Consider the following 55,027-nt stretch of genomic DNA (forward strand, 5'->3'; position numbering starts at 1 on the left):
AACTTACTACCTGAACAAAAGCATTATGGAATTCATCGTAATGTGAGTACATTTTTTCAAAGCCTCAAACATTTCATTTTAAACCGGTCGAATACATCGTCGATGTTTCCAAAAAATATTTTACAACTATTGTTAACATCAATGCACCGTCTTCAAATTTGACGTGTATAATCACGACGCTCACAATTTACTACCGGAATAAGAGCATTATACATATCGCAATGTAAGTACAATTTTCAAAGCCTCAAACATTTAACTTTAAACCGTTCGAATACCTTCGTGGTAGGTGCATCGACGAACGCGAGAAACGATTCTGCGACAACCGTGGATAAAATTCGGGTTTCCTCGGCTACCTAATTGCTTACGAATGTTCACAGGATTTAGCGTGCAAGCGAGAATTGTTTCGAGAAAAAAGAAATTCAGTGTATCCGAGCCGCGATGCAACGTCGACGCGCGAACTAGGCAGCAGCGCCGCCGCGCCGGTAAACCGACATTGCGGTTGCAGCTGTCGGAGTATTGAAGTCTCCGAACGACTAGATAAATGACCGATGTGTCGCGCCGTATCACGGCCGACCGCCTATCGATTCCGCTTCTCTGAACGTTTGAGAGCCGAGAGAAAGAGAGAGAGAGAGGGAGTCTCGAGCCAAGGCAAGCAGACATTTCGCTGGTTTACGAGGGCGAGTCCGCTGCCATAAGTAGGAACGAAGACGGAAGAAGGTTCCGACGACGGTGGTGGTGGTAGCGGGAACGGAAGCTGCGCAGAATCCAACGAAAAATCGAGATCGTTCGAGTAGAAGCGTTCGCCGAAGAGTTTCGAGAGCAAACGGAGACTTCTGCCGGGAGAATGACTCGAGGCAGACCACCGATGATGTCATCGGTCGGCGAGTAAGTACTCGCGCCTACGCTTTTCTCTCTGCCAGTTTCGCTAGCAGGAAAGGTAGGCAAGCAGGCGAGCAGGCAAGCAAGCGGGCAAGCGAGCAGGCGAGCAGGCAGACAAGCAGCCAGGGATACCGCGTGTGCTCCTTCTCGAAACGACTCTCCATCCACAAGGGCCCAACCTCCTCAACCTATTCCCCCTTTCGCTTCTCTTCTTCTCGTTTTCTTTTCCCTCCTCTGTTCTCCCTTCGTCCTTTTCGTTCCTACCGGTCCATCGCATCTCTTCCCCATACTTTTCGTATCGCGTCTCGGACCGTCTCTCTATACTTTGGTTCGCGCGAGGACGGGTCGAGCGATATAACGTGCCGAGAACATGCTCGACTCTACCTTCGTGCCAGTCTACATTGCCGGTGTATACCGGTTATGCAGATGGAGCCTGGTCTGGACCTCCTCGGCAAACCCTCCAACAGCGCGCCCCGTCCTTTTCTTCTGTTCTTTCTTCTTCATCTTCTTCGTCGTCGGCAGCCTCTCTCTCCCTCTCTCTCTCTCTCTCTCTCTCTCTCTCTCTCTTTTCCCCTCTCTCTCTCTCTGTCTCGCCCATCGTCCGTTGGTGCTCGTCTCGATCTTCCTTCTCGTTCTCTTGGTTCTACGGTAACCGGTGTGTTGCTTTACTTTTACGCACGGTCACGCGGATGTACACCTATACAGTGAACCCTCCTATAACGCGGTTTCCATTAAACGCGGAACAAAAATTGTGACAACCCTCTTATAATACGATTTCGATATAATACAACTTAATTCGCTTAACCCTTTGCACTACGATTAGAAGTTCCCCGACGTTCATCATCTCTTAGGAGAAGAGAATTTATATTTATCGCATGCCTATGTGTGTGTGTGTGTGACAGAAATTTTATTTCGGTTTAAAGGAAATTGGGAGCAATCTCCCTGTAGCATGCATTTTTCTATTACACTTCCACGGTTCAAATGAATGAGGAATTCCTCCGATTTTCCAATCATGGAAACTAATCTGATTTGTATTAAATCTGAGTTTCTCAAACGCGGTTTCCGTATAACACGGTACGAGTTACCCGCGTTGTAGGGGGTTGATTGTACGCCCGTTCGATTCTCCTTCTCGATTTTTCTGCTCGCCGCTCGTGCGCTTCGCTCGCGTACGCGAACGCTCTCCGTGGCCTTTAGGGAGGTCACGCTTTTTCGGAATTATTCCCGGACGATCTTTCTCCCTCCTCCTCTCGAGTTGATATTCGAAAGGAGACGCGATCGTTCTCGCCGAACATTTTGCTCGCTTCCGACGGACTAACGGATCCGTGGACGATAGTAGAAAATACGGGTTAATGCTTGGCGCTATCTTCGGCCCCGACGAATCCTTTTCTGGGGAACACAATGCCTCGCGGCGCATCGAGGAGGCAAGCGAGTCGGACTCGCGGCTCGCGGTCGACAGAGCCGCGATTAAATCACCGCCATCTACCGTCACCCGAGACCGCTCCGCGATGCCTCGTTAAATCGGCACGACTGTCCCATTCTTCTTGCCGAGCCCGGTAGTCTTCGGTTATTCACCGAAGCCATCGTAATTGGATGGGACAATTAAAAAACTGCTGCGGATCGTCGCTCCATAAAATGTACAACGCCGCCGCGATATTGCGGATCGAGAAACGTGGGCACGAAACGCGAACCAAGGATCTACCTACCGCGCACCGTGTACCCTCGATACCGTGTACACCGTGTACCGCCTACCGCGAGATCTCATCGTGCGTCTCTCGGCGAGAGGAACGCGATCGCATCGATTGTCCCGTAATTTACTTGGCCCACGACTTGTGTTGCCCCGGCGATTCGAAAGCGGGGGATTTTCCATTGCGTGTCACGGTACCAGATTAACCGGTATGCGTCGCGTTAGAAGGTCGCCGACCTTTCAAAATTCACGGACAAAAGTATCCTCTTGCCTCGAGTACTCGGCGAACCCGTCCACACGAGAATCCTCGAACAAAATCCAGCGTTTTCCGTCCCTGTGTGCTGCCACGACCGGCACACGATGCACGTTGCGTTCAACGAGCGATAGTGTGATGCAATAATTTCACGACGAGCGCAATTTTATTCGGCATAGCGGAGATCCCTCGACTTTCGGGCAATCGCGAGATAAACGCGTCGCTTTCGTCGCTTTGCATCGGCAAACAAAGTGGCAGAACTTCCGGCGAATCGTCATACAGGGTGATTCAAATTAGGTGAGATAGGATAGTTAAAAATAGGAATAACAAACATTGCGTTGGAGGCTTCATTTTCGAGAAAAGCGAATTTGGAAATCGATGTAGTACGCATGCACCTAACTGATGACTGATGTTACGGATCCGCAAGCTACCAATGCAAAAATCATGTGTCTGTACTCTGTACCCTTCGCTAGTTATATCCTGTACAAAAACAGCCACAATAGCGGTCTGCAATGAGATCAGTGAATCCTACATTGATTTCCAAATTCAATTCTGTCAGAAATGAATCCCCTTATTTTTAGCTGTACCATCTCCCTGACCTATTTGTGCCAGCTCGTGTGTATACGGGAAATCCTTCGATCTCTTGCATCGTGCAACAAATTGTCACACTTGCGGTCAATTCGCAGCTGACGGTTTTCGCGAGAAGGTGGTTTCAGACGTAACAGGGGTAAAGGATCTACGGCGAAGGAGCTAAACGATAAAACCGACGGGTGGCGTGTTTGCACAGTTTGCAGTTTGTTTGTTGATCCCGAGAACGTGAGTTATTGTGCAAATAATTGACGCGGCTGTCTGCGCTCGACACGCTCGATCACGAGGTAAAACATAAGACGCGCGCGAGAGCGCGTTCACAGACGATTGCAGACTTGCAGAAACGGGGAAAAGAACAGACGAGAGCGGCGTTTTCCTTGAAATTCGAAGGAAACGGATGACACAACAAATCGCATACCGCGCGTGGCACCCTTTATTTGCGTTTCGAAGATTACGCACCGTTCGGGGCAATCCGTGAGCTAGTTGTTTCTTCGAGTTAGACTCGGGGTCCCGGGAGTCACGCGTTCGATATCGAATACACCCGTGTTTCGCCTGTTGTTCCACTTTTCCGTCGTTTCTCATTCTCGACCGCTTCGAGCCGATAGAAACCAGATTTATAGCGGCCCGCCGAAAACGTAGAAATCGCATGATATTCCGCGAACGATACGGAGAACGTTTGAATGCACGGGACGTTCGTGGAATAAATTTAGGTGGTACTCGAGCGGAAAGCTGATCTACCGGTCGCTTTGCGAAACTTCGAGTGGCATCGCGAAGTTTCATTCGGACCGGTTCACCGTTCCGACCAACTATAAAACGCAACATTGACTCGCGCGTAGCCGGGACGGTTACGGAGCAACGTAATTTCAGGAATATCGTCGCGACGGTGCGGTGGGGCTCGTCGGATACGTCGATTCTAGGAGAAAACGGTCACATTAGGTATGCGAATTACGGATTGCGACAGCACCTCGAACCAGACGACGGAATCGTCCACGAGGAACGAACTCGTAAATTGCTCTACGAAGGATCTTCTTCGATAGGAGAATACGGCACGGTCGATGGTCGCATAGTTCTCGAGGATTTTTATCGCCTTCTTGCCCATACGCAGAGAGATAATCGCGCCGAGCGAGTTGCAATTACCTTCGATGGTTGCGACAGATCAAGGTAGAGACTCGGAATATAATACTCGGTGCGCCTATCTGCCTACCTAATCGCGCGCTGGAACGCGCCGTTTATAAATCGCGTTCGTTTTTACCAATGATAGATCAGGCTTCCTTTGCCAAGTCTAGCCAATAAAGCTATACATACATATATTGACTGGATATCGGCTTGGCTTGTCTTAGCTTGGCATGGATTGGCTCGACGACAACGTATACAACTTGAAAATCAGAGGAAGGCAGGTACTTTTGAAGGGGGATGTCAAAAAAACGGCGTTCTCCCGGATTACAAATCTCACGGCGAAGATGCTCGGAGATAGCGAAAGAATATTCGAGCACCCCAATGGAGCCCCATTAGGATCCAGAGGTAGTTGGGCCAGTCCTCTATCTGGCTCCCCTTCTTTCTCTCTCTTTCTTTCTCTCCCCCTCTCCCTCCCGTACTCGATGGATTCAAGGTAGAGGAGGCGGGGGATGGTTGGCCGGTCAAGCCACATTCCGTTGGCCAACCGGCTCCTTGGGACCCTTCCTCCCCCTCTTTGGTAGACGGTTCTCTCTATATACGAGAGCCTCTCTCGCCTCCTTATGAACCACTATGCGATATGTGCCCACAAGACCGCCAATATTATTTCGACTAGACAGTGGTCGACGCAACCTTGTCAGAGAGCAACGCGCTGATATATGCACATAATACACGTATACAGCTACGCGTACGTGTATATAATATCTCTGCTTTTCACGATGAACCTTCTCTCCCAGAAGTCTCAATGTTAATCCACGTCTAATACACGCGTACCAGTTTTACATCGGCACGGATCGCGCGGTACTCTTGTCGCGACGAGATGATGAACGCCTTCGACCCTTTCTGACCGGAACTATAACATTTTCTAACACGGCTTTCGCCGGGGTATACGGTAGTCCTCAAAGGATCGAGTAGTGTGGACTCCGCTGGAGTAACTAGCTCAGCATATACGTATACAACAATTGCAAAGATCCGGGATATTGCAAACCATTACTCGATACCTCCAAACGTCTTACTTTTGCATTTTCGAGGCGTAGTTTGCAATATTCGGCAGCACGTGGCCTGTCAGACAGACTTCGTAGGCCTTGTAACGTCACAGAATGGCTAATGCGTACTATTTTATAGCGATATTTTATAGCATACCGATTCGATTTTGCATCGCTAACGTCGTAGCGAAACAATTTGTCGACGGCTTTCGCCGATCGAACGGTACCCGACAACTCGATTTCTTCGATGTTAGCGTTCTCTTCGGATACCGGCGCAGCGCGGCGCCTGCAAGTGTCGCGTTGCTAGAAAGAAAAGGCGACGAAAGACTCGCGTCCGGTTTCGATCGGTTCGAGATTCTATCGGGCGTCGCCGGTCGCTCGCTCGTCTATCCCATTTTCCAAATGTATCCCGATCGACGAGCGATCGAACGAAGCTCGGAGTGAACGATGTCGCTGCGTGATCGTGGGGTCGAGGCCCCTGGAAGAACGTTCCAGAGTTCCCCGTGGCACGGCGAGAGAACTCGCCCACGTAGGGTGCCGTAAAAGTTCGGTTCAAATCTGCCCTCGGCCAACCGCCAACCGCCAACCAGCGCAACCGACAACCGCCGCCTCCGCTATCATCCTCCCCTCTCTTCCATGACTTCTCTGTCGTCTTCTTCTTCATCTCCCGTTTTCCTTCTCCTCGGTTCCATCGTCGACGACGCGACGCCGCGCCACCCGCGATCTCCGGCTTCTCTCATTTCTCTTCCCCCTGACTTTTCGTCTCGCTTGCAACGAGATCCTTTCTCCCCCTGGAATCGAGTCGTGTGGAGGGCACGTTGAGAGAGTCCGGACGGGAGACCGATTCACGACGCATCGCGTCTCTTTGCGTCGGGTCGGGTCGACGGGCCTCAAGAATGTACGAATACCTCGAAATGGAAGGTGGTTGGTTGGTTCGTCTCGATCGCCAAGGGGGAGAGACTCTCGGGCTCGGGAGCGGCGATCCTCTCTGGCTCGTACCGAGGGAGAGCGGGGTGCAGAGGGTGTCCGCACGGTGTGGACCTAGGAGGCAAGGGGGCTTCCTTGGACCCGGAGGGTCTCCGGACAGTAGGGATGCGAGCGGGGAAGAGAGAGAGAGGGATGAGAAGTGACCGGATGGCCTTGGTCCCAAGACTCGGTTAGTTACCGCGCGGCAGACTATAACTGGTCGAGGCTCCGTAACACAGGGCGGTATCTCCGATTTCGTCTGCTTTTTAAGACGACCGGACCACGACACCGTGTTACCATCGCAGCGCCGAATCGTCACCGAGTAGCAGCCGCGTACCCATGTAGCCGCGTAGCCATTCAGGGCTTCAAGCTCCGAAAACACCGCAGACTAGCGTAGACCTTACCTATAGAAGTCAAACATTTTTTTAGTCCTACCCATCTAAATTGTAAGACTTGATGAGAAAATGATGTATGCAAAATTTAGTAGGTTTAACTCTCCAGCTGTCAACTATGGCTTTCCCTTCGAGATTATCCAGCGCTCGTATATCCGTGTTTTTCTCTTTTCTCATCCCTGTACTCTCGCGTGTTGCGTCGCGCCAACAACCAACGGGAAATTCGTTTATGCTAGTTTGTAAGAGCGACGGATCTCCGTTGGACCAATTTCCTCGGGCAGTCAAGGCGCTGAAGGTTCCTCCTGTCTGCAGCGAAAACGAATGGCCTGGTTATTTAGCCGGCATTGCTCGTTATTGCTCAACAGGGGCAACTTACGAGGCCGCGCAAGAAAGTATTACGAGCGTACGCGCGTCTCGCAAGAAGCTACACGATAGCGCTTCGCTAAGCCCGCACCGATTCTCGCAGAGCTAATAATTATCCCTCGTGAGTTTGCGAAACTCTTTATCCGCAACACTTGTATCACGGCCGCTGAACGATGCGCGAATCGTTTTGTTCGTTTGGGATCGGTCCTACTGGAACTGTTTCGGATACGCGCGAACTCTTTCGTTAATGAGAAAACTCATTTGTTACCTGTAACTGTAAAGTATCGAGAGCTCGAGTCAATCGAAACTAAACGTGCACGGATCGAGAATAAATGGGCATTTACGTTGATCGTAAACAGTTTTATTAATCCCTTTCGACGAGCAGAGTTAAATTCTTATGTGGAAAGTCGCCATGAAATCCGAAGCTCTTGTAACGACATGCTCGAATTCTAAATAGGACAGAACACCATCGCCGTCGATGTCGCTTTCCTCGAGTACTTTCCGGCACACGGTGGCCACCTCGTCCGCGTTCAAACCACCTTGCACCAACTGTCGACAGGTTTGTTCCAAATCGCTCGGACCCAACACCCCGTCATCGTCGAAATCTGTTTCGTGACAAGATCAATAATGATAATAATGATACTAGACTGTATGTATATTTATTATAATAGTTAAACAGTAGACTGCGGATCTTCATGCAAAATGAAAATTTTATACTTAATCACTGTTTTGTGTCTCACCTATTCACGTTTGTCATACATGCATAAAATCCGTAGTCTAATAATAACTGAACTGCGGAACTTTATACAAAATAAGAAATTATTGCAAGACACCGGAGCTTATTAACACTAACCGTACCGAGCACAAAATGCGACTGCTATACATTGTTTTCTCAAAGTAACAATACTGAATTTATTTAAGCTTCTTGCAATTTTTATAACAATACATACTTGAATGTATTGAATGAAGAAACTCATTTAATAATTTCTAATGGAATTATCCTTGCAACTTCAATGCAAATCATTTTAATATATCCGCTGCTATAAAATGCATAAAATCCGCAGTCCAATAAAAATAATTCTCAAGTTGAAACAATCGAAAACAACAAAGTCAAAGTATAACACGTAGAATTTTAAGTTCCCATTTTCGTAATTCACGCGACGGCCCCTACCGTAAATCTTGAAGGCGTAAAAAACCTTCAAATCCCGCGGAGCCTGCTCCGAAAAAACCGACATCATCTCAAGAAACTCCTCGAAACAGATTCCTCCGATATCGGCGGTTGACGATTGTCCCGTAATCCGGCGTCCCGTAAACACCTCCGATATACGTTGTCGAAACGGATTTTCCTGTAACATCAGGATCATCATTATGGGAATACAGTCGCTCGATGTCGAAATAACGCTACAGCTGCTAGACTGATCGAAACGATCGATTTCATTTGTCCAGTTCCCAATCACGAAAATCATAAAGAGTGCTCTATTCTAACATTATTGTTATACACATATAAATTCTTTTGTTACAACAGTGTAGTGTCTGAAACGAATCGTGTCGACCATTCTGGCGTTGATCTAGCTCCGATCATAGATCGAAAGTACTTTTAGTTCCGGTATACGAGTCAAACAGGAAAGCGGTATGCGAAGACCCGATGCTTGCTGAGGCGTCATGGTCCGCGGTATCGTCCCGGAGTCTCCCATCTCGCGAAACCGTTTAAATATTCTGAAAAATCGAATAACGATCCACGCATGCGAAAACGAGGTCGAGGACGTTCGTATCGGTTTACCTCAAAATTTCTTTTCGCGTGAAAAAGGTGCAGTCTTGATAATCCTCCAGCTGCTCCTCCGTAAACGTGGCTACTTTATTTCCCATTTCACTCGATAAAACGCGCTCGCGAACAATCGCGTCGTGGGATAGAAAAGTGTAGATCGTACAAGGCGGAAAGAAACGTGTTTCGATCGCGCGTATGAACTTCCAACTGAGCTTTTTCACTCTAATTAGTAGGTGTGTCGCGCCGCACCTACTTTTACCAATGTTTTCGTTAGGGGTTTGCCAGCAAGTTCAAACGCGAGAACAAAATTTCGAACAATGCGTGTTTCCGATGATAAAGAATATATTGTACGCGATTGTACAATTTTCCCAGCGGTCAACTTAATTATCACCTAGATGTAGTTGTCTTCGTAATTTTCTTTACAGTCGAGCAGATGGTTCAGGCACTCTCGGAATTCATCCTCTTCCAGACCGGAGTCCGTGAACGCGTGGAATTGTCGTATGCTTCTTATCCTGCTCAATTGACTGTGCAAGGATTCGTACATTGTTTGAATGCTGCTGCCGCTGTGCAAGCCGGCCATTACGGGAACGGACTTAACATCTGCAAATGAAAGAATTCATTCCTGTGGCTAACAGAGAATCAATTGCAATCAAGTATACCATAATTAGATTGTGGATCTTTATGTAAAATAAACATTCTCTGCATCAATTACAGAAGCCAAACAGACATTTCATTCTTTTCCTTAATAGTTTTATCAAATAGACTAAGTAGACAATAGTATGTAGATGTAGATAATCTTCAATTACTTCGACTGTTCTTCTGTTTGAAATGGTAGCTACTACAGATCGCGGTTTTGAACGTGTACTAAAATACAAGTACCTCGTGAAATAGGGGTCTCTAGTAACTACTCATTTTTCTCATAAACGCATAAAATCCACAGTCTAACCATAACATAATGTTAACGTACCATGACCCACTGGCCATCCCATAATATCGCCTGTTTCGGTAACGTTGTTGTTGAAGATTCTTGGATACGGATCTTTGATCCTTAACGGAGATGAAACGGTAGAAAGATAAGTGGCCGATGCGTGCGAGGTGCAAGCTAAATACAGCGTCATCATCTCGTGTACGGTCGAACATCTATACGCTGGTTTCGACACTTGTTTCATCGCCTTCGCCATGGGCTGTTTCAATCTGTCTTCGGGAATACCCCGTAACGTTATGCTTTGCATTGTTTTATCCGCGTGTATCTCGCAATTTGGTGTCAGGCTTGTCCACAACGGTCCCGTCCAGTCATCCAATACATCGATCAAGTCCATTTTCGCAGTCATTGGGAATGGCAATGTCAGACTTGTCGCCGCTGCTTTCCGACCCATTTTATTTAGATCCGCGCACAAGTCTGATAACACGACGTTCGGATACTCTTTGCGTCTGTATCTTATGCTCGCGACGTCCAACGCGGTCGCCAGCAGCGCGCTGCTATGATAATCCAATTCCGAATTATAAGACAGATGATTGAACGCTCGTGGTTCCGTTGTGCAAGGCCATACAGTTTGCGCGCAACAAAGTGGACTGTATAACGAAGAATGCTCTCCAATGTGTTGCCAGCATAGCGCAATATTCAGAGCCTTAACCAAATTGGATTTAGAAGGTTCAGTCTTCTTGCTGTCCATACATGGAAACGATAGTATGCTCTTCCCATATTCGTCCCGTAAATGTTCCGTACACGATGCTCCAAGTCCACCGAAGCTATCCACAGAATCTAAGATGACCTACGTTTCAAAATACAATAAATATTAGAAAATTACGAACATACAAATATTATACAAATTATACAAATCGAAAAGCAAACACGTGCCTGGAAACCTTGCATCTGGTCACACTCCTCCACATATGTCCTTATTCTTTCGGTAAAATCTTCCGAAAATTGCTCGGTATTCCATAAATTTTGTCCATATGTATAAATATCGAATGGTTGCTCAGCACAATTGTGCCTATACTGTTTGATTGCGGTCAAAGTTTTAGGATGAAATCTAGGCAATAGATAGTCTACCCATGTATTAATGTCATTTTCTGTGACAACAGTTGTCGATTCTACAGTGCTTGTAGGATTATCTAGGCTCTCAACGAACGACGATTTAGCAGCATTCTCTTCTTTAGTAACTTCCACCTTGTCGTTGTCCCATAAGAATTGTGTTTCTTCATCCTGCGCAATGTGATACAAGGTACCCTCCTCTTTCAGGTGTCCAAATGATCCTTTAAGATCTACAACTAGCACCCTGGGTGTATAAGTCACTTGTTTCTACAAGCAAACGATTAAATTGTTGTGTTATTAGTCAATTATGTCATCCTTAACCCAGCAGTGCCCATGTGATCTTCTGAAACAAAAGTATCCACGTGGGGTGCTCATGGACCCTCAGTGAAAAGTAATATTTCTACTTGAGGTTTTATGTTTATTGTAACATTTATTAATGATATTGGGTTGGAACGAAAGTTCGTAGCGTTTGTAAATTAAAATTGAAAACTAAAATTCAGATATTTATTCAATAACATATTTTCCATTCTGTTCTATTACTTTTTGCCATTTTAGCGAAAGAAATACCACATGGTCACTACCAGGTTAAACAATGTTATATTATCTAAATATTCATACCTGTAAATTCTCTCCTTCTCTGTAGAAAACATCGTTGTTTATTTCCGACGGATTCTCAGGGTCGTAAGAAAAATTATTTTCCTGTAAAAATATGTAAATTGTACAATTCGATACGCATGCTTTCATTAATTAATTCGATTAGTTCACAGGAAAGTTGCTTATAAAATACCTGCAAGTTCCACCAATGAGTTCCGATAAAATTGGAATAATGGCCAAATTGAATAGTTAATATTTCCCGTGACATTTTGTTATACTTTCTATATCTGTTGTTAACACTCGTAAAGAATGCCAATAAAAAATTTCATATAAAATCTGTTACTTCCTCATGACTGAAAAAATTGCTCGAAAGATCATTTGTTCATGTCACATTACCCATTTATAAATGTTTATAAACAACAATTCTCACTGTTTTCATACGCAGTAAAATTTATATCAATGTATATTCTGCTACAGCCACAAAGTATGCTGTTGTGGATGATCCTTACCTGACCTGACCCAGCTTTAGATAACATGCCGTGTTCCAAGATTACTTCATTTATTAGATGATGGATGTGGGCAAAGTTCTATCATAGCTGTTGAAAAGTCGCAGTATGTACCGGGAACTTATATATAAAGTGTTGGAGGGAAAAGGGGAATCATCGCCGTATTTCATTCTATATTGTGGTGAAAACGGCAAGAATCATTCGTATACAGAATAAAGTGAATAATTTTATGAGTTGAATAGGTTACTCAAAAATCATTTTTACCGTATCACATATGTAACTAAATGTCCGATAAATCATATATACATATCAGAGAGTATCTCTGTACATATATAAATATATATTTTGCATAAACACAGAGAGGATCTGATAAACATTACAGCGTTTGGGCAGCAAAATAAAATATTCCTGTAAGGTGACGCTAGTGACTCCCAAGTGCTCCCAAGTCGAGGAGTTTCGCCTCTGCATACAATACATACAAGAATATTCTGTGTCCGTCGTGAGAGAAAAAGAATCCTGTTGTCTTTTTCATTATTAACTGGAAATGACGCACAATTCATTGTGTAGAACAGTGATGCACAAGTAGAATCAATTGTTGAGGAATTCATGGGAAGTTGAGACGATTCTATTGATAAACAGTATGTCGAATCAAAAAGGCTTGTGTACAGTGCACGAATACCTCATGAAAATACTGCTTGAGTGAAACTGTTGATTTTCTGCCACTTAAATCTTTCTTGCCAAAAAAACACAAGCTGTTGATGTATCATTCTTTGGATAAGGCTTTTTACAAAAGGTTATGTGTACGATAATCGATGATTAATATGTTCTGAGACGTTGTCCGTGTTGAATCGGTGGTTGATTATATAGTTCGCAGATTTTGAAACTGATTAATTAAGTAAACCATTCATCGATAGACTTGCCCGCGTCGGTAACGTTAAAAAACACATTCCCCCGGGTATGTTGAGATTATCCTAAATAACGATCAACGTTGATATCGTGAGATCCGCTCGTAATAATGGCCGATGAAACAGACATGGTTCGTCTTGCCAACGAGGATACCGAGTGTCTGGAAGCAGAAGTAGACGGTGATGATGTAGATGAAGAAGGCTCCGACGGGGTTGTCGTTCCAGAGCTTCAGGGTACATTATCCAAATGGACAAATTATATACATGGCTGGCAAACTAGATTTATTGTTCTCAAAGATGGTACTTTATCTTATTACAAATCTGAGCAGGACAGTGGATTTGGATGTCGTGGTTCAATAAGTTTGTATAAAGCTAACATTAAGGTACGAACTGATACAATGTGTTTTTCTGTTCTATGCTTCTTGGTACATTCATGGGAAAACATTGTAATATTACTTTTTACCAACTGTGTTTCGTTAGGCGCACGAATTCGACGAATGTAGATTTGATGTGTCTGTTAATGATTGCCTAGTATGGTATTTAAGAGCGAACAGTCCAGAGGAAAAACAACGTTGGGTAGATATCCTGAAATCGTATAAGGTATTTTAATTTTATCATAATCATACTTTATTCGTTTCCTTTGTATTTATGTAACACATATACATATTGTAGTCTCCTCCTTTAACCATTTTAGTGCCATGCAGCACGATTCAGATTTCATGTCTCAATTGATCTTGATAGTACAAAAAACTGAGAAAACATTTTAAAACGCATTGCTATTGTGCTGCTTTGTATTCTTCTCTGTAGAAACAGAATAGCACGATCACGCTGCTTGGCGCTATTCAACATGATGTTTTAAATGACCCCTTTTTTATTTAAATTTAAGATTTAATAAGCATCTGGTAGATTAAGTATTAATCTGTTCCCAAGTGCTAACCTAAACGATATAAACGGTTTGCTACACTGTATTAAATTTGTGTCTCTTTATTATAAACAGTCAGAGTCTGGTTACGGAAGCGAAAACAGTCTGAAACGTCATGGCAGCGCCATTTCGCTTGTGTCGAATACGCAGTCTATTACAAGCGCAGGTAGCTTTACCAAACGTGGCGTTAGAGGATTGAAAGAGAAATTAGCAGAGCTCGAGACCTTCAGGGATATCTTGGTTAAGCAAATTGATACTCTGCAAAAATATTTTGATAAATGTGCAGAGAATGCTAAGAATATTTCCACAAAAGGTAAGTAAGCCGATAATTTCTGTATGGATGCGCTCGGCTGTTTCATAGTGTTTTGTTTCAAGCTAATCACGTTTATTTGACAATTAAGAGCTCTTTGTAACTTCGAATCAGGAAAAGTTGTTTCGTTTCAGAAAGTAAAGTGGAGACAATGTTTGATCCAGCTGAACAGGCAGTAGATTTTAAGGGAGAAGCGATAACGTTCAAAGCGACTAGCGAAGGTGTGTTGGCAACGTTGCAGCACTGTGTCGAGTTAATGGTACAGCGAGAAGATGCATGGCGTCGTCGATGGGAAAAAGAAGTTGAGAAAAAACGAAAAGTCCAAGAGCTGTACAAAGTGTTGAAAGATCAAGTTGGAACACAACAAACCGATTCACCGAGACCCAGGGTTCTTATCCACGGAGGTCCCGATTACGAGGTTTGATTGTGTGAAACTAAAAATATTTATAGAAACGGTCAAAGAACGAAAAACATGTTTAATCTTGAATCGAACAGGAAGGTCCGCATAGTGCTCTCTGTGATGAAGAATTTTACGATGCAGTAGAGACTGGATTGGATAAAATCGACGAAGAGAATCAGTTGAGAGACCGTTTGAAGCAAAAGTCAGTTTCAATTTTAACTCTTCCTACAATGTCGGCAGCCAAGCACAGACTGTGGCCAGAGGTATCGTCTTAGTTTTATAATGATCAAGGATTTTGTTTGAATAATACTGTATCTTGAATTTGTGCTCGGTCCGTATCTAGATTGAAAAAATAACGATGCAACAGCTGCATTATGCACGACTCGGTGTAGGAGCCGGTGGATGGCAATTGTTCGCCGAGGACGGCGACATGCGAATGTACAGACGTGAAGAAGAAGCGGATGGCTTGGTGGTAGATCCGCTGAAAGCGTGTCATGTTGTAAAAGGGGTCACAGGTCACGAGGTTTGCCAGATATTCTTCAGTCCTGAGTATAGAACTGGATGGGAAGCGACTCTGGAGGACATGACCGTGGTCGAAAACATTTCCAAAGATACTTTAGTGTTTCTCCAAACCCATAGACGAATTTGGCCGGCGAGTCAGAGAGACGCTCTATTTTGGTCGCACATGCGTCGCGTATCCGATGATCAAGATCCGGATGCACTTGATTTATGGATAGTTTGTAACCATAGTACAGAACATCCTGAGCATCCTGTAAGTCTTCAGAATAGTTTGGAAAAACTCCAATAAATTTCCAATAAATAGATCTCGCGATAATAAAGTTTTCGTGTTACAGCCAAACACAGGAAAATGTGTACGTGTTTATCTGACCGTGTGTCTTGTGTGTCAAACCTTTATCGATCCGCCGAAAGACGAAGAAGAAATAAAGAGAGATAATATTACATGCAAAATAACATACTGTTCCGTTGGTTGGTATTCAATGTTATTTTTTTTTCTCTTTAGACCGTTTCAATTTAGTTCGCCGTACATCTCATTTATTATGCATGTAATACTCTTATTCGTTAATTACAGTTAATCCTGGTGGATGGGCTCCAGCAGCTGTCTTGCGTGCTGTTTATAAAAGGGAGTATCCAAAGTTCCTTAAACGTTTTACTAGTTTTTGTATCGATCAGTGTAAAGACAAACCGATTATATTTTAATTGTAATTCGATAGATATTCCATATTTTCCATCCAATTATTTCTTTACGACATCGAGGCACTCTTACGCTTCCGATGCATTAATATATCAAAGATAACAAATCAGAAGTTACATAATACAGAAAATTTCGGAAAAGGAAAACTCTCCCAGTATAAATGAAAGTGTTTTGTATACTATTTTTTTTTTTATTTGCTTAATATAATAGCTTAATGGAACAGAATATAAACTGTTGCATCGAAAGTGATTTAATAAAGTGTAAAAAAAAAGTAATTATATACACTTTCGAGGTAAACTTTGGAACACGCGCGCAGAAGCACTGTTTATAAATTATATTTACTTCTTTAAATACTAGCTTGTTATTTTATTGTTATACACAATGCTGTCGCAAGCCATTTGTAAAAATCTTAACGAAACGATAACATATACATTTATCTATTGTTACATTAAATATCCAATTAAATACGAATCTGTATAATACAAATCATATTGTTATTTTTATTTATACATAAAACGTGTATATCGATACACAATATAATGGTCGAATGAAGAAACATAATAAAGACTGTTGTAGATTTGTCTTAAATCGCATTCTATCTGTTACTTTAATCCGATCTTTCTAACATATTTACACGTCCTTAATCATTAAATATGTACAGGTTAATCAGACCAAATTAAGAAAGGAGTTTTTGTAAGAAATAAATTTATTTCTATAAATTATTTAACTAAAATTATAAAATTTCTATATCATGTATGTACATCGTACAAAATAGTTTTACCTTGTACCCTCTGTTTGACACGAACTGATTGAAACATATATTTTAACAAATTTCAACTGTTTAAATGTATACTACATGCTACGTGTTTTCCCAGTATGTTCTTCAAGAAATTACATGTTTGATGACATTTAGATCGAATTCAAATGAACAAGAATTCAATTCTTCAAATTACAAGAGGCGGGTACAGATATACAAATGCGTTTCTGTATTCTTATAAACTAATTATTACGAATTACGATAATGGCCAAAATTGAAGATATACAATAGTTATGCATTTTTGGAAACGTGTTTTTTTTATTGAAAAGTAAAATCAAAAGAATCTTATATTTAAAAAATGCAGTTCGACAAACGCATTTAGTTATCTCATAAAAACAGAGTATAATAATTGTAAAATTGAATGTTTTCGTTATAATATAATATTTACAATTTTAATTACCTAATTTTAGCCATTATATTAACAAATTATTTTCTAGTGCGATTATGCGTAAATACAACACATTGAATTTCGTAAAATCACTATAAACTATAAGAAAAAAGTAGGTATACATTGATTGCAATGCACAATGCGTATCTATGGACACCATTTTAATTCGATGAAAAATGGAAGATTTGTGACAATTATATTTACAATGTATATCATCTACAACTGTGTGCTATTCATCATGGCAAACATAAATATATATACTTTACTCCAAAACTTCGTTGGAACTTCGATCCATTTATAGAAATTTTCAATGCAATACAATTGTATATTAGTGTACGTCAAATGAAATTAAATCCGATTAAAAGTTATAATGCTTCCCCAAGATTTTCAATTATGTTTGTCACTTGTACGAGTCCAAGACAAATAAGTCTTATGTATCGGTAGTGAAAGCAAAATACGAAAACCGTAAATACTTTTTAGGTGATTCCGTATATAAAAAATGTGTATTCGTTTTCTATATTTTCAATTACTATTATCTTCATTATTCATAAGAATAAGAGCCTAATTTCTTTAATACACTAGGACCTTTCTCTTCGTACTCTTCCCTGGTTATCCATACCGACTCTCGATCCTTTGTTATTTCCGCTAATACAGCACCGCCCATAAAAACCATATCCTTGCGTCTAGGGGAATCTTCAATTTTTAACTTAAATTTCTGTAAACACATTAAAAAGGTGCACAAAATTATAAATATGAATCTCATGTTCAGACTGCAGATTTTTATGCAAGTATAGATTTTTATAGATTCACTTAAGCGTTTTATTATGTTCGAAAGAAGATAAAAATCTTTACAATTCTTAGTTTTATGCGACCAAAGCTACTACATGTGTACAAAAATCCGCACATTATAAAGCAAATTTATTATACTTACACTTAATTTTGAAGTATCATTCTTTAATACTCTTTGTAGATAAAGCTGCTTAATTTCTCTTTCAAGCCTAGATGGAAGTCCCGGATACATTGTGCTACCGCCGCTTAAAACAATATGTTTATATAATTCGCTCCTTATATCGATGTCAGCTGCTTGGATAGTGCTGAATACTAATTCAGCTATTCCCTGAGCTTCGACGTTGATTAAATGCGGTTGGAACAACGCTTCCGGCGCTGCAAATCTTTCACCGCCTACTTTGATTACTCTTCCGTCGGGAAGCTAGAAAATTTTGGCTTGAATACAATGTAAATTGATGTTTCCCAAAATTGTAACAGTATATTTACTCACGGTATAGGTCTCGACTAAGACTGTTGTCTCGAACGCTAACTTTTCCTCGGTTTCAATGTTGTAACCGATATAACATAATTTTTCTTTCATCATTCGAACGGTTTCGAAGTCGGCGGAATGATTAAAAGCGTACCCGCGTAACAAAAGAAGTTTTATTAAATACATTGTAATGTCTCGACCAGCTATGTCCAGCCGTCGAGTGAGATGAGGTAAAGCATACTCTTCGAACACAGGACAAATATGAGTGACTCCGTCTCCGGAATCTACTACAACCCCGCTGATCAACCCTTGAGCATATAACGTAAGTACTGCTTGAATTGCAATGTATGTCCCAGCAAATCCATATTTTTCGAACATTACCTGAAATTATTTCGTAAAAGTTAAGCTTAATTATATATTAATTTTGATTAGAGAAATCTATGTTATACAGTAAAGTGGCGATCTAGCTCCCTGAGAATCTCCACGATCATTGTCCTTTCGCCTACCCCTTCCACTGGGGGGCATCCCCGCGAGGGGCCGAGAAGTTCGTGTTTACATGCTGTCCTTTTCTACGTTCGGCATCCTTTGTATTTTTGGCACGATCGGCACGGTCGACGCAGTCATAAAAAAGTAGTTTCCATCCATGATCTCTCTCCCTACTCGAAACAGGCGATGGGAGCTAGATCGCGACTTTACTGTATTTGCAAAGGTGGTGGTTTACCTCAATCATTTTCTCTCTGTTTGTGATAGGATTCATAGGTGGTTCTGTTAACAAAATCTTACACTCTTTGGGATTGATATTCATTTTCTCTTTACCGAACGTGTAGTCCCAAACATGACACATGTCCTCCCAATTTCTGCAAGGTGCATGCAACGTCAACAATTTAATAATCCATAATGCGTCTATATTACATAGAAAATGTCCATACACACCTAACAATTCCATTTTGCATTGGATAACTAATTTCTAACATAGATCGAAGTTTGCTTGCTTCATCTCCGACCATTAAATCCTGTGATAGTAAATAACAATGACTTAAAAATGATTATGTGCCCTGCACATATGTGTATTTTTAGTTAACATAAACTGTTAGTATTTAAATAATTCAACAAACCATTCTAGAATTGTATAGATTAAGTTATATGAATATGCTTAACTAAAAAGACATAGTACTTCCATTCGCACGAAAAATAATTTGTTTTATAGTTCCTATTGTAGAAAATTTATTACTAACAGGTACATTACCTTTCTTCTTTTAATATTCGCATAGTCGCTCGGACAGTATATTATATATAAAAAAAAAATTCGAAAACTACAGAGACCCTATTGATAGACCAGTAAACATTTTAGTTGTGTTTTTAAGCACTGATGTAGTACCGACAGTTGTACGTATTAGCATCAAAAAATGCAAGAAACTTACAGGCATGTTAAGCACATCCTACGAGAGCAAGTGTAAGCACACAAATATATTAGATAATTATCAAAAATACAATATACACACAAACCCACACACAATAAATATTAATTACATCGGCTTTGTAGACATTTTCTTTTTTTTATCTCTTTTGATACTCCGTATCCTCTGTGTACTTGATAAATGGATAACAAAGGCGGTAACCAATTATGTGGTGGGCAAATTGACCACAAATAATTGACATAGAAAGATTAATTAAATTTTAATACAAACTATCGTATATCCTAGTAGTTTTAAAAATAATTTCCATCTTACTTTTTGCATCTACACTCCACTCTGATATTTGTGTTAGCGAAAAAGGTTAGCGAGTCAAACTTTTTATTTACATCAGTGGACAAACGCATTTTCAATCGAATTTTCTAACATTGAAGCACACCGCATAATGTGAATTGACTTACACGAATACAATATTCTTGCTGAAAATTAAGCGAGTTATTAATATATTTTGCTTTGAATATTATTAACTACAAGTAGTTTTCCATAGCAAGAAGGTACTTCCGAGTTTAGCAATCAAAATGAGAAATATTCAAACTTTTACGAGTATCCTTGCGAAAGTGTAGAATTCAAGTTCATTATTATAGTTCATTATATCTCTTCGTCAAATACAATAAACATATACTAAAGTTAAAGCAACCAAATTTTGTCCACAAATCATATTTACAATCGATTGGCGAATAATGAAATAAAATTATGACAAATATTCTATTTAGTTCCTTCGATTACGTTTGAGAAATTGAAAAATTTACCTTCACATCGATGTCTCCTATCTTATTGACTGCTCTGATTATAGGACGTCCAACTATCGATGGAAATATATGTGCTGGAAAATTTGCTCCTGCATATCCGCACTTGACAAACTACAAACAAAAAATTGTTACATATGTACTTGTCAAAATCTGTGTAATCCAATGACTTCTTTTCTCTAGACTGTTATTTACAAGAAACTGATTAATAGACTGTGGATTTTTGGGTCCCATGGAAATCACCGCCACAGATTTCTCCGACATAATTTTCGCCGACTCCAGATTTGTCCGACAACAGCTTTGGCCGACAACGCCTTTAACCAACAACGAATTTGATCGACAACGAATTTGATCCACAACAACTTAAGACGACCACAGTATGTATTATCATACAGTATTATCATACAATATTGTCATACTGTGTCTTAAGTCGTTGTGGATCAAATACATTGTCAATCAAATTCGTTGTCGGTTAAAGGCATTGTCGGCCAAAGCTATTGTTGGACAAATCTGCAGTCAGAGAAATGTTGTCGGCGAAAACCGTGTCGGTGATTTCCATGGGACCCAGATTTTTATGCATTTATGAAGAAATTGGCTAGGTGAAATATAAAACAGTGAAGAATTAGAAAAATCTAAAAATAGTGTCATGTTGTTTTTAGGTGTAAAAAACTATTAGGGGATGAAATAGATTTGTATTTAACTCCCGCTGCCCACGATCGCTGCTGAACATTTCTACTTTGCATAAAGATCTGCACTCTACTGATTAAGTTTCTTTTAAATGTAGCAGAATCGTTAAAGACTATTGATAGAATTCCGATAGCTAAAACCATTAACCATTTGCACTACTTTGTCGAGTGTGACTCGACATCGTAGAAAGAAAGTAAATGAAACGTGTTTTTATATGTATTTGGTTCTTCCTTTATTTATTGAAGTCGTATTTTTTAGTGAAAAACAAATATAACTTCCACAAATATAAATTACAACAAAGTTTCAGAGCTATATTTAATATAATTAGTGAGCAAAATTGTTTAAAATAAGTGGCAGTCAAGGGACTGTCCTTTGAAGGAAATTTCAAATGAAACACTTTAAATAATAGGGAGTTGTTGGCAACAAAATTGAAAAATAATTCGGAGTGCAAAGGGTATGATACGAGTCTCAAAGAAATATATAGAAAATCGACGCAGAAAGAAATTGCAAGTAAGGGATGAAAGTTGTATGTATAACCTTACCCCTGTTCCGTTATCGCAAACGATGATCTTTCTGCCTTTGCTATCCATTTTTTCGTCACTGTAGTTACTAAAACCGATCTTTCTTGTTTCTCGTGTTAAATTATATTAAACATTACACATTCCCCAAAGTGACTAATTCCTGCAGATTTTAGGGCGTTACCGGCATGACGTTTTTGGAAGCAACGGACGTTGTGAAGTCGGACTTGCAGTTCCTTCGGAACGACAAATATTTTTACTTTCCGGTTGATCAAATTGGAATAAACGAGTCGTAAATAATCCTTGTTCAAACGTGAAATCACCTGTACTATAAAATACACACCGAATCAATTGTTAGAACAAATCGCTGATTTCCAGCGTAAGTCCCTGTCGTATTCTAGGTTCGTTTCTTTAAGTCCGACACGCAATCGTTACAGCTCGATTGGCTGGACGATATCTGCTTCCAACAGTTCCAACGTTTCGTTGTTATCAATTTTTCTCAGCAATATTTACAGATAAAATGTTTCCGTTCGAAATTCGAATACCCCACTTTTACTCTGACTTCACCTAAACGTGTTCGTGTTTGACATTTAAAAAAATAAGACGACACAACAATGTTATGTATTGGGAAAGTAGCTTTAGGAAAAAATTATTGCGATCTCTTTTATCCTTGAATAATTTTTTTCCAACACCATAATTTTCTTATACAATCACTCGTTTCTTGGATTCGTAACGCGACACGGATAATATTTTAATTGTATTCGCAAACAATGGCAACACCGATTGCTTATTTAACTAGGAAAGAATCGATCTCCAGCTGTCATCGTTTGCACAGGTAAGTACCCCGATTTAGTTTATTTTTTATACTTGTTGCTTCACCGTTCTCCTTTTCCAGTGAGAATTTATCAGAGGAAGAGAATAAATGTATTTACGGAAAATGTAATAATTATTGGGGACATGGTCACAATTATACAGGTAATTTTTATTATTGCATCAGTATATTTATTATTTCTCGTATTGATCGATATTTTTTTTTATTTAGTTAAAGTCACTGTGCGTGGACCGGTGGATCCCGTAACTGGTATGGTAATGAATTTAACGGATTTAAAAATATACATGAAGAAAGTGTTGATGGATCAGTTGGACCATAAGAATTTGGATAAAGATGTACCTTATTTCAAAAATGTTGTCTCTACCACTGAAAATCTGGCCATTTATATATTTAATGAACTAAAACAAATTATGCCCAATCCAGAGCTGTTGTATGAGGTCAAAATTTACGAAACTGATAATAATATTGTTACTTACAGAGGAGAGAATCAAGTGTAATGCTTCATTAATTTTTAAACAAGATATACTTTTCACATATAAGAGTACACAAATATATCACAATGTGTTTTTAATGATCACACATAAAATATTAGTCTTCTTATTTATGTATGTAAATAGATTATTGCATTATAAATTGTTTACAGAAGTTGTTGAAGGTAAATGTGTAAAATATAAAATAATATATAAACATGCTCTCTGAAAACAAAGAACTCAATCATTGAAAGAATATTCGATAAAATACTTTTACAATTCTTTGATATCACACTGAACAATATGCAATAGCGGTTATCATTGTCTTCATTTCAGATCAATACTGCATCTTCTCCTTCAGTACACAAATATATTAGAACAATATCGATTTGCGTTCCTTAAGAGAATAAATGTTTTGCATAATTTATCTTAATATTGCACTTCTAAAGATAGCTACTAATCTCCTAATCACACATACATATATATTTGTACAAAAAGAAATATCTAGAGTAAGTAGTATCACAAATTTAAACAGACATTCTATGCAAGATACACAGATGTAAAATATATATATATATAAATATCTCTTTGTAAAAACACCGATATAAAGTTAAGTTATTTGAATAAACAAAGTAATCAACATACTTTCCAATGTCTACTCTACTGTATCCTTTATCTATCTGTCTTCGAAATTATGATCCTCGATCGGTAAATGCAAAATGCAGCCTTCTTAATTTCAGTATCGATACTTATATATTTGTGTTTGTATCTAGCTTAACGTAACTCCTAATGGTCACGTATGGTATACCGAGTTCAAAGTCGTCTTTCGGCCAGTATTTTAGCACAGGCGATTGATGCGGCTTCTCATCCTTCACAGAGAAATACGCGAAAAGCACAGCTGCCGTGTAACTCGCGATGAAAATGAATAAATGCCAGAGTGCATGTAAATACGGAAAGTTTAAGTTCAGCCAGGTATCGCAGAATAAACGATCGTTTAACCAGCAAGTAACTGCTAGCAACCAAACAGCCCCGCATCTTAAACCCAATCTGTAGACCCTCATCGATTTGGTCCTTAAAAAGCAATATAAAAAGATTAGAATTTCATATTACATTATTTCATGGACTTTCTGCGCAAGTAAATTTACCTTTTCAATTCAATTATCATGAAGCCAAATGCAGGTATGCCCAGACTCATCAAAGCGAACGCATTGATCGCAGGATGTATAAACGATAAACCAGTTGCGATAAGAGTTGGTAGCATTGCGCACATAGATAGAAGTTTCCTATCATTATGTAAAATGTTCGGGAAATATCTCCGTGGGAAAAACATACAAAAACCTGCCATGTACACCCATAAAATTGCTAATTCATCTAACAGTTGACCTATTATAACAATCAAAAAAACATGTCAATTGCATTTATTACTAGACAGCGCATTTTATGCAATTATGACAAAAATGAGTAGGTGCAATTTAAAACAGTAAGAAAGAAAATAAATTTCTATTTCATATCAGTTTGTTGCAATTCGAGTAAAAAATTCTTATTTTGCATAAATAACCGCTGTCTATTCATTACTATTGTATTTATGAATTATTCAATGAATTTACTCACCTATAAGAGACAAGGTAGCATGAAAGTATGCACTGCTGAGGCCTACTATCATTAACAAAAACCAAATCACGTGAATTCCAGGATTCACGAATCTCCCATAATCTCTGAACAAGTGCATAAGAACAGGAGGAAGCAACAAAAACACCAAATTGCTCAGCTGTAAACGAGAAACAAAGCATTTTATTCTACTACTAATATTGTTATATTAATGTTCCCTAAAAAAATTAAGAGTTTATTATTGTTTTTGTGGGGTACAAACCGTGTTCATAAATTCTGCGATACTAGACGAAATGCTATAATTGCCTTCGCACCAGTCGACTGGCGAACTGCCAGCTTCGAACGGTTTCCACATGTTGAAGTCTAAATATTTATCGTGTCACTCGATTAAAACAAATCCAAACCTCTGAGAACAGAATAATTCTTAAAGCTGTATTTGCTAAAAGAAATTCAAGTAATTTGAATTGTCCTGATTTGAACTCACAAAGAACGACAGAACAAAGGAACGTCCACCGTCCACAGCCGATCTTCGATCAGTGCATGCTGCCTCGCACAAATGCTTGGACGCCCGCTAAAGACTTGTTATATGCAATAAAGGTGTCTCATGTCTATTGCAATACCTTGCACAAAGGACGATTAAAAAACAGTGTATATTCGCGGGTAAACACAAGTGTTGTTTGTGTTTTTATCAGCGATCGAAAGCAATCGAAAGAGACAAGTCAGACAAGTAATGAGAGCTCAGTCACACATATCCCGCTACTATACATATATTGGCTACCAGCTACGCTACCACTACATATCCCTCCCTCAAGAGCATCTGTGAGAATGCGCATCAATGACGCATGGTTTGTTCTCAAACGAAATTCTCTATGTAGAAAAAAGATGACGAAAAAATATGAACAAAACCCAACAAAACCTTATATACATTGTTATTATACATAAGAATACTAATCTTATATATATCTGTAATTATCTTCATCAATACAATATTAATAAATAATATATATTTTAGATGCCACGTTTTCAAATTATAGAAATATACATACAATGTAAATAACTTTACACATACATTATTTATTTTATACATTTTATATTTATACATTTCTCGCCATACGTGTAATTGTAATTCGTATTCCTACAATTTTCTAATAGATATACATAAGATATATCTTGTAACTGAACATAAAAATGAAATTAATTAATCAATCAAACGAAAAATATCAACTTTGACTGACTTTGACACATGCATATACTATGTATGCACCTATGACGTAAGAATTTAGTCGTCACTCAATTGGTAAACCAATGATCTTATGGAAGCGTTTGAAAATAAACGATTGTATTTATACAGCTAGTATACAAGTGATATGTCGATTTAACGTCAATCTCAACGATTTCACACATATTTCAAGCTGGATGAATTAAGGATTAAAGGTGCACCAACATTTCTATTTAGCATCAAATTTTGCATCGGTAAGAGGTAAGTTCGCGAACTTCCATTGAAAACACTACGAGAGAAATTTAACAGGTTCATCGTGAGTATAACCTATTTTACATCCGTTAACGTTTAACCATTTACAGAAGCAAATGTCATATGAAGAAGGTTTCTAAAGTAGTTTGTCATTGTAAAAAACGCTTATTTTAATATATGAATCAGATAACACGAAATATTCTCACGAGCATAAATATAAGTATCAATCCTCGAGATACACATAAATATGTATCCTTTAGGAAATTGACATTTTCTTTATCGTAAATTAGTTACACCTAATTATTACCTTCATCTACGGAATTGGAATAATAATTTAGATTCTTTTCGGAGGGATCGCTTGTAATAATCAACAATAATCTATAGCTATCTGATAAAGGTGGTAACCATATTTATGCAAATTGCTTTTGACAGATTCACGTTCAAAATGTTAAAGTAATGCAGAAATAAAATGTCTAACAACAGTAGTTTCAAAAGTTTATAGTGCATTAAAATTGATAAATGTGCATGTACGCCTAATTTAATGAATAGATCTATCGACGAATAGCTGATAAGTATTTTTACATATTAAATGATACAGTCGAGGACAATATTAAGTGGATACTCTTAAAAATCGTATAGCTTTTTTAAAATTGGTCCAAAGAACTTGAATTTTTTAAAGATGTTAGACTGACTAGTTTGCTAGAGAATGAGTAAACAAAAATTTGTTTAGATTGCAATTGGTAGGAATCATACAAAATTTAAAAAATTATGTTGTCAACTTTTTTATGTGAGCCTGTAATGATAATTTAAAAAATGCTTTTTTAAATGAGTTATATACATACTGAAAGTTTTATCAAAATCGGTCTACATTGCAATGAGCTACATATGTTTGAAAATGAGAGCCTAAGGGTGTGTGTATATATTTATATATTGTTACAGATGTCACTAACGTTTCAACAAATTGTACTGGACGCAAAGAAGTTAGTGATTAAAATATCAGACCATGAAAACGTTGCGGATAATCTGATAAGCGAAATAGAATCAGTTTTTACGCAAATCATTAATATGAAACAGGTAAAAGTTAGTTTGCATTGAACCATAATATGAGGATAAACAATTAATAAAATTGAAAGACAAACGCTAATTTTAATGTTTCTTATTCATGTTACAAATACATAGTATCAAGAAGAAGTAGACATTTTGAACAAGGAAGCAAAACAAAGACCACACGTACAATTAATTGCAAATATACACAGGGAAAGTAAACATTTGCAAGAAATACAAGCTCAAAATAAACAACTGAAAAATGCATTAAAAGATCATCAGCATGTTCTCGAATTAATAATGTCTAAATACAGACAGCAGACTGCATCTTTGTTACGTCTGTGTAAAACGGATCTTACTTCATTACATAATTCAAAATACGCAAATGTAAATATAAATTTCGTTCAATTGTAATCGATGTAATTTGTTTATCGTATTACTACTTTATATTGATTTTTCTAAAATTACAGATAATTACAAGTCAAGCTGAAAAAATTAATGAAATGGCAGCAATAATGAAAACTGCGGCTACCTTAGACGAGGAAAGTGAATTAAAAGAGAAAGAGATGTATCATAGTTTAAAGGAAGAGAATGCAACACTGCGAGAATTAGTTAATATTGCGAATAAGTATGGTTCCCTAAACAAGGAAAGCGAAATGGATAATAAAGATGTTCAAACAGACCCGGAAACCTTATAAAAAAATTTTGTAATGTATACAATTCTTATATAAAGTTCATATTATTCCTTTCATATTTTATAGCATAATTGCTGTCAAAAAAGAGGTGTATTATCTGTAATGCAATAAAGTGCACATGCAATATATGATCATACTATACATTTTTAATGAATTTTATTAAAACGAAAGGGTTTCTGATTGTTATATTTATTTCACGTCACTATTTTCTGTAATAATTGTATTGTAGTTAGGAGTAGATTAAATATTTCTTATGAAAAATAGAGGAATATTTTCAAAGCATGTAATTTTTGATACATCACAGGGGATCGAAGTACTCGAATATTCCCGCCTTCTTACGCAAGGTTAAAACGTTTACTAATAACTAATAACTGTTCGGCAACAGGTGGGAAAAAATTAAGAAATCATACTTTATGATAATGTAAAAAAAAAATCAAGTAAGTTTGGCTTCGTTTTCACGTCACTAATAATTAAAGGCGACCAATAGTAACTTTCGATTTGAATTGTGGAGGCTATCATTGGTGGGATGACGAAGATTTTTAATCGCTAATAACTTGGTGTAAATTGAATATTTTTATTCTTTATTTTTGTCTCGTTATCTATTTGACGAAATCTGTATTGGCACCTTTGATATTCGTTATTCCGAAATATTGATATTTTTGTCTCCCTTTGGATGAAACAGGGCGAAACGTTGGAAAGCGCGGCGATATTTAAAAGTGCTATGGTAGAAGATGGTATTTATCAATCGTATACAATTTCATGAATCGAATATGGTTTGAAAAGTTGTTTTGACCATGTCATGTGCGTAACTGAATATTTTTACACGTTGTATGTCGAATATTCTCATAATATGTTGTTGGCGATGCTCAATTGAAAAGTGTACGCATGCGTAATTAAATACGACGTTCAGGAACTATGTTCGCGCGGGATCCACTTGCAGATGCATGCGCATTCGAAATTGATTACTGAAAAACATTGGAGTTTCGCCTACGTAAGAATGCTCTGTGGTTCGTATATATATAGCATATATGTATGTATAGTACAATAACCGCAGTTCCATCGTTCCATCTACATTCTGCCCTCCCATAGCAGCACCGTTAATGTGCATCGCGAGATACTAGTGAGCTCCGTTTAAAGAAAGTGTGTAGGTTGATGTAGTTGTGCGCACTGCTGGGAGGACAGACGCACAAGTGAACGGGTGATGGCAAGGAGTAGAGGTGATTTTTAGTGATCTTTAACAAATGGCTCTGTCCGAGGTGCACAATTTAGCTGCAATTATCGGCAACAATGGTTTTACAGTTAACAAGGTAAGCGAAGCGACCATCTTTCCACTGACTCTGACTTCATCACCGAAAAAATGACGTTCATCTTTTTCTACTGTAATGTACAACGCGATCATTCCAACATAATGCGTAGGGAAAGATGCGATTGTATTGTTTGACGAATATTGTTTCACCAACGAATAAATGAAACGCATCGCGTTTGTTACACATCGAAGAGTTTATTATCTGAACTGTTTATGTCGGCAACGTAATTAACGAAAACGATTTCATTTTAGTTAGTTGCTCGCATACAACGGTATTATAGTTGTTCTCGCGTTAGGTTTACATTGTAAATTGTCCGCACCGATATCAGATTGTGAATGAAGAATGGGTTGGTCTGCTCAGTTTTGATTTTTATACCATATAGTACTCCAATATGTGTATAACCACTTTAATTTACTTCTCATGACACATAATTATTGTAAATTGTAAAGGAAACGATATAGAAACAGATCCTTATAAAAGAATGAGCATTTCTAATATAAGCAATATTTTAGAAAATAGGGTAACACTCGTTGATATTTAATGTTTTTTGTAGAACAACATGGTTGAACGTAACATCAGTATGTTGGAACCTCAAAATAATTATCCAGCTGACCGTTGTAACACAGAATATAACTATTGGAACTATGACTTAATGGAGCGTAATGCACAGAAAAATGTAAGCAGTTTATAATAATAAGTTATTCTTTAAATGCTAGGTAGAGTTCTTTCAAACTTAATATATTGCAGGTTATTTTTTTTATGGTTTATATGTTGCTGAATAGCAGACTATTACTGATAATATATACATATCATATCAATTAAATACAGTGCAAATATTATTTAGAAATTAGTCACTTTTTATTTTGTCATGTTCACATGTTCCCATTCAACAGGATGATTATACATGTTAAAATAAAATAAAAAAGTCGAGGGAGATGTGATTGCGCTGGGGGCTCCGTTTTCAAATAATTAACATTGAAAAATCTACCAATAGCGACGCGAGGGATAGGTTAGCAGGTGCGCAAACAGTGGCGTACCGCGCGAGAAACGGATACGTACGCGAACTTATGACTCAAAGTCCAACATGTTTGTTATGCTCTGCAATTGTTGCGATTGAGGTATCAAATGCAACACTACAAATAACTATAATTACGATCGATTTAACCTGGGAGCCCATTTTCCAAAAGCGCACTCTGTGCGCGTCGCAATGAACTTGCAAAAACGAACAAACTCGTAAAAATGCGTAAAAATAAATTGCAAACTAACAGGATCTATTTTTTTTTTTTATTAGTGTTGTACATAGAAAATTCATGTTGTACACAATACTATGATCAAATTTCAAATAAAATGCAACGCATAATACAACATTGCATTCGGTACTCCAATTTTACGAATATTTTTAACTCGGCACAGGTTAAGTGAAAATCTTTTAAACATTTAATCCGTCTGAAGGATGTAATTAAAAAAATAATTTTTACAGAACAACTCATTTTCTATCTTTTACAGTATTGCGGACATGAAATAAAATCGAAAAAACCGACGAGTTTTCAGGGGTTGATTTTAACGTTGTTAGATTGGAGATTGGAGTTTCACAATTTTCTGAACTTCCTTTGTAAGAAAATGTTAACGAAATACCGCGCGAATAACGGAGAATTGTTACAAATGAGATCAAGTACACAACTATAGTCATATATTTCAACAATCGACAGAATTAAAAGATGCTATCTTACGAAAAATAGTTTCACGAAATTTTATGTTATTATTTGGAGTACATATTTATTCGAGTATAAAAATTTATTCGGTTTTTTGTTCTATGTTATGCTTGCCAGTTCTGCATTTTTTCGGTATGTTTAGCTTACTTATGTTAGAAAAAGACAAGATCATGATCGACGTTTGTTTTCGCGGACGCAGAGCTTGCTTCCAGTCTTGTGTTATTGTTTGGCATGACTCGTTTACAAACTCTGGTGTACTCTTTCCAATTCGAGTATATGTTCGACAGTGGCTCCGTTCGTACTTAACTCATAAAATTTGAAATTAACACTGGCACACGGTATAATGTACATCGGCTAAACACAACGAAATATATAATTGGAGTGTTTGTGCATGAGCTGCTGTGGACACTTGCAAATAAGATGGTTACAGAGCTTAATGGTTAATACATATTGACATTCGCGACGTACGTGTGCATGTGCGTATGAGTGGGTGATTCTTCAATACAAAGTGTTTCATTGTAAAGAGCGCTAACAGTGTGTATTCGAAAATATTATTTGGAGTTCCGAGTTACAACTCCAAAGTAAGTGTCCGCCATTGACGAAATCCGAATTTAGAGAAGTTTTAAATTTCCGATATTTTGAAAACGGAGCCTTCACAGCAATTTCGTTGCTTTTAATTTTCGTATTATTATTATATTTAGAATTATCTCTGACCACATTATTTTTGTAAGGTAGATTACTCACGTTTGTAGAATTAATTAAAGTATATTTACGCTTATTTTACTAAAAAAAATTAATTTATTATTTATTAAAAGATTACAAATGATTTTATGTAACCTATATTATATAATACCAATTTTTAAATATTTTATTTGTATAGATGAATGTGGAAGATGAAGATAGCCAGGATTTAAATAATCCTATGGTAAACGATTTGGTCTCGAAAATCCTTGATGACGATTCGATCGTCTGTGACAATGCTCAGAGTAATAGTTATAATGGCAATATTAAATATCGCTCGGAAACACAACCCTGCATCATGGAGGGTAAAATGGAGAATAGCACGGATCTAAGTCTGCCTGCTTTAGATCATTTTAATATGCATTCTACATTTAACAAATTGCAGAACAGTGTTTCCAGCAATGCTAAACTCGAATGTAATTATAATAACATTTGCGGAGAACTGAAAACATTGAATCTCAATACGTGCGCAGTACAATTACCAGATCAAGAGAGTTTATACAGTAACGGAGTTAATGCATATCCAAATATATACCCAGCTGACTCACAATCGTACATATTACGTCCAAACGATGAGAATTCATGTATCAGCGGAAGTACTATACCCCTGTGTAATGATCTGTTAACGACAACGAACGATGCAAATTCAAATAAACAGTCTAATTGGTCGGAGAGTTTATCCACCGTGGGATGTACAACAGATTTATTTGGAAATTATCAACGAATACAAAATTGCACAAATCCGGACTTGAATATTAATATGGCTTTAACATTGGCATTAGATTCTCCCGATCCGATTACCCTCAATGAGCTGGAGTATCATAATAACATTGGACAAAATGGCACCACCAATACGTATAATAATCCAACAGCTGCTATGCACGAATTGTACAGTATGACTGCCAGTAATCAAAGTTATAGACCAAGCTCGGCAATGACTGATTTGAGCATTGATTCTGGTTTTCTCTCGAATTCTCCATTACAACACTTCTCTCCGGCTGACACAAACTTGCACAATTGTTTTGGGAATAATATACAACGCGGTAGTACTGGTGACTATAAGGATTTACAAGACTCGGGTAGATTAAGCATGGCGAATATCTCTATACCAAACGAACAATTTCAATTTTTGCAACAAGCTCGTAGTTACAAATTGGATCAAGCTGTGGACCAAGAATACAAACAACTGATTGACTATTATCCAGGTGTGAACGACTTCACCACAACGTCAATCAATAGCTTAGATACGAACGAGAACTGTCTTTCGGGTAATGATTACAGAATCGACAACAATCTGTTGAAAATCATCAGTCCAAAATCTAAGACTATCGAGACCAAGACATACTCACCGATCGGATTCCCAAAGAATTTAAGCTCACGACATGCGCACCAGTCAATTGCAAAGTACGGATACCATAATTATCAACCTTACACTGCCAGCAACGGCGAGACTTTGAAAATGCTACCACAGAGCTCTGCATCGTATCACGACTTGAAACAGCCTAACTGCGCTAATACGTACAAAATGGAAGGACTAGATCTCACCAAGAAAATAGCTTTTCCTTCCGTCAGCCATTTGACCAATCAAATTGCAGGGTCCTCAATGAACAAGGATACTTTTAATTACATTGTAAAGCAACGACATCACATACCAAGAATACAGAACGCCCTCGGCGTCTCCTCTGGGAATGTTCTGTTCAATTCAGGAATAGTACCAAGTCCGAGCACAGTCAGATCTGGAGTATTCCCATCAGTAATGCCAGTTCCTGTGCCACTTCCAGTTCCACGCTCGTTTTCTGTGCTCTGCGGTGGAAGCTTGAGTCTTCGAAATGGGAGTGGAACAGCTAGACGAACAGCTCCTTCGAGTATACTCCATTTCAGACTGGAGCAGACATACAAACAGTTTAAGCAATTAGAGAAGGAACGAAAGAAATGCGAGGCTGGATTGGCCGCACATTTCCCAGGCAAAAGAGTTACGAGTGCAAACAATATACCCGTTCCTCGCCTTCAAGGAAACCCATCGCGTGTAGATCGTTTAATTATCGACTATTTAAGAGAACACGCACGTGTTATTACATTGATTGCAAAAGTAAGCTGTTCAGAATCTTTATTTTCCTCTCGCTTGCAACTAGGCTACAGATCTTTATGTATTCATGGTATTTGCAAGTTCATGAATGCAAAGTTTTAACAAAATTTCATGTTTTAATTGTACGAAATTTTTTGTTGGAGAAAAGGCAATTTATGAGACCAAGATTCACAGCCTAGTTGCGATCAAGCAACTTGAATATTTTACACAATCATATCTTAAAAACAGATGGAACGACTGCGAGGGACCACAATGAATCAACGCGTGCACAAAGCTATGGAGAACTGGTTGGAAGCAATAAAATTCGTCCAGGAATGCCGTAGACGTGAAATCGCCAACGCAACAAAATGTCAGAAAGAGAATCCAACGTGTATTCCTGTATATAATAACGATGGTATGTTCCAATGTTCTTCGTTGAGATTACTTATCATATTTATGTAAACAGCCGAATTTCTTTTAAACAACTTCATTTCCATTTTATAAAAGAAAGTATAGGGAAAGAACTACTAAAATTTAATACAGACTTAGTACTCAAGAGATATCGTACATCTACATTTTTTGGAGTAATATAAGTAAAGTTTCATTTGAAAAATAAAGTAAAAAATGTGCCAGACGTACGGAGATTTCAATGAAACGGTAATTAAGATGGGAATTAATTGACCTTTTCTGCTTGTAGATATACTAACCCTGGCTGCCAGCGTCTATGAATTAACAAAGGCATCTCGGTACGCGCGAACCGGTATGTATAACGCGCTGCAGGCAACGCTGCTATACGACTTGGACATCGAGAGAAAGGTCGTCGAGTCCTCGAAGGATCCGGTCCTTGTGATAAAACGCAATGAAAGTCAGGTAGGAACCGAGGTCGGTGACTACTCGAACTGTACCTAGCAAAATTTCGAGAGGCGATTTGCCGATTCGCGTGACGAAACATAGGCTATGTGTCCAGCAGCTTTTTACCTACATACGTATATCCGTGTTACGTTCTCAAGAAAGCTTCAGCTGGCGTTTTATCATAATTTTATCGCTGGAAGAACGGAAACAAAAAATGCCGCCCACTAATCGCAGATTAACAAAAAAAAAACAAGAAAAAAGAAACCTTCAGAGCATCATTACGGAAATAGTACGCGTACTCACGCCGAAAAAAAAACAATGGGAGGGATGGGGTTGGGAAGGGAGACAAAAGAACCGTACGCGTGTCTACTTTTTACAAGTTAATAGCGACTCCATAGTTTTCTACTGTACATATTTTTATCCCTACTATAGTACAGTCCTCGGGAGTGTCAGTTCTGGTATCTAATACTTGTGATCCAATCATCTATATCGTATGTCGCACTTTCAAAGTGGATTTCGCTTGTTCTTCGCTAACAGACTTAACGGGGTAACTTAGCAAAGAACGGGATAGAACGGAAACGAACAAATAAAACCGTGGACAATTTTTATCTTTGGGTGTGCTGGTCTCTCGCGTGTCTCACGGATGCCAAAGATAATAATCGTTTCGAGAGAGAGAGTGAGAGAAAAAGATAAAGTAAACGCGGAGGAATCCGTCGGGGATCCGGAGAAAAACGAAGAACAAGATTGCTCAGACGTACTAAACGAAAACAAACAAATATATAGCAAGAATCGCAAGAATCTCCAACTATTACTCGTTTGCGTATGTGTCATAGGTTAGCGGTTCTAAACATAGGCTAAATTTTACCAATATATTCGTTCAGATGCGCTAGACAGTAATTTCCTAGACTAGTTCAATGTGGCCTTCCTTAAATGTGTGACCCAAGATGTGTGTCGGGTAGCTGATCGTCTCGGATACCTTCGGAGAAGAACGTTTCGAGAATTGAAGACGCGATAGCCATGGATATCGATTTGTAAAGATCGGGCGGGTGCTCTTCAAACCGCGAGCTATAATAGAAGCACAGCCTTCGATCCGATCGGTGAATAGTTAATTAGATTCGAGAAAACGAACGATGTCCACTGTGCGACCGGCGACGCTACGCGCGGAATCTCTTTGCCGAGACAAGGAATTTCCTAATCGCGTACTTGCTACCATAATTACTGTACTCCGGCGAGTACGCGTACAACGTAAGGTATATACAGAATTTTTAATGGCACGCGTATATATATAATATATATAATTATTATATATTATATACATGTATCTATATGTGTATATATGTATATTTACGAACAATGCATTCAAAAAGTGTCGGGACTGATCTTTTTCCAGACGTATCGATGGCATAACCTATGTTTCACCGGTTGGTATACTTAACATGAACTTTTTCCTACTTCCTATATTAATTGTATTCAATTCAGTACGTTTTCTATGGTCGACACGATTTTTTAAATGGTACAAGGCCTGATAAGTTGGACTGATTAATGTAAACTCTTTGCTACGCCAACATTAATCTTGTCGAATTCGGTGAACTGGTTTTGTTCATGTTCCAAACGAGATCTGAGAGGACAAGTATTTTCATATATTATCCTGTATTATCCTGCGTCAGTTCGGGAGCTTTTTCAATGCACTGTGTATAAATATATATATATTTATATATACGTTCTAGGAAAATATCTGTTAGCTTTATATGGCCGACTTGCGATGCTCACCATTTTCGATTCGCCCGTTCTGTCGGGCGAATATGTACTTTCAGAATGATTCACAGTGACCATAACACTCCACCTCAAAAGTTTTAACGCTTCGAACGTGTACAGAACAGTACACGAGTCCGTTTTAGTCAAACATTGCGATCAGATCGCGAACTCACGTCCGCGGAAAACATCGACTCGTTATCACTTTTTTCCGTTCTTCGTTCCTTTTCGTCCGTGGCAGACTTGGGCATTCGTCGATTGAAATGATTTTCTTGATTGATTGAGTAATACTTGTTGATTGAGAGAAAATTTAACCGATGTTTTGTACGAGTTACAAGTATCAAATTTCTGCTACCATAAACTTTACCTATTTATTTTTGTCGCGAACACATAAAATCCGCAGTTTATTGATTAGAAACATTGATCGTCAATCATTGATCGCCAACTAAAAATAACCAGGATCGATAGTGCTGCAAAACAGTCGTGTAGTTTGTTCACACAAAGATTCACTTATTCAAATTACGTACAAAATTTCATATGCTACGTTAAAATTGAGATAAATAAGATTTTTAATGTGCGGCAATCGATTGCTCAAATGTTTATTTCACGGTGAAGGGAATTTCAATAACTAATCCAGTTAACGACTGAATAACTAATCCAATTACCCATCTAAGAGACGATTAAGTATTTAATGTCGAATAACGGTAATTGTATATCAGTCAAATTATTATGCATCGAGTATTGCCCAGTTCTGGTCAGTGGAAATATTTGTACAACGACGATAGTACTTCTTCATCGAATTACCTATTGTCCACGAGTGATAGAGCTGACAGAGCAACAGAAGTTGGCTACTCGTAGCTGCCTCGAGGTCTAATCTCCTCCGATATCCTTAAGCTTGATTAATCGGCCTGTATTACCGTTAGACTGCTCGCGAATCGAATTTCCAGAGAGTCGGTGGATCTTTAACCCTTGGGCGACGATGGCTGGGTCTTTCTTGGTTCAGACTATCGACAGTCAGCCTCTAATAGATATCTGTTAGTATACAACGTGTCTGGAAAACGTACCTTCGAAAGCACGTTTGAAAGAGTTTACGAACAAAGCTGCAAACGGTGAGCATCGTCAATTGCGTACCATTGAAAGCTGAAAAGATGGCGACCAACAAAAGGAAACTCAGTTCGCTCCATCTGCCTTATCGTTGACGCCCCTCGAAGCGCTTAGACAAGACACACGCTGACACAGTACCTAAATTCTATGCGTCCGTTAATGAAGGTTGTCCTACTGAACTAGAGCCCAATCGTCATCTTCACAGCTTCCACCGGTACTTTTGAAAACGGCCCGCTATTCGAGGGTTAATGCGACCATCTGTGTACACATAGTCGTCGACCTTTCATCCGAGCTGAATAGTAGTTGGTTCCCGAGCGACGATTGAATCCGGGGAAAGGTGTGTTTATAGGTCCAGCACTACTTCGAGCACAGTTTCCCAGATTGTCTTTGCTGCCGATCGTAGTACAAATTCTCGGCGACCTCGGACAAAATTGTTAGACGCTTAACAGAGGTGTTTTATATTAATATTTCTCTCTCTCGCGTGGAACTTGGTGCCCGATCGAGGCCCGATCTCTGGTACGTTTTGGAACTAGAACGACTAGCAGCACGAGCAAGAAGGACGAAGGGTTTGTTGACGTCGGAAGACGCTTTTGATAGAGCTCGATAGCTTCGGCTGCAAAGACGATCTCGCGCGGATATCGGCGCTGTTCGAAGTTCCAGCGGATTGTGCGGGGGTGCGAATTCGCTTTCACGCAACGCTTAACCACTAGGGACCACGTCGAGCATCGTCTCCGTGCATCAGCACTCCCTAGGACACCTGATTTTCGCCGCATAGGGGGCGACACTTGCATTTTCCGTTTTCGTTCAGTTGCAGGCGGTGTTCAGGCTCGATATTCTCGCGTTCTGCCGTTGCTCCCCTGGCATTTCTTCCCGCTATCCGGGGAAAGCGAGAAAAAGAGAACGGATTCGTTTCCCTCGAGCCTGCCAAGCTCGAACGCGTGTCCTGGATCGAAAGTATAAGCTTAGGGCGAGAACCGGGAGAGTATAAACACGCGACACGCGTACGCGTATGTTAGGATAGGATAGGATTATCGAATGCTCATAAGCGTACAATGAACAGGTTGCGTTGCATTAGGGTCGCGAACGGCAGCCACAGCGCTTTACAGTTTCCTTCCGCATTTGTCGACGTATATTCTATTATAACTGTGATATATATAATGCCAATTTGTACATAAAAAACCGTCGGAGAACCGCAGGGCTCGCGTCGAACGCGACCGATCCGTCAGTTCTCTTCTTCTTTTCGGTGTTTTCCGCTTCGCGAGACGCTTGCTGTTTCCGTATGACACAGGGAATGTGATACCGGTAGATTTAGATGGAAAACGCGTCCGGTGGACGCGTCTCGCATCACTTAATCTATACGAGATAGTACTTATAGCTCGAATACCGTCAATATCGTGCAATCATCCGAATTATCTAGCGTACTCAACCCCCACGAACGATCCTCTGAGCCCGCGCGTAACACCGCCCACGGCCTGTCTGTCCAGTTTTCTTCTTTGTTGGTATCGTTCCACTCTTCGTTGCCCTCTGAACCTTCAAAGAACTGATGTACATAAATCTCGCTTACAATTAGTGTTGGGTCCTCGCTGCAAAAGCCTAGAGCCGATCATGCTTGTCGATCCAACACTAATGTACTGTCGTTAGAGCCCCTCGAGCGATCTCGAGGTTTCGAGGCTCCGCAACCGGTACAAACATCATTGGGAGTCAGTATCCACGCGGTTTCGTCTTCTTTCGCTCTGTATTCTATCGCGTCGATGCATAAGATCCTATAAGTTCAATCAGAGAGAAACGCTTGCGCTGTAGATCCAAATCATCGTTGGAATGTTCCCACAAGAATAACTTGTCGACAGAGTTCACTTTTTCCAATTTGATACCGCATTTTTCACTCGAGACAAGCTTTTGGCTAAATTGAAACGTTCGAGGTACATTTCGAAGAGGAAACGCATAACAAATGTTTATTTTCAAGACGAAATTGTAATGAAAACATAAACGACGGGACTTATGCATCGAAGAGGATGTTTTGGGACACTTCTTGCGAACTCTTCCGGAAAAGTCGAGGGAAAACAGTTCTCGAGGTTGCAAAGTACAGTCGGGCCATGGACAGAGACCATTTTCACCAGCGTTTTAACACCAAAGCTGTAGACGTTTCTGGCAATTGGACAATTGATTAGGTTCCCAACAGGAGCGCTGAGATCTACGAGGAGTTCGAAGTTCCGACGAGACTTCCGAAAACCGGTCACGCCCGATTCAGCTGAAATTTTGAAGATAGTATCATTTCGCACAAAAACGATGTTCACGGGATGTAAAATTTTTCAAAACGCCAACCTAGCCCAGGCTAAAAGTTCTTCTCGCAAATATTGTTTTTATCTAAACAGAATCTGTTTTCAGAATCCCAGCGAAATCGAGGCACAGATTTGTCAAAATTACAGGAAATTACACTAAAATGATAAAAACATTCTTCGCAAAAATTTCGAGTCGTCGATAATCCTTTTCGCAAAGATTGTTTCTAAAATGAAGCTGTCGGCAAAATTTTAGCGAGATCGGACGTGATCGTAATTGTCGGAAGTACTTCTATAGTTCCGTTCCTAGTTATTTTATCTCCCGAATTTTTAACCCGAAGAATTAGACGCATAACAGCAATCGGTGCAGTTATTAATTATTTTATTTTTCTTTGATTTTCGATCAAATTTTTTAAGAGTCAAACGTTATTAGAATTTGAACAGAGTTGACGTTGAATAAAAATGATCTTGACAAAGAGAATGTGAACTAGGAAAGATCGCGGGAGGTATATATTTTAGAGTCTTATTTATAAATTGGACAAGTATCAATTGATTTTAATCGCCAAAAACCGAATTCGACGTTTTCTAGAAGTTGGGTCGAAATGGACCCGGGTACTGCCACCCAAGGGTTAAGTGTTCTAAGACTGCTGGAGCTTCTGTGAAGACATGTTCATTGAAAAAAAGGCATTTCTTGCATCATTGGTCATGGTGTCGATTCCTTACTGCCAATTGTATCCTTTTCTTGACTGCTGAACTCTACGCACGGCCCTGCTGGGACTGCTACCTAGTTGTATCGTTACTGTCGACTGTCGTGAAACCTACAACCCGAGTTCGTAAGTGATTGATCACGCGGAAAGAAACCTCCAACTATTTTGGTTCGTCCAGTCTCCATACGAGAACGCCTGTCTTTTCTTTCCCTTTTCGAAAAGACACGGGAAATGCTTCTGCATAAGGCTACGTATACGTACATACATATGTGTGCATGAGCACGTACTAAGTGATTACCTCGTATCGTATTTATCATACGCAGCATCGTTAAGAATAGAAACACTATCTGCATAGGTACGTGTTTGACAATCCTATTTAAATTGCATGTGATATTATGTATTACTGACTAGCTAAATGTATATGTGTTTATGTATGCATACATGTGTGCACGGTATTACGTCGACTCTGCCGCGGCGAGAACTGTTCCGTGAACCTCCAAAACAATAACGAAAGGACTCCAAATTTTCTTGGGACCTCTTTCAGGTCCCGCCACTGAGTTGTTGCATCCTCAATTATATTCTACAACTCTTTAACAAAAAGAATTAGAAATAAAATTACGATTTTGCTTTAATGTTTATCTCTAACCGCTATACTAAATTCGAGCAGTTTTTAGATTCGCTCGATCGGAAAATATCAAGAACAAAGTTATTGCTACACTATTACATATCGGGAGAAATATAAATTCTATTTTTTAGAGACACGATTTACGAAATTCGCAATCTACATCGTAAGCAATAGCATAATCTAACCGGTATCTAAGCTCGTAATAATTGACGCAGCTGAATATTAGCGGAAAAAAAACATTTCTTTAACATTCATTTCGTTGACCGAAGGCATCGTAGAAAAATGTATCGAAGTGCGTTTTACGGAAAATTCAACCGACAGAGTCGACGGAATACTTTGCGTACGCATACATAGCATACACGTGCATCACATATGCTCGTACACATGGATATATAGGTAAATATATGAGTGCTCAGGGCGCGGTGAAACTACAGACGAAGAAATGTCGAAAAGCGTCCATGAACACGTGTACATACAAGCAAACAAGGTAGTAACGAGGAAAAATAGAGAAAAACCGACCAATGTTTCACTCTCGGAACTGTCAGAGTGTGTATTGTTAGTGTCGTAAGATTACGATTTCGTTACCGATCAGTCGCGTTGAGTACCAACGGTGGGAAATCCAACAGATGATGGTTCGTAACCATAAAACGGAAAACAACGGCGGCACAGGTTCTCCAGAGATTTTTTTAAAAATCATTACACGGTGCTACATTTTATTTAGTCGATAGTGAAGGATGTTCAACTGTGCTATTGTCTTCGTCTAAAGTCTAAACGACTACCTTTCTAAACTTTAAAACGAAACATTTCTAAGTGTGTTCAATATTTCACTTTTATTCCAATAATTATAATATTTTTACTAAAGTCGCGGAGAATTTCGTAAAGGAAATTTTGATCGACTGAACACGATTCATTTTCTTTTCTATGATCCTCGAATGTTTTCACTTTTTTTAACACATCGTCTGCCAATGTTCTTAGCGTTAGAAACAAAAGTATTTACTGCTATTTCGCCTGTTACTTACACCAGTGCTGACCACCGTTGGCCAACCGAGACTTCGTTGATACCGCAGATAGCAATTCGCTTCTAATTCGCCGATTCATCCGTCTCGACACGAATCGCGAGTTGTTGATTGTTCGACTCACGTTCTGTCGGCTTCGTAAAGCTTAATGGCGAAATAAAATTGACCCTCGGACGACGAGCCGTATATCAATCGGCCGCTCGCGCTTCTAACACAGAACTATCAAAGAAGGAACTCTCGAAACTTCTATCTTCGTTTCCAACAATAAAAATGGAGAGGAACAGAAAACAAATGCAATTTCCCACTGTAAACTAAATCAAATTGTGCACGGAAGTTTCTGGTAAGCAAAAACGTGCAATTTAGTTGTTAATGTACAATAAAAAAGATGGAAGTGCCGATTGACAGTGTTCGGCGGACGAGGGTCCACCTTCTAAAGTTCGATGTGAGATAGAGGACAGGGATGGTCGACGAGGAATTAATTAATATAACGCAAACCAACTAATCGAGTACATAGTCTTGCCGGGAATGGATACGGTTCACTACGTGGCACTAATAAAAACGCTACGCGCTCAAAGGTACTCATCCGAGACTAATTTCCACGGTACGAACAGCCATGCAGTTCGTTGCATGCTCTCTCGCTGCAAATCTGTCTCGTCGGGGGTGAGGTTTCTTGGATTTCTTTATTTTATACATGTATACTAGTAAACCGAATAGCAATTTACATTGTAGCGAAGGGACTCACGCATTTTTCGACTCGTAGCTCAACTACCACGGCCACTACTGCTTTTCTTGTACGATACCGCAAACCTCTTGTTTCCCTGCTATACGTCGGTTACGCGCACACGCAACGTTTCTTTAGAATCGCTAAATAGGAAAGAAATCTTGCTGCGTCTGGAACGTTACTCATTCCACCTGTTTTACTGAAATTTCATTTCAAATAAGCACGTGCTTGGACGTAAAAAATCACTTTAGAAAACGATTTCTAACAGCGAATATAGTGTACCAAACGCGTATGCGAGTAGATACGATATCGAAGGGGGGAACACAGGTTTTGTGTACTAATAGGTGACGATGTAGTTCGTTTTAGAACGACTAGGGCTAGTAGGCTAGTTTCTATAACGATGTCGGTGTAACCATGTCTTTTCTTAGTGCTCGACGAGAAAGTAGTTCTACTAGAGTTTTGGCAAGTTCAAAGTACTAGGCGTGTTAGAAAATTTCGGATAATCTGCAGCAGAGACGCGCGTTCGCTAAAAAAGAAAAAAAGTATTGATAAAATCGTTCGGGAAAGCCTGAGTTCGAGATATCGCCTAGATCTCGAGAGACGACAGAATATATTTACGGAAAGACATATACGCGATCGATGTTTATCTTTTTTATGAACGAACAGGTTCTGAGAATTAGACGGTCTTACGAATATACCGATAGAGTTTTCATTAACGTTCGTAAGATTCCGATTTCTAGCGAAAATTTCCGATTTACTGGAACGGTTAAAGAATTTCCAAAAAAGCGTAGTTCAAATTACTAGAGATATAGTTAAACGGTTGATAGACGTTGTTTACGGTTCATTGCAGAGTGTGTGTGATCGATGCTGGATCGGTCGATCTTCCTGGGGCTGAGGATCGATGAAAATCAATACTTGACGTGTTCTTTAAAATTAGGTGTGCAATTTCTCTGGAAACTATTGCTGATCGATTTTCCTATTTATTCGTTTCTACTGTTATTGAGACAAGTAATAGTTGAATATCTCGGATGCGTGGGTGCAACGCGAAACTTCGATATTTAACTGAAAGAGTTGAAAAAGAGAATGTCACTGATTTACAAAGAGATGAAGTGTAGTAAAATTTATTTCGCAATCGGGACTGTATTATCAGAGTAATCCGCAACGAGTAAAACAGTCCCAGATCAACATATATTTCGGTGAATGTAATTTTGAATATCTAAAAAATTAAATGTCTTCGAGGCGAAACGATTTCTCCGACCTGAAACATTTTCTAGTCATCTTGTATCGTATGGTTTCCGTGTAACTTTAGCATTTAACAACCGCTACGCTTCTTAGTGAAACGATTTGAACTGATACTTGGCTGTTTTTAAATTATTCGCCGCGTTATTTATTATCTATTGTATTAAGGAAGTTTAATGTCAAACGCGCGCTAACGAATCGTAGTGGGGAAGAGATCGTTGACCATGAAGGCTAATTAGTAAAATTTCTAAAAACGGAACTTCCACTTGAATGACAGCTGTTGCGCCCACTGCTCATAGAAAACAAGTGACAGCAATAATTCTCACGTTTAATAATATTTATATACGTTCTAATAACGAGCCGTATCTAACAAACGATACTCAATGGTCAATTATTTGATTATCTTTAATGGACCGAGACCCGAGCCAGAGAGATGAATTCCAATTCTCACTTTTATTCACGAACTTCGTCCAGTGTAGTCGACAGCTGCAATTCGCAAATAACTAGTAGCGGTGGTATTGATTCGCGCATTGACACGCGAACACTCTTGCGATATAGTTGAAATTGAGACTTCTCCGTCACGAGTATCGTGCGCGATGAGGAGTATTGTCGCGTGGATACGGTGTTTTCCGATTAGGTAGTCGCTTGAATGTTAGGCAAAGTTTTTCGGTCCTGGATCTAGAGTAGGAACGAGGAGTTATCTATCGTCCAATTAACGCGTACGATTGCTTCGTTATGAAATTGGATCTAGGCTTCCTCGTACAAAATCCGAATCCTCCACCAAGCGCTAGCACGCACCAAGTTTCTAAGTGGATCTGCCCTTGACACTGGGCCGGCCTGGAACCAACGAGCTGAGCCAATGTACCGAAGGGTTCTGGTATCGAAAAATTGTTGGACACTGGTCGACGAATACGAACAAATCGCCCTTGTTCTGCCGGGCAGGCGAAGGGATCCTGGCCGCCAACCAGCGTGTACTTGAGCAGGTGGAGCGTTTAATTTCGGGACTATGGTCTGTCTGTCCGCATTGAGTCAGGCCAATTTGATCGAGCATGAGCCCCACGCTCGACACCGCCTGGGACAGGTGTTTTACAGTGGAATCGGTAGCCGGTAGTATGGAAATGCATATTAGACTTTAATATATGTATATAGGTGGATATTTATATGTATCTATGTCAAAGCTATCGTGAGTTAGTAACTTAGGGGAATATAGAGGAACGACTAGAGAAACGAGCAGTTCGTGTTCACTAGAAAATGATAGAGAAGTTGGCGGAAACGACAGTTAGCTGACAATTTTAGGGATTTTTCCGTTCCGACTAAACCGCTGGCTAGGTGCACTCGTTTATCGCTGATGAGACGCGATTTTTCTCGCCGTTCGTTTGCATCGTCTCGGCAAGAGTGATTCGAGAAGTGTACTCGTCATATCAGTCGATCCTGGCCACAGATAGATTCGTAGTATGTAATAGTTTCTTAGTAATATTTTCCAGCTGGTCCCGGACGCGCGGACCGCGACGTTTTAATTGTAAATATTCGAAATTATTTGAAATCCACGTGTCTTCGATTGACAGTCATCGGAAATGAAATGGCACTAATTGATTCTTAGTTGTCTCACACGTTTTCCGCGTTCGTTTTCTCTCAGCTTAAGGCAGACTTGGGTAATAAACGGTTTGGATTGCCCGCAAGGGCATATTCTCGGAGCAAACGACGTTGTCTCGATCTCCGTGCGCGTAGCGGGCGTGGCTCCGCTGTTCTCAACTTGGTCGGTGTCTGCGCAAAGCCCCAGGGGGCAATCCATGCCCGCGTCTGGCCCCAGAGTCGGAGTTCGCGATTCGATTAGATTTTGTAATCGCCATTGGTGCTCTCAACGGGTTTAGGTTAGAGAAACGAGAAGTTTGCTTCCTATACTTCTTTTGGGTCGCTTTAGGTAATTCTCTAGGTAAATTTGGTAGTCAATTATAGTTCCTGAATTGTTGATATTTATTTTACGTTGTTAGGCAATCTGGTCGACGTTAGACTATCGATCATATCGATTCGTTTTCCCGTGCACGGGCTCGTGCACCGCGACATACCACATATCGATGATCAGAGTGAATATCAGCAGTATCTTGCCAGCGGGTTTACGACTCGTACTTTTTCTGCTTGTTCCGCGTTATCGAGAAAAAAGAGCGATTCGAACGATCCTCTAGGTTTTAGATTCCACTGCAACGATAAACTACATTTTCTCGTCCATTCGCTCGGACATGATTCGCTCGCAGTATAATATTATCCACGCAATCGTTTCATAGAGCACGGCACTAGTCTAGCAAAATTCCCGATAATATTTTACTGCGAGCCGAACGGAAAATCCGTTTCATTGAATGGTCCAGCGAAACCGATGTTCCCGAATTGTGTCTTTCATGTCCGTCATTCTGGCGCCGGATCCGACAGATCGGTTCGACCAGACACGGCTGCGTCATGCACGGAAAATGTATAAAATCGTATCGATGTTTGTTAGAGTAGTACAACTAGGATCTTTATGGATCCTCAATCAAATTCAGCGATCGAATGTCGCAACGATTGGTACGCTTGGGGTTGTCCGTGGACAAACGAATGAGGAAGTAAATATATATAAAATATAATAAGCGAAAAAATCCAGAAAAAAAGGGAAGCTGTTTGCCAATATAGAGTATCCCGCGAATCATCCGCATCGCAGGCTAAATTTTCTCAGGGAAACGTAACCGGAAGCAGCGATCCGTGAACATAGAAACCGATCGATCGCGATCGATCTTCTTCCGCGACGCCGGCAGGATCTTGATAGAGCACTGAAAAATTTGTTTGATAAATTGTATGAATTTCTATTTTCTTTTTAACTCTTTTTTGAAACTAACTACGAAGAGGTACAACGAAAGGTATGAAAATTATTTACAAATGAACGATAAATGTTTTTGTTCGATCATGAAACCTTGAATTATTTTTCGATGACTCTAGGCTGAAAGGGGATCAATATTGATCATTGTGGTCAGACAAAATATTTGGAAAGCTATTTTATTTTTAGTTCTGCAAAATCCGTGTGACTTTCTTTTACTTGATTTTTGCGAAAATTGCACGTGAGAGCCGTTTGAACTTATATAAAAAATTCTGTTTCTTGTCACGGTGGAGAAACAGAAATTTTACGATCCTGACTGCTGCTCCGAAAATAATTCGAGACCTCTCGGGGTCCGGGTTCACGCGTCGTACAACAAAAGAGAGAGAAGGTTAATGCGATTTCGTGGCCATCATGCGCATAATTTGCTCGCACGAAGACAATCGTTTTACGCCATTACAGAAAGTAAAAACGCTCTGCTGATTCAGGGTAACGGGTCATCGACAGGGACGGGGGAAAAAGAAGAAAAAAAGAGGATAAAACTACTAATAATAATAACGAAAAAAAAACAAAAAAAAAAGATACTAATAATAATGACAGAGGAAACGAACATCGACGTCGCGAGGGGAATACTTGGTTTGCGGACCATTAAATACCAAACACTATACAACGATCGCGTTACAATAATTATTTAACATAGGACCGGAAACGAAGGATGAGACGAGATCCGACCATCCGTTCATGAATCGAATTGTAGAGGGCCCGGAATCAGGGCCCGACCGCCGAAAATCATCTCGGAGATCCGCTCGCGATGGGGATCGGTTGATAAATTCGAATTGGACACTGTTCGGGGAACGAAGGACGGACCGTGGATCCCCGAACGTCGTCGTCGAAGATCCGATCGCGATGGGATTCCTGCCGTATTGCGGTGAAATCGGTTAGTAAATTTGATTGAGGACGTTATTTAAGGATAATAGTTCCATGTACGTTTCTCGGCTAGTAGCGAGGTTTGGCTAGGTTTCGTGTTAGGACATCCCCGTGATAGAATTTGTTCTGTGGATTTCGATTTCAGGATACGAGACAAAGGTGATGCGAGGTTTTTTGCTGGAATTGTCGTGTGATCGATACATTTCGCGAGCGTTACAGACATACACGACCTTGCGGATCGGAGAGTGTGTATGTGTGTGAGAGAGAGAAAGAAAGAGAGAAAGAGCGCACGATGTGTATTTCGAATTATGCGAGAGAGTCGCGCTTGATAGACCAGTCAACGAAAAGTTGTAGAGGGAAATGGAAGGAACACAATTTTTAACTTTGGGTCTTTGTTTGGACTAGTGAGGAGGTAAACATACAAAAAGTCCCCACTCACCTAGGAGTCACCTCCTAAGGTGATCGAGGTGCAGTGGGGCACACAGAAAGTCCTCTTTTTCGGTTTTTCGCTTATATCTCGGAAACTATGCGTCCTAGCGATAAGATCATTCTATACAAAATTAAAGCTGACAAAGTGTGCCACAAGATTGGTTCGATCCAGTTTTTCGCTATTTCGCATAGTTCCCGAGATATCCGCGCTCAAAGTTCACTAATTGTGAAAAAGAACTCTTCGGCACAATTAGAGAACTTTGAGCGCGGATATCTCGGAAACTATGCGAGATAGCGAAAAACTGAATAGAGTCAATCTTATGGCACATGTTGTCAGCTTTAATTTTGTATGGAATGGTCTTATCGCTAGGACGCATAGTTTCCGAGATATAAGCGGAAAACCGAAAAAGGGTACCTTCTACGTGCCCCTTCCTTCAAAAATTGTGTTCCTTCCATTTCCCTCTACACCCCCCTTATGAGCATTTATTGACTGGTCTATGATGAATCTTCTTGATACTGTTTTACAATGGTCAATCTGACCTCTCATTCTTACTTCTTCGGCGTCCATACAGTTCAGATAGAATTAATATATCGCTAGGCCTCGAATTATCCGGTTCAACCTAGACTTCGCCTATATTAGACTGAAATTAGTTCTGCGATACCGAGTGTACACTCATCGTCGGCTGCGGCAGCTACGGGATATGAATGCCGTTGTCCTGACTGTTACACGAGCGAAAACTGTTTTCGACGTTTGTAAGCAACGTGATTTTTCGTCTATCGAATTTTCTATATATCGCGGGATTTCCAAATCGCTGTCGCATCGAGGCACTTTCAATCATTCGTTAACCCTTCGCACTCCGTTGACGCCACTGCGGGGGATGCTTGCAACGTACTTCATAAGTTATCGTATCAATAACAGTAATACTATCGTTTCTACTTCTGTTATAATATCGAGCAGACAAACAAAAGATAATAAACTTCTCGGAAGCTTGATTGTGAAAGTGAATGCTCGTAGTGTTAAGGGTTTATTAATCTAATGGGAAACGACCTAATTGTTTGCTTACACGCGTACATGTATGATTGCGCGTTACCAACGACGAGGGAACTTCAACTGTCAATTCGATTGCACGTTACTTACAACAGTTCTTTTTTTGAGATTCACGTCGCTATGACGTTTTCTGCAACAACGCACTGCAACTGCAACTATAGATCAGGGACAATTAACGAGTAGAAGAGGTAATTCTTGATCGAATTAATTACTACGTTTCCATCGTCGTTGGTGATACGATTACATTTTGTCATTTGAAGGGTTCGAAGGTGCATCAGTGATTGAGAATTGTGCATCAGAATTGTAAGCAGTTCGCAATTTCATGGCACACGTTGTAGAAATTTCGGTCGTTTCGCGAATCTTCTTATTCCGGAAATGGTCTTACTCATTTACCGATGATATTACTTCACTGCATTTATATCTACAACGACGGAGAATTATCAAAGAACAATTCTCCATAAATCGCTCTAAACAAAAAACGATAAATCATTTGTCCTACAGTATTACGGTTCTGGCGGAATGTTAATTGCCAAAGATTTACGAAACGACTGATCGCGTACAGCTCGAACGATTCGAAGTTGTAGGCCGAAAGACCGTTCACTGTCGAGTTCAAAACGACTTGCTCGAACCTTTCGACGTTGAATCTGTAAATCTAATTCGTCCTGTAAACGCAGCAAACACGCGTTTAATCGTGTTTGTAGATACGTATTATGAACAGCAGCAAATTCATCGATCTCGCGTGCAGTACTTAACAAATTCGCCTTAAAGTTCGCATATTTCGACGCTGCACGACGTACGAAATTTACGGAGAAATAAATAAACGATCGAACGAAAGCAAAACGAGATGGAACAAACGCCGAACAAAAAAGAGAAATAGCGAACAAACGAACAAGAAACGATGCTCAAATTGTAAGTGACGACGCGTGTCGGTGTGCATCGTTACGGATGCACCGATCAGATACGTACATTAAAGACTGTAGGAGATTCTAAGAGAATGGTAGCTCGCACCTTCTATGAATTGCACAAAAATAATTTTTTACGGGTATATATATATACATATATATATATAATATTATACATATACGTATATATATATACATATATGTGAGTGTGTGTGTGTATATATATGTACATATATGCGCGTGTGTACGGACGCCGTTCTTTTTGGAAGAGACAAAAAGGACATTGTGCCACCGACCGCAGACTCGCTTTCGTCGCTTAACTCGAGCAAATTTTTTCTTTTCACGCATTCATCATGCTTGCCGCGTGTTCGCGCGTGCGTACACGCAAACACACATATTCATTGCGTTATCTCTACGGCTGGGTTTTAAATCTCGCGGGGAGAAACTAATCGAGATAATACTGCCGAAAACGAAACGAAAACGGAGAGAGAAAAGTTGCTGGTGCGAGATCGTCGCGTTTCCTTGGATCGATTCGCCACACTTAAATAAAACGGTACAGCGATGAATCGAGCCGAGGAACCGCGACAAATCCGATAATGATACGACGATGCGTTGTCGAGCTTTTTCGCTGAATTTACTTAAGTTCCTTAAATGTAAAGTTCCTTAAAATTGCGTTCCCGTGATACGGAAAACTGTTCGCTCAATTATGTATGCTGAGTCGTCGGTACATACCATTTCACTCTGGGCGAGTCTAAACGATCGAAATGGAGTTCACAGGCTGACTCGGAAGGCTGTGTGTTCGAAACACAGACGAGAATAAAGATGAAATAAAGAAGTAATATGTAATAGTTGAACTGAATTCGGTTAAATTTTATTACCTTCGGTTTCATTCGCACATGTGTTTCTCCACCTAACTTCGAAACATCTGTGTCCTAGGAATTATTTATTTTGAATTTATCGAATGCTTTTGTTCGAGAAGACGATCGACTCGTTTCAGACTTCCTTCAATGGTGAAAAAAACTTTAGCTTTATTATAATAACTGCGATTATAAGTTTCAGTCGTGGGTGCGAGTACAATTTACAATGGCCTTATTGCGTTTAAAGCCCAATCTACACACCACTGGAGTGTCCAATGCGACGGAAACTAAACTTCGACCAATCTTTTATTCCGGTTACGTCCGGTCTTTCTTTTTGTGTGTTTAACGCCCGCGGTTTCAGTTCGCCGGCAACGAAATTAATTCGACTCTCTTGATTTAATCAACCGTATGCGAATAAAAATGATTTCCTACCTCGCCTCAAAGTAACTCGTCCACAAATTCTGAAGCCACCGCGATATGGAATATTTTTCGCCGTAAAACATACTGAATTAAATCGAATATTTCGCACTTTTCTACGGTTTTGATAGTTTCTATACAAACTGTCAAGTTTGATTTCACAACGTTTATTATATGTATACATATTGTCAATTCTTCCTTCTGAAATTCGATTTATAAGAAAGTAATTTAGAAAGAATTTATAAAAAAGATAAAATTGGCATAAGTTTAACCCGTTCGTACCGAGAGTTCCATTGTGTTCATAAAAGCTATTGTCTGCATTCCACTGCATTTTACATAAATAATCCGACACAGTGGTTCTCAAACTTGAAATACAACTCACTTTTCGGTGAGGAATAACGTTTCGCTGTATTCGAGAAATCCTTTCACGACTTGTACTTCGAGAATCAACTGATCCAGTACGTTGCACTGTCCCCGCAAATATTGTATCTTAAATGCAACGACGAGTAACAATAAGCACCGAACAAAAGATGAGTTTAGTTGAGATTATTCTGAGGCGAGGTTCCATTCGTTCGGTTCCCTCGATGCTTTTGGGCTGTGATTTTACAACGCTGAACACCCGATCGAACCAGGCCTCTATTTCTCAAGCGGAACCCTTATATCGACAATCCAAGCCGTGAGAACTTTCAATAGACTTCGACTGACCATTTTCTTATTAACCCTCTCTCCGAATTTAGAGATATACGAAACCTCGGCACTCTTTGCGAACGAATGTTCGATCGACAGAAAGGGAGAGAGAGAGAGAGAGAGGGAGAATGTGTGAGAATGAGAGCGAGGGAAAGGTATGCCTGCGAAATTGAAAATTCGAGTTTCGTCGAAACGAGAAACGCGAGCGAGAATACGAACAAAACGACAACAAAAAGCGAGCGAGAGGGAGAGAGAGAGAGAGAGAAACAAATACTTAAAAGGGCAAATACATGGGATTTGGACGCGAAACTGAAAGAGAAGAGATGAAAATTAACTGTCGTTCTTAGTGTTTTATATATAAATATATATATGTTACGTTTCAGTGTACTCTACGAATCGTATAAACGATATGATACGTATATGATAATATAACACAAATATATATATTATATATATATATATATATACATATATATTATATATATGAATGAATACATCGTTAAATGGGCTGTGGTAGAAACCTTTATATACTTTATACACCAGACGAGTCGGATCCTCTTGTTTCGTTTGTCTTTCGAGCTAAAAAAAATGAGAACGATGTTCATTGATATTATAGTGACGAAAGTAAACCGGGGGAAACAGAGCACGAAAAAAGAAAAAAGATTAAAACAGAGAAGCATAGAAGAAAAGGAAACCGCGTACCGAATCAATGTAACGGCATCATTTTAAACAGACGCTTGTCGTTTTGAGTGCGTAGCCACTTTGTCCTATATTCTGTCACACAACGATTACCTTGCACAAAATGTACCTAATTACACGTAATATATTGTAGGATCCGTCTTAATGATTGTCAATAATACTGTACCTACCGTGCCCGTGGACGTGGACGCGGGCGATTTATGATATTAGGCTAATAAGGCTGTAAGGTGTAACTACGATTAGATAGAGAGAAAAAAAAACCCAGTTGCTGAAAACTGTACTGTGATGCACCTGCTTCGAAGACCAACCAGCGCACGACGATTGTTCGCTGGCCTTTGTTCGTATTTGTTTAGAATAGTGGTTGCCCATACGCGAAGCCAGTCGCTGATGGAATAGGCACGTTTATAGCGGCGATTCCTTTTTTCGTTGCCCGCCTGTAACGCTTTTGTACACTCGTTGTTTTCGTGACGCCTTGTTAACAAACGTTTAGTTTAACAAGGCGTTCTCCACTTTATTTTAGACATCCTCTCGCGACTTTGGGAACCACTGATTCCGAGAGCAGACTCTGGCAATCTCTCTCGTTCAGCTCTCCCTTTCTCTCGATCTGTTGGGAAAACCTCTGCCGAGTGCTTTTTAAAACGAAACTTTTGAAAAGTTCATTTATAGCTTTAGAATCCCGGCGACCAGAGTGCTCGACCACCTCGCCGAAGGTGCAAGGATGCTTATCTTTCTGACAAATTCGACGGATCCTTGACGCCGTGTTGGCTAGCGTTGAACAAGCTCGACGCTAGTCTCAGGTCGAGCACGCTGATCGCAGCACAAACGTGCAAACTCTGAGCGCAATTTTGATATTTCGAACCTTTTCTTTATGACACCGCGATCGTAATAATGGTCACGCGGTGATATATTTTGATTTTAGTTGACACCTTGCATCGTAGTCACGGTTAGAACGATTTTACGAACACGTTTCTTTGTTCCGCCCGCGTTCGCGGACTCAGATTGTACGAACCATTTATCAGTATTTATTGTCCCAATTTTTATTTTGTAAAGCAGTGATCGTTTTTGTTTTCTTCACCCTCTGATCGCCGATTCCTTCGAAAGATGGCGACGAAGCGAACGTCCACGGGGGAGTCACCTCGCCAACGGTATCTTCGAAGCAGCGTGCACAAATAATTGTTTATATGAATGTCATAGCCTTAGTTTCGCTAGTTGAACAGACGAACGAATGTTTAGAACCTTGCTCAATAAAGAAAACGTTAATTTCGATGTCGTGAATTATATACCGATGTTAATTTAAGTTGAACTCCCAGGTCGAAGCGAGGCTGACCATTCTCGCGGAACGAATCGAGCGGGCAAGGCTGCCGATCAAACGAATTCTCGGGCGACATCCGTCATACACGTTTTCTAGAACTTTACGAGAATTCATTCCAGTCGTTATGCAGACTGGGCTGAAATTCAGAGCGGGATTGCACGTGTAAATAATTTGTTTGTTACTGATTCGAATATGCCTTTGTTGTAGGCACATGATGTAACTGATCAGTTACAAGACTCGAGTCTTCGGACAATCGTCACGCTAAAGTCACGATGGGATTGCGAGTGGAATCGGTGGAATTGTATTTTCAAAATAGGGTCACGGTATGTTTGCTCGTTGTAGCGTCTCAAATTCAGTTGCTTATACTTGCAGCAATAAAAATTGAATCATTAACAGAATGGTTATTTCTGTGTTCAATACTTCTCGCACTCCTCGGGCGTTGATGTTTTCGTTTCGTACAACCATTCAGAAAAGTTTGTCTTGCTTGCGTGTCTGAAGATCGCTTCTTCGTCAATTTTTTTTGGTCGCCGCGTGCATTCGTTGGCCGATCCAGGAATTATTCTCGAACGAAAATGATCCACGCGACGTTAGACACACACAGGACCACGTTTTCGTAAACGTAGAGATAAGACCTTTGAGCTTAACATGTATTCTCTCGTGGAACCGTGTATAAAACTCCTGTTTGTACCTTACTAGATTACTATGAAACGCTATCGTAGATTACAATATAGTGGAATTGAAAGTGAGAGAGAGAGAGAGAGAGAGAGTGCGAGCAAAAGGAAAGAAAGGAGATGACGAGAGCAAAGCGCACGCGAGCGAGAAAAGCGACGAGAGGCGAAAAGATAAAGAATGT

General features: G+C 39.7%; 7 protein-coding genes across 19 annotated transcripts; 4 read left to right on the top strand and 3 right to left on the bottom strand.

Moving 5' to 3' along the window:
- Positions 1-7,629: 7,629 nt before the first annotated feature.
- LOC143208695 (calcium and integrin-binding family member 2) lies at positions 7,630-12,205 on the bottom strand. Of its 3 annotated transcripts, XM_076423340.1 has the most exons (7): positions 12,109-12,205; positions 11,872-12,031; positions 11,703-11,783; positions 10,908-11,351; positions 10,017-10,821; positions 9,441-9,649; positions 7,901-8,630 (listed from the first exon to the last, which is right to left on the bottom strand). In XM_076423340.1, the coding sequence occupies exons 2-6, from the start codon at positions 11,944-11,946 to the stop codon at positions 9,441-9,443; spliced, it is 1,614 nt and encodes a 537-aa protein (XP_076279455.1). In that variant the 5' UTR covers positions 11,947-12,031; positions 12,109-12,205; the 3' UTR covers positions 7,901-8,630. The 3 variants fall into 3 exon arrangements, with proteins under 3 accessions (XP_076279457.1, XP_076279456.1, XP_076279455.1); XM_076423341.1 differs by lacking the exon at positions 12,109-12,205 and having other exon boundaries at positions 7,900-8,630; XM_076423342.1 differs by lacking the exons at positions 10,017-10,821; positions 10,908-11,351; positions 11,703-11,783; positions 11,872-12,031; positions 12,109-12,205 and adding exons at positions 7,630-7,889; positions 8,880-9,000 and having other exon boundaries at positions 8,456-8,630; positions 9,065-9,444.
- Positions 12,206-12,644: 439 nt separating this feature from the next.
- On the top strand, positions 12,645-16,027 carry Cert (ceramide transfer protein). Of its 4 annotated transcripts, XM_076423337.1 has the most exons (10): positions 12,646-13,139; positions 13,216-13,323; positions 13,419-13,472; positions 13,570-13,689; positions 14,087-14,324; positions 14,456-14,739; positions 14,817-14,984; positions 15,065-15,493; positions 15,576-15,708; positions 15,812-16,027. In XM_076423337.1, the coding sequence occupies exons 2-10, from the start codon at positions 13,282-13,284 to the stop codon at positions 15,937-15,939; spliced, it is 1,596 nt and encodes a 531-aa protein (XP_076279452.1). In that variant the 5' UTR covers positions 12,646-13,139; positions 13,216-13,281; the 3' UTR covers positions 15,940-16,027. The 4 variants fall into 4 exon arrangements, with proteins under 4 accessions (XP_076279450.1, XP_076279452.1, XP_076279451.1 ...); XM_076423335.1 differs by having other exon boundaries at positions 12,645-13,139; positions 13,216-13,472; XM_076423336.1 differs by having other exon boundaries at positions 12,646-13,323.
- Positions 16,028-16,157: 130 nt separating this feature from the next.
- Positions 16,158-21,987, bottom strand: Arp2 (Actin-related protein 2). 4 transcript variants are annotated; one of them, XM_076423349.1, is made up of 9 exons: positions 21,845-21,987; positions 20,619-20,729; positions 20,271-20,288; positions 19,819-19,836; positions 19,331-19,410; positions 19,119-19,254; positions 18,419-18,778; positions 18,071-18,349; positions 16,158-17,854 (listed from the first exon to the last, which is right to left on the bottom strand). In XM_076423349.1, exons 1-9 carry the CDS (start codon positions 21,890-21,892, stop codon positions 17,681-17,683), a joined length of 1,224 nt encoding a protein of 407 aa, XP_076279464.1. In that variant the 5' UTR covers positions 21,893-21,987; the 3' UTR covers positions 16,158-17,680. The 4 variants fall into 4 exon arrangements, with proteins under 4 accessions (XP_076279464.1, XP_076279465.1, XP_076279466.1 ...); XM_076423350.1 differs by lacking the exon at positions 20,271-20,288; XM_076423351.1 differs by lacking the exon at positions 19,819-19,836.
- Positions 21,988-22,512: 525 nt separating this feature from the next.
- Purple (6-pyruvoyl tetrahydrobiopterin synthase purple) lies at positions 22,513-23,149 on the top strand. Its single transcript, XM_076423364.1, has 3 exons — positions 22,513-22,655; positions 22,716-22,795; positions 22,863-23,149. Exons 1-3 carry the CDS (start codon positions 22,591-22,593, stop codon positions 23,147-23,149), a joined length of 432 nt encoding a protein of 143 aa, XP_076279479.1. The 5' UTR covers positions 22,513-22,590.
- A 2-nt stretch (positions 23,150-23,151) lies between these two features.
- Positions 23,152-27,413, bottom strand: Bwa (alkaline ceramidase). Of its 2 annotated transcripts, none has more exons than XM_076423353.1 (5): positions 25,215-27,413; positions 24,993-25,136; positions 24,734-24,890; positions 24,268-24,505; positions 23,152-24,193 (listed from the first exon to the last, which is right to left on the bottom strand). In XM_076423353.1, the coding sequence occupies exons 2-5, from the start codon at positions 25,083-25,085 to the stop codon at positions 23,872-23,874; spliced, it is 810 nt and encodes a 269-aa protein (XP_076279468.1). In that variant the 5' UTR covers positions 25,086-25,136; positions 25,215-27,413; the 3' UTR covers positions 23,152-23,871. The 2 variants fall into 2 exon arrangements, with proteins under 2 accessions (XP_076279468.1, XP_076279469.1); XM_076423354.1 differs by having other exon boundaries at positions 24,993-25,153.
- Positions 25,985-28,079, top strand: LOC143208701 (FGFR1 oncogene partner 2 homolog). 4 transcript variants are annotated; one of them, XM_076423358.1, is made up of 4 exons: positions 25,985-26,265; positions 27,141-27,281; positions 27,381-27,632; positions 27,716-28,079. In XM_076423358.1, exons 2-4 carry the CDS (start codon positions 27,141-27,143, stop codon positions 27,941-27,943), a joined length of 621 nt encoding a protein of 206 aa, XP_076279473.1. In that variant the 5' UTR covers positions 25,985-26,265; the 3' UTR covers positions 27,944-28,079. The 4 variants fall into 4 exon arrangements, with proteins under 4 accessions (XP_076279473.1, XP_076279472.1, XP_076279475.1 ...); XM_076423357.1 differs by having other exon boundaries at positions 25,985-26,210; XM_076423360.1 differs by having other exon boundaries at positions 25,990-26,210; positions 27,141-27,275.
- Positions 28,080-29,105: 1,026 nt separating this feature from the next.
- On the top strand, positions 29,106-52,634 carry LOC143208686 (uncharacterized). The gene is made up of 5 exons (XM_076423315.1): positions 29,106-29,247; positions 29,801-29,923; positions 31,840-33,789; positions 34,015-34,180; positions 34,463-52,634. The coding sequence occupies exons 1-5, from the start codon at positions 29,182-29,184 to the stop codon at positions 34,672-34,674; spliced, it is 2,517 nt and encodes an 838-aa protein (XP_076279430.1). The 5' UTR covers positions 29,106-29,181; the 3' UTR covers positions 34,675-52,634.
- The last annotated feature ends 2,393 nt before the right edge of the window (positions 52,635-55,027 follow it).

This window comes from Lasioglossum baleicum, chromosome 5 (genome assembly GCF_051020765.1).
Source record: "Lasioglossum baleicum chromosome 5, iyLasBale1, whole genome shotgun sequence".
NCBI classification, from domain to species: Eukaryota; Metazoa; Arthropoda; class Insecta; order Hymenoptera; family Halictidae; genus Lasioglossum; species Lasioglossum baleicum.

Excerpts from the sequence above, each read along its gene's own strand:
- LOC143208695 (XM_076423341.1), bottom strand. The coding sequence starts at position 11,946 with ATGTCACGGGAAATATTAACTATTCAATTTGGCCATTATTCCAATTTT. Across the intron at positions 10,822-10,907 it reads ACCAGATGCAAGGTTTCCAG|GTCATCTTAGATTCTGTGGA; the intron begins GCACGTGTTTGC and ends TTTGAAACGTAG. Across the intron at positions 9,650-10,016 it reads GGGATGGCCAGTGGGTCATG|ATGTTAAGTCCGTTCCCGTA; the intron begins GTACGTTAACAT and ends TTTCATTTGCAG.
- Cert (XM_076423334.1), top strand. The coding sequence starts at position 13,200 with ATGGCCGATGAAACAGACATGGTTCGTCTTGCCAACGAGGATACCGAG. Across the intron at positions 14,985-15,064 it reads AGCACAGACTGTGGCCAGAG|ATTGAAAAAATAACGATGCA; the intron begins GTATCGTCTTAG and ends GTCCGTATCTAG. Across the intron at positions 15,494-15,575 it reads CAGAACATCCTGAGCATCCT|CCAAACACAGGAAAATGTGT; the intron begins GTAAGTCTTCAG and ends TTCGTGTTACAG.
- Arp2 (XM_076423349.1), bottom strand. The coding sequence starts at position 21,892 with ATGGATAGCAAAGGCAGAAAGATCATCGTTTGCGATAACGGAACAGGG. Across the intron at positions 18,350-18,418 it reads TCTTAGTCGAGACCTATACC|CTTCCCGACGGAAGAGTAAT; the intron begins GTGAGTAAATAT and ends AAAATTTTCTAG. Across the intron at positions 17,855-18,070 it reads ATGATACTTCAAAATTAAGT|AAATTTAAGTTAAAAATTGA; the intron begins GTAAGTATAATA and ends ATGTGTTTACAG.
- Purple (XM_076423364.1), top strand. The coding sequence starts at position 22,591 with ATGGCAACACCGATTGCTTATTTAACTAGGAAAGAATCGATCTCCAGC. Across the intron at positions 22,656-22,715 it reads AGCTGTCATCGTTTGCACAG|TGAGAATTTATCAGAGGAAG; the intron begins GTAAGTACCCCG and ends CTCCTTTTCCAG. Across the intron at positions 22,796-22,862 it reads ACATGGTCACAATTATACAG|TTAAAGTCACTGTGCGTGGA; the intron begins GTAATTTTTATT and ends TTTTTTATTTAG.
- Bwa (XM_076423353.1), bottom strand. The coding sequence starts at position 25,085 with ATGTGGAAACCGTTCGAAGCTGGCAGTTCGCCAGTCGACTGGTGCGAA. Across the intron at positions 24,891-24,992 it reads TCGCAGAATTTATGAACACG|CTGAGCAATTTGGTGTTTTT; the intron begins GTTTGTACCCCA and ends TCTCGTTTACAG. Across the intron at positions 24,194-24,267 it reads ATGATAATTGAATTGAAAAG|GACCAAATCGATGAGGGTCT; the intron begins GTAAATTTACTT and ends TTGCTTTTTAAG.
- LOC143208701 (XM_076423358.1), top strand. The coding sequence starts at position 27,141 with ATGTCACTAACGTTTCAACAAATTGTACTGGACGCAAAGAAGTTAGTG. Across the intron at positions 27,282-27,380 it reads TTAATATGAAACAGGTAAAA|TATCAAGAAGAAGTAGACAT; the intron begins GTTAGTTTGCAT and ends ACAAATACATAG. Across the intron at positions 27,633-27,715 it reads ATAATTCAAAATACGCAAAT|ATAATTACAAGTCAAGCTGA; the intron begins GTAAATATAAAT and ends CTAAAATTACAG.
- LOC143208686 (XM_076423315.1), top strand. The coding sequence starts at position 29,182 with ATGGCTCTGTCCGAGGTGCACAATTTAGCTGCAATTATCGGCAACAAT. Across the intron at positions 29,924-31,839 it reads AGCGTAATGCACAGAAAAAT|ATGAATGTGGAAGATGAAGA; the intron begins GTAAGCAGTTTA and ends TTATTTGTATAG. Across the intron at positions 34,181-34,462 it reads TCCTGTATATAATAACGATG|ATATACTAACCCTGGCTGCC; the intron begins GTATGTTCCAAT and ends TTCTGCTTGTAG.